This window comes from Carettochelys insculpta, chromosome 7, assembly GCF_033958435.1.
Source record: "Carettochelys insculpta isolate YL-2023 chromosome 7, ASM3395843v1, whole genome shotgun sequence".
Lineage (NCBI taxonomy): Eukaryota > Metazoa > Chordata > Testudines > Carettochelyidae > Carettochelys > Carettochelys insculpta.
In genome coordinates, this window is record NC_134143.1 from 636,441 (window position 1) to 706,071 (window position 69,631).

At 52.5% G+C, this 69,631-nt stretch overlaps 11 non-coding genes and 1 pseudogene across 11 annotated transcripts; 6 read left to right on the forward strand and 6 right to left on the reverse strand.

The window, feature by feature from the left end:
- Positions 1-3,449: 3,449 nt before the first annotated feature.
- On the reverse strand, positions 3,450-3,531 carry TRNAS-UGA (transfer RNA serine (anticodon UGA)). The gene has a single exon. It is a non-coding gene; the product is annotated as a tRNA-Ser (tRNA).
- Positions 3,532-12,210: 8,679 nt separating this feature from the next.
- On the reverse strand, positions 12,211-12,283 carry TRNAF-GAA (transfer RNA phenylalanine (anticodon GAA)). The gene has a single exon. It is a non-coding gene; the product is annotated as a tRNA-Phe (tRNA).
- Positions 12,284-19,130: 6,847 nt separating this feature from the next.
- TRNAG-CCC (transfer RNA glycine (anticodon CCC)) lies at positions 19,131-19,202 on the forward strand. Its single transcript has one exon. It is a non-coding gene; the product is annotated as a tRNA-Gly (tRNA).
- Positions 19,203-26,416: 7,214 nt separating this feature from the next.
- Positions 26,417-26,498, reverse strand: TRNAC-ACA (transfer RNA cysteine (anticodon ACA)). Its single transcript has one exon. It is a non-coding gene; the product is annotated as a tRNA-Cys (tRNA).
- Positions 26,499-30,716: 4,218 nt separating this feature from the next.
- Positions 30,717-30,916, reverse strand: LOC142016220 (small nucleolar RNA U3; annotated as a pseudogene).
- Positions 30,917-39,453: 8,537 nt separating this feature from the next.
- On the forward strand, positions 39,454-39,526 carry TRNAA-AGC (transfer RNA alanine (anticodon AGC)). Its single transcript has one exon. It is a non-coding gene; the product is annotated as a tRNA-Ala (tRNA).
- A 10,932-nt stretch (positions 39,527-50,458) lies between these two features.
- TRNAS-AGA (transfer RNA serine (anticodon AGA)) lies at positions 50,459-50,540 on the forward strand. Its single transcript has one exon. It is a non-coding gene; the product is annotated as a tRNA-Ser (tRNA).
- A 2,296-nt stretch (positions 50,541-52,836) lies between these two features.
- On the forward strand, positions 52,837-52,908 carry TRNAH-GUG (transfer RNA histidin (anticodon GUG)). Its single transcript has one exon. It is a non-coding gene; the product is annotated as a tRNA-His (tRNA).
- Positions 52,909-54,299: 1,391 nt separating this feature from the next.
- On the reverse strand, positions 54,300-54,381 carry TRNAL-CAA (transfer RNA leucine (anticodon CAA)). Its single transcript has one exon. It is a non-coding gene; the product is annotated as a tRNA-Leu (tRNA).
- An 825-nt stretch (positions 54,382-55,206) lies between these two features.
- TRNAG-CCC (transfer RNA glycine (anticodon CCC)) lies at positions 55,207-55,278 on the forward strand. The gene has a single exon. It is a non-coding gene; the product is annotated as a tRNA-Gly (tRNA).
- A 1,539-nt stretch (positions 55,279-56,817) lies between these two features.
- On the forward strand, positions 56,818-56,889 carry TRNAH-GUG (transfer RNA histidin (anticodon GUG)). Its single transcript has one exon. It is a non-coding gene; the product is annotated as a tRNA-His (tRNA).
- Positions 56,890-67,659: 10,770 nt separating this feature from the next.
- Positions 67,660-67,731, reverse strand: TRNAH-AUG (transfer RNA histidin (anticodon AUG)). Its single transcript has one exon. It is a non-coding gene; the product is annotated as a tRNA-His (tRNA).
- Positions 67,732-69,631: the final 1,900 nt, after the last annotated feature.

Here is a 69,631-nt window from a genome sequence, read left to right on the forward strand (position 1 = left end):
CCCATCCCCCAGCTTCTGCTCTGTCCCCTGCGCTCTGGTGCAGAGGCTGAGATTTGGCGACACAGCAGTAGCTGCAGGGGGAGGGGGCAGGGGATCGTGCTGAGCCCTGGGCTGGTCGGGTCACAGTTATGCCAATGCACATCAACCCAGCAAACCTGTCCCCTCGGCTGAGATCTGGGTACAGAGGGGAAGTGACAGTTGCTACTCATATTGAATAGGAACTGAGAGAAAGCCGGGCTAGTCTGTGTACTATCAAAGCCAAAAAGCAGTCCAGGAGCACGTCAAAGACTGACACACTAATTGATTAGGTGCTGAGCTTTCATGGGACACAAAAGCTCATCACCCAATCAGTTATTTTGTGCATCTTTAAAGTGCTACTGAACTGCTTTTTTCATAGAATCACAGAATCATAGAACATTAGGACTGGAAGGGACCTCGAGAGGCCATCGAGTCCAGTCCCCTGCCCTCACGGCAGGACCAAGTACTGTCTAGACCATCCCTGACAGACATCTATCTAACCTGTTCTTAAATATCTCCAGAGATGGAGATTCCACAACCTCCCCAGGCAATTTATTCCAGTGTCTGACCACCCTGACCCTTCGGAATTTTTTCCTAATGTCCAACCTAAACCTCCCTTGCTGCAGTTTAAGCCCGTTGCTTCTGGTTCTATCCTCAGAGGGCAAAAAGAACAAGTTTTCTCCCTCCTCCTCATGACACCCTTTTACATAACTTAAAACCGCTCTCAGGTCCCCCTCAATCTTCTCTTTTCTAAACTAAACAAGCCCAGTTCTTTCAGCCGTCCTTCATCGCTCATGTTCTCTAGATCCTTGATCATTCTGTTTGCTCTTTTCTGGTCCTTCTCCAATTTCTCCACATATTTCTTGAACTGCATTGCCCAGAACTGGACACAATACTCCAGCTGAGGCCTAACCAGTGCAGAGGAGAGCAGAAGAATGACTTCTTGTGTCTTGTTCACAACACACCTGTTAACGCATCCCAGATTCATGCTTGCTTGTTTTGCAACAGCATCACACTGTTGACTCATACTTAACTTGTGGTCCACTAGAGCCCCTCGATCCCTTTCTGCTGCAGTCATTCCTAGACAGTCTCTTCCCATTCTGTATGTGTGAAGCAGATTGTTCCTTCCCAAGTGGAGCACTTTGCATTTGTTCTTATTAAACTTCATCCTGTTTGCCTCAGACCATTTCTCTAATTTCTCCAGATCATTTTGAACTTTGACCCTATCCTCCAAAGCAGTTGCAACCCCTCCCACAGCTTGGTATCATCTGCAAACTAAAAAGGCATACTTTCTTAACCAATGTCTAAACCGTTCATGAATGTATTGAACAGAAAAGGTTTTAGTTTTGGTTCTCATAAGAGCAGTTTGAGTATTATTTTTTACATGTAAGGCATGTGGCAGCAGGAGCTCCGTATTGCTGAAGGGTTTGGGGAATGTGTCCTTTAGAGAGTGTCTGCAGGAAAATGCAAAGGTGTGCTTATGTAATGCCTTGGAAACAAAGCCTGATGGGAACAGGCAAAGCAATGAGCCTTTGTCGACTGTAAACAACATGTTGTTGGAAAGTCACAATTTAGGCTATCACCCAGTGTAAGAACTGAGGAGTCTCATCAAAGCTTGAAGTTGTTGTGAGGGTACAGGGCAGTCATCACTGCTGTGTAAGATATGGATTGCACAGGGCTCCCTCCATGGAAGCATTGTGAGGTAAAAACCAGGGAGGGAAAGGGGATCTTGGGCAAGGCAGAAGGGCAGGTTCTTGAAACAGTCGGCAAACACACTTGAGGGGCCTCAGTTCTGTCCACTCTGTCAGTGTTGTTACTGCAGTTGTTTCTTCTCTTGTGTGTGGGCTGTCATTTCTGTCAGTCACTCTGCTGTCAGGGAGATTTTCTGTGGGGCAGCTGCCTCAGGCCCTGGCATGCTGCTACTCAGGGAGGCAGCTCCTGCTATGGGGAGTTTTCTGCATGGGACAGCTGCCTGTTGGCCAGGACCTCTGCTGTGAGGTGGCTGCTGGGTGGCTTTACAACCCTTATTTTCACCACATTCTGCACCTAGAGGTTACACCCATCCTCCTCTCCCCTTTGTCTCTGTTGTGTCATCTCCATCTCTGGTGCCTCACTGTGAGTCACCAACACACCATCGAGGAGGAGACATGAGACAGGAAAGCAGCTCCCCCGTCCTAGAGATTGGTGTCTGGTACTTGCCATAGTTCCAATCTCAGTGGGACCTGGTGGTGCTCTACTGTAAATCTCGTCTTCTCCAAGGGCTGGACTATTTTGTCCCCAGGGGGACCTGAGTGAGGTCTTTTTCCTCCTGCTGCATGAATGAGGCCCACTCTACCCAGGTCTCGGGTTAGGCTGGCTCGTCAACCTGAGTGCAAAAGGTTGGGGCTCCAGAACTGAGCAGCGTGTGTAGAGATAGATGCGGTCTGAGGTTGTGTTTCTCATGGCTTCTCCTGATGCCCTCACAACTGGTCCTGGAGCTGCCAGGCTATTCCTCTTGCACACATGGCACTCAAAGGAAGGAGCATGAAGACCAGGCTAAAAATTCAGGGGACAGAAGGGGAGAGGAGGAGTCCCAGGCTGGAGCCCAGCTCACCTGTCTTCCTCTGGGCACCTGGAGGTGGGGCAGCTGGTACTGACACCTCAAGGGGAAGGCTCAAAAGCCGCAGAGGGCAGTGCAAGAGGAGGGGAGGACCATGACTGCATGTGGCCTGAGAATCTTCATAACGTCTCTGAGCCAGGCTGCTCCCCACCACCAACCCCTCACTGAGGACACCCCAAAGCAGCGCGTGGTCTGCAGCCAGCATCACAAGGTGGGAGAAAATCAGCCAGTCCCTCAGTGGGGTCTCATAACTGTGGGGCTCATTTCAGCTGTGGGGCAGGAGATGTGTCCTGAAGAGGCTTTTCCCCAGCTGGAGACAAGCACAAAACAATCCAGAGCTTGCACAGGGTTAGGCACAGGCACATGGAGACCTGCCCCCAGCCCTGTGTCTGGTTCTGCAGATCAGTCTATTGCTGTTGGGACAGAGAGGAGATTGTGACATTCATTCCCCCTTGGGCAAGTGTCTGTCCCTTTCCCAGCTGTGTACTGCACAGCTCAGGAGCTGGGAGAGACCAGAGCCCCTGAGCCAGCCTTGGGAACAGGCCCTTCCCTTAGAGGCAGCTGCCCTATCACTGGCTGCAGCTGAACCAGGGCTGCCCACTCCTTCCCAGGGCATTACACAGGTGAGTGTAGCACTGTTGGGCTGACATAGGAGACAGGCTGGGCCCAGCAGCAGCCAGAGCAGTGACCACACCCCAGGGTCAGCATTTCCCCCAGGCACAGACTCCCCTGGCCTCTTCCACACACTGGTCACAGACAGCCCCTGGGTAGTGTCTCAGGCTGTGCACTGCTGTGTTGTCCTGGTTCCAGGATGTGGCTAAAACACAACCCTCACTGTGAGCAGGACTTGAACCTGCACAGGGAAACCCTATCAGATTTCAAGTCCAACACCTTAACCACTCAGCCATCACAGCTACAAGGTTAATTTTTCTCAAGGCCAGAGACACTGGTGAACGCTCAGGGTCCAAGGCTGGTGAGGAACACTGCCAGACAGCTGGTGCATTAGCTGCCCTCCCTGTCCTCAGCCCCGGCCCCGGCAGTGTCCCTGGAAGCTGTGTGCTTGGGTGGCTGCTCAGGAGAGATGCAGGTGCTGCCTGGCTAATTAGCAGAGTCCCACAGGCAGCAGCTGGTGTTTCTCTTGGAGGTGCACATCTGCCCAGGCCTTGGTGCACAGAGCAAAATGTATTCTATGTCCCCAGGGAACATTCGAGGGAACTGTGGCCCTGGGGCAGCAGAGGGTGGGGGAGGGGGATCATTCTGCCCTGGAGAAAGTTCAATGTAAAATCGGAAGAATCACAGCTTTCTAATTCAGAAAATATTGTTGCAACAAGGTGCAAATAGAAGAACATTTTCATTTCATTTCGCTCCCTGACCAGACACAGCAGTGGCTGTCAGTGACCACACCCTGGGCAGTGCCGTGGACAGAGGCAGGCGGTGGTTGATTCCTGGCATGGGTCTGACTCCGACTGGCTCCCCAGCAGTGCCTGCAGCCTCCGGCTGGCAGCGTGTGGGGTGAGGGGAGCCCCACATGGATAAGAACCTAAGAACGACCGTACTGGGTCAGACCAAAGGTCCAGCCAGCCCAGTATCCTGTCTGCCAACAGTGTTCAATACCAGGTGCCCCAGAGGGAGTGAAGTGGACAGGTCACGATCTCTCTCCTGCCATCCATGCCCAGCCCCTGACAGACAGAGCCGAGGGACAACATTCCTTCCCAGCCTGGACCGAACCTCCATGAACTGATCGAGCTTTTTTACCCCTGCTATAGCCCTGGCCGTCACAGTCTCCCCCAGCAGGGAGAGCCGCGGGGCGGCTGTGTGCCGGGTGAAGAGCTTCCTGTTAGTTGTTTTATGCCTCCTGCTCATTCATGTCACTTGGTGGCCCCTAGTTCTGATATGATGGGAACAAGTCAATCATTTTCCTTGTTCACTTTCTCTCTCCTCTCTCAGACCTGCTCTGACCTGGCTGGGGGAGAGCCGAATCCTGTCTGGCCATCGCAGCAGGGCCCTGGGCAGCCCCCCACTCAGGGACAGAGCGGCCCCACGGGGGTGTCTGAGAACAACACACTAGGGGCACGGGGGGTGGGTATTGTCCTCCCCTGGGACCATTGTTCCTCCCCCTCCCCCAGCTGGGACCATTGGACCTCCCCTTTCCCTCCCTGGAGCTATTGCACCTTCCCCTTCACCCACAGGGGCCAGTGAACCTCCCCCGCACTGGGACCATTGTAGCTCACCATGCTGGGGACACTGTTCCACCCCTCCCCTGCTGGAGACACTGTACCACCCCTCCCCCACTGGGACCATAGTACCTCTCCCTCCCCCTGCCTCTTGGGCCACTGTACCTCCGTCCCCGCTGGGGCCTTTGTGCCTCCCCCCACTGGGACCATTGTAGCTCACCATCCAGGGGACAACTTACCTCCTTCCCATGCTGGAGCTATTGCACTTCTACCCACCCCCCAGGGGCATTGTACCTCCTTCTCCCCCACTGGGGCCATTGTACTTCCATTCCACTGGGGCCATTGTACCTCCCTCCAACTAAAACCCTTGTACCTCGCCCCACTAGGAGAGCTGTTATGTTGGACGGGGTTAATGGAGGCCAGTACTGCGTTGGTTCATCTCTGAGCGACTGCAGAGGGCCATGTCCATGCTAATCAGAGCCACAAAAAAGGGGCTCAAAATAACTGATCCGGTCTTCCTCTGGAGAGCGGCCGCACAATCCCCACTCTTAGGAAGGAAAGGGCCAGGGAATGAAAAATCCAGCACCATGAGGACAACGTTTTTGGAAAAAGGGCCCCTGAGGCATCTACCCACATTCTGGCTGTGGCCACACTTGGCCAAAACTTCAAAATTGTCATGCAAATGGCCAAATCAAAGAATACTAATGAGGCACTGAATTGAATGGTTAGCGCCTCGTTAGCATTCGCACGCTTCTGGCCGTAGCACGTGTAAAGTGTGGCTTTCAAACGTGTGTGGCTCTGCGCAGCTCTATGGCGGGGTACTCATTAGTATTCTTGGATCTGGCCGTTAGTGTGGCCATTTCAAAGTTTTGGCCAGCCCCCAGTTAACCCAAGCGTATTGGACCCCTCCCTTGCCCTCACCTCCTCATGATCCCAGCCCCATCCCAACCCTGGTGGGAATGTGGAGTATGGCCGCTTGTCCCTTCCCTAGAGACCTCTCACAGTTCTGTTGCCCCCCCTACCGCCCCCGGACCTTATGTCTGAGCAAATGCACACCATGAGTAGACACAAAAATACCGAGGTGGACATGCTCTGCTAACCAGCTGGGGAGCATTCAAATCTTTGCTGAACACTCACACAAGCCCACACCTTACACACAACACTGACGGCAGCTGCAGCACAAATATGGAACTTGCTCAAGTAGGTGATTTTTCTCCCCAAATCTCTTTTTGTAAGGTGCCAAAGAGGGGTTGATTTCTGGTACCTCTCAGGGTTTTCTTGACTAATTAGGCCTGATTTTGGATAGATCAATTTAGGTTACTTATGTCATTTATGTGCCAGCGGGAACTCAATGCTGATGAAGGCTGGGAGGAATGTGTCGCCCAGAGATCATTTGCATGAGACTGCAAAGGTGTGCATGTGTGATACCTTGCAAACAAAGCCTGATGGCTAGCAAGGAAGCAGTGCGATTTTTTCGATTGTAAAGTCATTGTTGTAAAATCACAATTTACGCTAACACTCAGCAGAAGAATTGTGAAATCTCACCAATGTCCCAAGTCATTGTGGGGGACAGGGCAGTCGATGTAACTGCATAAGACATGGATTGCACAGGATTCCCTGTTTTAAACTCTTGTTTGACCAGTTCCTCTTGCCTGTTATAAGGTAGAGCTGAGTATTAATGACTTTCTATGAGGCTGTCCTTTTATATATATCAAAATTTTAAATCACAGGGTTTTGCCTCAGACTCGACCCACAGTGGCAAACAGGTGGTGTGACCAGTGGGCAGCTGGTAGGAGGAGTAGAAGGTGGGCAACTGGCAGATGGCTGGAAGGAGCAAGCAGGACACTGGACTGGAGCAAAGGTGACATGAGGGAATGCATCAGTGTGAGGTGTCAGTGCCCACATGGACTGGACCAAGTCATAAGTGGGGCATTTGAATTCAGAGGTGCAGAGAAAGTCAGGTGTGTGGATTGACTGTATTGGACTGGTGAGCGTGAGAGGCCAAGGACATTGCTCAAGGCAGTTGACCTGGGCCAGTTACTTGAGGATTGGTTGTGAACTCTGGGTGTGATAATTTTCCCAAGCTGTTGCTAATTGACTTTTCTGCCTCTTTTATTAAAAGTCCTTTTCTACACTCAGACTCTGTGCTTGCGCGTGGGGAAGCATTGCCTGTGCGAGGTGCTCAGGGGGTGTGAGAATTTCCCAGCCTATTGGGTGGGGGCTCAAGCTGGTTCTGTGTGAGATGGATGAAAAGGAAACCCTCGATGTTGAACCCAGCCCTGGTTGCTCCTAATTCCTTCCATCAGAAGGGTTAGACTCTATATGAGGTCTTGGACCGGGGGCTGCAGCCAGGGGAGCGTAAGAGGGAGAGCAGGAGATGGTGCTGCTGAAGAGGTGCCTGTGAGTGTACTATGGTCTGGTGGGAGTGAAGTGAGTTTTCTGGACTGTGTGAAGTTTGATTCTGATTGGGGGTCATGTCAGTGATGGTGTCAGGTGGGATTGTGTGTCTGGGCGGGTTTGATTCCTTGTTCTCTTGATTGCCTTTGATCAGCCTGAGGCTCAGCCTGCCCCTGTGTGGCTGAGGAGGGGGAAGGCCTGAGCTGGGTGAGCAGCTTTAAAAGCCAGCGGCAGAGCAATAGGGGAGGGAAGGAAACAGGGAAGTTTAAGAGGCAGTTTGATGGAAGGAGCGATGGAATCAAGTTAATCCTTTGGCTCTTTCTCAGCCCCTTGATGTTATGAAACTCCGCACAGCAGTTCCATCCCCTGTGTGAGCAGAGAGGGGGACTGAGCCTGTTTTCCTTTCTCCCCCTCAGGGGGCTGCAGGCACCACAGACAGGCGTGTGGCTCCATCCCCTTTCCATAGCCTTGTTCTGGCCACAGACTGAGCCCAAACAACTAACCCAAGGCTCAACTGCAAGGTGGGGCTGGTAACACAAGGGGATACAACCCCTTTGGTGCATTACAAGCCTGGCATTCGTGCAGTCCTCAGAGCAGAGAGCAGGAGCCTGGTAGAGATGGTGGGTGTTGGCCACTTGACTGTGTGGCCGCACTGCCAGAGTAGGAGTTTCACCATCACTTTCCCAAGAAGTTCATGTCTGAATTAGGCCTCAGTCTTGCCACTGCTCTCACAGAAACCTGGAGCAGGGGCTGGGGCAATGTCAGCAGAGACATTGAAAAGAGGCCAGTTGGGGATGTTGAAAAAAATGAAATTGATGCCATTAGTAGGATTTGAACCTGCACCTTTCTTTTAACAGCAAAGCAGCCATGGGAAGTAAACACAATAGATTGAAGCAGGTGCTTTCACTCACTCAGCCATTCTGACAGAGCTAAGAGCAGCACTCACTGTGCCCTAGTTTTCTTTAATACTTTATGAGTCAGATTGACAACTTTCTGCACCCAACTGCAGCACGTCTCTTTCAAAACCCAGCAGCCCTTCTCCAGCACAGCTGGTTTTTACACACAATCACCCTGACCTAATACTGGGACGTGCTTTGGCATTAGCTGAAAAGAAACAAATGAAGAAGAAACCGCCAGGTTGCCACACTGAGGGCTGGAATTCTCCTATGCTCATATTTGCAAAATAGGTGGCAACCAAGCACCCAAGAGACAGGAGCTCTTATTGGCTCTTATTCTGCCCCATCTTTAGATATTAAAGTTTCATGAAGGGAAAGAAACCACACTGAGGAGGAAGGCAGCGCTCTTAAGGATACTTCTGGAAATGAGTTGCCCCACAGAAGAAATAACAAGAGACAGGAGCACTGTTCCTGAGCAAGTGACTACTTACAGCTTAGGCCAAAGTGCTAACCACGACACTGCAGCACACACTGACAGTTTGGTGCTTTTCTGAAGTGTTCTCAGGAGCCAGTGCATCAGCCACATTCTCTTTGAAGAATGGGCAAGCAAAGGGCACCAAGAACTTTTTAAAACTTTGCCAATAACAATGGTGCAACAGCTTCTCCAATTCCCTCTTTCACAAGCAGTCGAAACACAGCCAGACCTTCCAACCATCAATTTTCATACCCCCTCGATATTTCCTGCCACCGCCCAGGGACTCCTTCAACAAAACAGGAAACCAAAGTGCAAGACCATCAATGGCTTCTCTTCTAGCCAGTGCTTGCACCCACAGCACTTAGGAGAGGCAGACACGGTGTTCCCAGGCTCCATCCCCAGTGCACAGGATGCCCAGCAGCACAGTCACAGCTCTACCAGGCCCAGGAGAGGGAGCAGATGGAAACAAGCCATAAATGCAGAGCAAATTAAGCTGGGGGAGAAAAGTGTCAATTAAGCACAAGCAGCTGCTCCTCTTGTGTAATGGACACCACTCAGGACTCTGACTCTTGCAATCTGAGGTAAACTCCTCAGTAGGACTGCCTCAGTTTCCCCTTCCACACAGCAGTGCAGGCTTGTTATGCCTTTACTGCTCTACCCAGCTCTACGCCTGTGCACAGGTAATGGCTTATGAGCTGCAGGTCCTGTGACTTCTCTGCTCCCGTTCCCAGAATGTGCAAAAGTTCCCCTGAAAATCATCCATGGTACACACTGTGAAGAGGTTTACCATCATGCCTGCCCCACAGACAGCCACAGGCCCTCAAGCAGGACCAATGTTTATTGAACACAACTATCATCTTCCCCTTCTCAATAAGACTTTTCCCATAACACTTTTGAACCCTCTTGCCCTTCTGGAAGTGAGTAACATGAGCTGTGAGCTCCACATTTCCTAACTGTCACCTGGATAGGTGTGTCTTATTTATACCCCCTGTGCACAGCTCGAGCGAATGCACAAGGGCATGAAGCTACAGAGCACCTGAGGGGGAGAGTCAGCTGGTGAGAGGTTTTCTTCTCTCCTTGGTCAGGTGGAAACAGAAGTGAAGAGAATAAAATCCTCTTCTACATTCCAAAGATGATGGAAATAGCAATTGGTAATGTAGTCGCTTCTGCAAGAGCTGAGGACAAGAACAGTCATTTGCTGCCAAAGGCCAACATGTCAGTGAAAGGTGTGAGAAGATTCCTGTGTGGGATGAGACAATCAATGCAAGAACAAAACTGGCCAGTATGGGCTTTGAACCTATGACACTGCATGGAAACAGCTCATTGTTGACCAATAGAGGTAGACAGGCCCCAAGAAACAACTTTTCTTCCTTCTGTCACAGAGTTGAAGGAGTTAAGTGTGTAAAAGTCAAATGCATGTGGCAAAGTGTTCACAAGTGCCTGACCAAAGTGTGTCCCTTGCCCTCAATTGGGTGTTCAGGTCTCTGTGGGGAGACACAGCTTCAAACTCCTCTCCTGACACACCCACTTTTTGACAACAAGAAACAGCCTCAGTTCAACCTCTCCAGTCACATGAGAAAAGTCCGTGCTCAGGATTTCTCTCGGAGGCCCTTTCCCGCCCTCTCCCTCTTCAGCTCCTGTGATGTGAGATCAACCCTCCTCCCTTGGCCTCTGGGAGAGAACTGCAGTCAGCTGGGTGTGTGCTCCTGGAAAAGACTCCATGCAAAGAGCAGCAGCTGAGGTGGAGAGGGCAGAGCTGGGGTAAGTGAAAGCAAAGGAGTGATGTTCCTTTGGGTGTTTGTCTATTATCAGAGCTGTTCAATCCATAGGACAAAGGGGTGGGGGTGGCTGCACTAAAATCATAGAACAGGGATGGAAGAGACCTAAAAAAGCCATCAAGTCCAGCCCCCTGCCCGAGGCAGGACCAGACCCATCAGATCAGCCCCACCAGAGTTTTGTCGAAACGAGACTTAAACACCTCCAGAGATGGAGACTCCACTGCTTCCCTGGGGAGACCGTTCCAATGCTTCACCACCCTCTGCGTGAAAAAGTTTTCCTAATGTTCAACCTGGACCTTCCCAACTGCAACTTGAGTCCATTGTTCCGTGTTCTGCCATCCGTGACCACTGTGAACAGCCTCTCTCCAGCCTCTTTGCAGCCTCCCTTCAGTAAGTTGAAGGCTGTTATCAAGTCCCACTTCAGTCTTCTGTTCTGCAGACTAAACAGTCCCAATTCCCTCAACCTTTCTTCATAGGTCACATGCTCCAGCCCCCGAATTATTTTGGTCGCCTGCCTCTGGACCCTCTCCAATGTATCCACATCCTTCCTATAACGGGGGGCCCAGAACTGGACACAGTACTCCAGATGCGGCCTCACCAAACCTGAATAAAAAGGAATAATCACTTCTCTGCATCTACTGGCAACCCTCCTCTTGATGCGACCTAATATTCCGTAAGCTTTCTTGGCTACAGTGGCACATTGTTGACTCATGTCCAGTTTCTCGTCCACTTCAACTCCCAGGTCTTTTCCTGCAGAACTACTACTGAACCAGTCAGACCCCAGCCTTTAACAACGCTTGGGATTCTTCCGGCCCAGGTGCAGGACTCTGCACTTGTCCTTATTGAACCTCATCAGATATTTTGCAGCCCAGTCTTCCAATTTCTTGAAGTCACTCTGGACCGTAGCCCTACCCTCCAGCATATCTACCTCTCCCCCTAGCTCATTGTCATCCACAAACTTGCTGAGGGTGGAATCCAACCCCTCATTCAGGTCATTGATAACTATGTTAAACAGACCAGGATCCAGAACGGAAGCGAAGTGGAACTCCACTAGAAACCGACCGCCATCCCGACATTGAGCCGTTGATCACTTCCCGCTGGGCCCAACCTTCTAGCCAGCTTTCTATCCACCTTACAGTCCATTTATAAAATCCACATTCCTTTAACTTGCCATCCACACCACCTGTGAATGCTGAAATCGCCTCCCATCAGGTCTCTTGATTGCTCCCTGCCAGCCACTCAGCCTGTGTCCTTTTTTTTTGGGCCTCTGCTCATAGCAGCCAGAGAGGAAGGACAGGCTCCCTGGCCAAGGCTGTTGTGTTCCCTTGTCTCATTGAAAGGTACTGCAGGCTGTCTGATTGATGGCACTCATAGGGGCAGGGAATGCCAGGCTCCAGGCCAGCCATACAAGCAGGAACACATGCCAGGACACAAATGACATCGTGTGTTTGTTGCTGATTTCAGCTTGGAAACTTTTGGGCTAACCACCGCACCACAGAATCTCGGCTGGGTTCCTCTGAGCCTCCCCTGCAATGCCATCCACCTGAGTGGCATGTGCCGAGACACATGGATAGGCCAACCTGGAGAAAGTGGTGGTGAGAGGCCCTAAGAGCTGCCTTTCACTAGCTCAGCGGGTGGAGCAGTGGACTTTAGGGAACTCTCAGCAAGTTCTGTGTAGTTGACTGGATGAGAGTGGGCACAATGGGGTCTTTTCACCCTCCCCTTGCTGAGGAAGAGCAAGGGAAGAAAGGAACAGCCTTCAAACACCAACGTGTCCGGAAAGGTATGACAATGTCCTTTCCAGGAGCATTTGCCAGCGGCAAGGACCCAAGTAGTCACTAACTGCTCTAGGGCCTTTGTTAGGAAAAGGCTCTGCTGAAGCCTGGGATTGAACCAGGAACCGTTAGATCTTCAATCTAACGCTCTCCCAACTGAGCTACTTCAGCAGCTGTAAAAAAGCCACCACCTCACTATTGGAAATGTTTTCCTCAGCTATTGTTGCCTTTGCAAGTGTCCTTGAGAGGCAGGAGGAATATGGGCAGATTCCTTCAGCTTGAGTTCCTCTTTTGCCCCATTTCTGCCTTACTTCCTGGTTCACCCAGTGGCCGCAGGGGACTGCAGGATACTGATGGTAAGGAAGAAGATGGGATCTGACCCTTTCACCACAAGAGTATCTTACCACATCCTGGCCACTTAGCCTCAGGATCATTGTGTTACGGGATGGTGCCCAAGCTTTTGGAGAAGGGCAAGAAGTAAGCAGGGCCACTCGTGTGTAAAGGCCAAGAGTTACAAAGCAAAGCAACCCCAGGAAGAGTCTTTGAAGACGTGACCCATCGGGATGAAGCATCCAGAGGTACTCAAGTGCTCTCGGCCATCCTCCCTGTTGAAGGAAAAGGTCCAGGATCATTGAACCATGGAGATAAATGTGTGGTTGTGCAGATCATGTCGGAGAGAGAGCTATGGTTTCTTCAACCATGGGATTCTCTTCTGGGCATACACGTTGCAAGGAGGAGATGGGATGACTTAACAAAGAGAAGATTCAGGGGCAGAAAGAGTCCCAGTATGGGGTCAGGAACAAGGTGAGTGGGTTAAGAGAGTCATTCCCAGGCAGAGGAGTTAGCTCAAGTGGCAGAGCGCTCAAACCTTTGTACTGGTATAAGTGAACAACACGAATTCAGAGCTCCTCCTTTCCTGACTATGTGTAGATCATTTATAGGTCCAGGGCACAAATGGAGCTGATGTGGAAAGACATGACATGACAGAGCGCTGAGGAGGACAGTGAGCTGGCAAAGGGTTTTTTTCTGCCCTCTTGGGGCATATGGGGATGGAACTGAAGAGAAGAAAATCCTCTTTTGCTCTCTGAGGGTGACAGAAACATCAATTGCTCCTCTCCAGACCTGAGGACAAGAAGAGACTTTTCCTGCCTAAGGCCAGGAGCTCAAAGGAGACAGAGAGGGAGAGAGGGAGAGCAGAGCCCTGGCTGGGCATCTCCGGGGATTATGATTCTAGCTAGTTGAAATAGCTCTCTTGAAAAAGGGGCTTCAAAACAGGTTCCATTGTTTGTAGATGCTGAATGTCCAAATAGCAGAGCAGTATTTCCAAACCCATGTTGAGTGTAGCTGTGCGATATCAGAATCAACAGCTCTGGAATCCCTCTCCTGGAATCGCTTATTGAGGCAGAACTCTGCTGTGCACACACAGCCTTTGTGTCCCTCAGCCGTAGCCATGGGCAGCCACAGGGATGCTGTGGCCTCTGGAATAAGATCGGTGAGTCAGAAATTATGTTCAGACACAGGGGAATTAGCTCAGTTGGCAGAGGGCTCATTTAGCGTGCGAGAGGCTTTGGGATAAATGCCCACGTTCTCCAACAGAAGTGGTGTCTTTTTTCCTTCTTTTCCAAGGCAGCGTCAGGCCGGGAGCGAAGCTTCTCCAGTGCCCTCTTCCATTTCCCTCCCTTTTTGCTCCCTGCAAAGAAACAGCCCATTTGGGTTCGAGAGCTGCTGGACCCCGGCCTCCTTGGCCTTAACGATTTCTCTTTAAAACAAAGGTTAAACTGGGTTATGTGCTATGATTACCAAAACTTTCAGATGTCGCCAGTTCCCCATTTCTAGGGAGCTTCCAGCGCTGACCACAGTTTCCCCAGTACATCAGTCCCAGGACACCTGTCCTCTGGGTCTTCACTGGCCAAGAGCCTTCCCCAAGCAATGTGGACCATGAAAGCCCTGTGGTTGCCATGACAATCTGGGCACTGCAGTAGGTCCTCCGGAGGTGGGGTACAGTTTTTTACACCCCTGAGAGACACCACCCAATTGTCTAGCGCGGATCTGTGCAAAGAGTCACCCCCCTTGGGAGCTAAACCTCCCCAGCTCCTCTGCCGGACAGGATCTAAACTCCAGCAGAGCGAAGCAGGCCCAGGTGTGGCTGGCAGGAGTCAGGTGTGGGCAGGCAGCAGAGCTCAGGCTGAGGCAGGCCTCATGGCTTAGCTGGCTAAAACACCTCCCTTCTCAATAGGAACCCCTGGTTTCCTGTCCCAGGGGTGCCCAACTACTGCCCTTTCAGGAAACCTGCCAGGACATTGCACCACACGGATGTGAGATATAACCCCCAATGCCCATTCTGCTGGTTTCCAAGATGCTGACAGGGACTCGTAAGAGAGCTGCTGAGACTTCAGTGCTCCTCTGCTGAGGTCCAGGGATCATAGATTCAAGTCTGTTGGTCAGTAATTATTGTTTGTGTTCCTTCATGCTGGTCCCTGCGTGTCAGCAGCCACCCCACATGCTACTGGCGCCTGGGGGGTGGGGAGGCTGTTTGTGGCTGTGTCCTGGCCAGGGCTCTCCCCACCTTTGGTTCTCTGTGTTTTTAAGCCTCCCCATGGAGTTGTGAGCATTAGTTGCCTCCTGCTCCAGCTTCCCAGAGGAGGGGAGTTGTGGTGGGCTGCAGCCTGCAACTCCTGCTCCCTCCTGCTCTCCCCTGACTTGTCAGCCTGGCCCTGGGCCTCTTTCCTTTCGCATCAGAGGGACGAGGGACAAAGCTGAGTTGAAGTACAAGGGCCAAACTTGCGGGCGTGAGGTGAAGCTGTGAGAAAAGCAATGCCTGGGAGTGTGTGAAAAAAGGGGAAGACTTTATCTTATTGTTACCCCCAATATGAGCAGCTGGCAGGACTCTGACCAGGGATGCCCTGGGAGGGACCTGTGAAAAACATATCATTTGTCACAGAAGCTGCTCTTGTTTCTGTGCTGGAAATCACCTCGTCCTTAGGAGTTCTAAATCTGCCCTTCCCCAAGCAACGTGGACCACAAAAGCTCTCTGATTGCCAGGATGATATGTGCACTGGGGGAGGTCTACATTGTACTGGGGGGGGGACAGTTTTTACACCACTGAGTCATGGAGTGACACCTCCGAATTTTCTAGCCCAGACCTGTCCAAAGAGTCACCCCCCTTGGGAGTTAAACTCCACAGGCTCCTCTGCGTTACAGGATCTCCACTCAAGCAGAGCTGAGCAGGCCCAGATGGGGCAGCAAGGAGTGAGGTCAGGCAGACAGGAGAGTTTGACTGGAGACAGGCACTGTGGCTTAGCTGGCCAAAGTACCTGTCTTGTAAGCAGGGGATTCTGGGTTCAACTCTTAGTGGTCCCTTGTTATCACCCCTGTTTGGGGTTGGCTACTGTTCGCAGACAGGACTGGTCCACATGTGTGTTAGAGGTGACCCACCATGTACCTTTTAAGCATTTCCATGATGCTGAGAGGGACTCATAGCAGAGCTGCTGACAGCTCAGTGCTCCTGGCTCCTCAACTAGTGGTGGGAGGGTCCTGGTGGGTGGGAGTCTCTTTCTGGGGGTCTGCAGGCCAGGGCTCTCTCTGCCTTTCATACTCTGTGTTTTTCAAGCCCCCCCATGGAGCTGTCAGCATTAGCAGCCCCCTGCTGCAGGTTCCCAGAGGAGGGGAGTTGTGGTGGGCTGCAGCCTGGGATGACTCCTCCCTTCTGCTTTCCTCTGACTTCTGAATGCTGGACTGAATGCTGGACTAATTTCGACCTTCACAGCCTCCTCTGGTGAGGGGTTCCATTGGTTGGCTGTGAGCTGTGTGAAAAATGCTTCCTCTTTGGTTCTGGTTGAACTGGTGCTCATTAATTTCATTCAGTGATGCTCGTTCTCATGTTATAAGGAGTAAATGGTATTTTCATATTTATGGTCTTGTGAGGGGTGGTGTATTCAGAACCCCCTTTATGTTTCACAGGGCAGCGTAAACTTGCGGCCACAGTCAGTAGTCCAAGTGCTGTCTGCAGGGCAGCGTGTGCCTGTACGGAGAGAATAAAGACAGCAATGTCCTTAATGGATCAGTGCTTTGGAAGGGGGCGGGGTCACAACCACAGACCCCACAGCAGGGAGCTGGTTTGTGGCTTAATCACATGGCTAAGCAAGTCCAGCAGTCTCTGCAGCTGTGCCAGGATTGTGTTCCCAGCACCCCCACATGACGTGAAGTTTGCGTCAGTTGGGAACCGGCTGTTTTCCTGGCAGAAGGCCCCTTCTGCAGCCGGGGAAGCAGCAGGAGCATCTGAGCTCCTGGAGCCCCTTTTGAAAGGTAAGTCCTGGGGCTGGGGGGCAGCTGAGGTGGATTAAGCCTGGCTGTTGGTTGGGGCCATGGCAGGGGAGTAGTGGGATGAAGCCTGGGGTGGGTTAAAGCATCAGATGGTGAAGTTGAGCCAGGGCCATGCAGGGGATTGAGCTGGAGCTGAACGTGGTGGGGGTGAGTCAGAGCTGCACGGTGGGTGGTGATCCAGAGCCATGCAAGGGCTTGAACTGAGACTGCACAAGGCTGGGTGTGGTGAGCCAGGGCCAAGGGGGCAGGATTTTGAGTTGTGCTTGAGGTGCATTAACCAGTGAAACCTAAACCTCCCACACACCTGAACCACTGAAACATAACCCCCACTCTGTCCCCTGCACCCTGAACTGCCAAAACTCAACCCCCCGCCAGCCCTGCACCTAAATCCCCCCCACACAAACCGCTGAAACTTAAACCCCCCACCCCGGCCCAGTGCACCCGAACTGCTGCAGCCTTAACCCCCCACAGACTGAACCTGCAGCTGGCTGACCCCCCTGCCCCCATGGGCCCTTTCCGCCATCAGGTTTGAACCCTCCCTCCCACTCATGTCCCCAAACTGCTGCTAGCCTTCAATTCCCCACAACCCCAGGCTCACTTACCTTTCAAAATCAGTGTCATCTGCTGCCACTCTGAGCACTCAGAACCAAACAGAGACTTTTACAACTATTTTGGTAGGAATTTAGTGTCCCTCTTGACAGAACCAAGCAGATGGAACGCTGGGTGGAACACAACTCACAGTTGTACGCCAGAGAGACCGTAGTTACAGAGAGAGCCCTGAATGCCATCGAGCCTCTGCCCACCATGACTGAACTCGACGCTGAGCCCACCTTGGAGGAACTCAGCGACGCGCTAAAAGCACTGTCTTCTGGAAAAGCCCCAGGGAAAGACGGTATTCCCTCAGAAATCCTCAAATGCGCCAACGGTACCCTAGTTTCAGAGCTGCACAGAATACTCTGCCAATGCTGGAGAGAAGGCAGCGTACCGCAAGATATGAGGGATGCTAACATTGTTACTGTCTACAAGAACAAGGGTGACAAAAGCGATTGTAACAACTACTGTGGCATCTCCGTTCTCAGTACCATGGGGAAGCTATTTGCACGTGGTGTTCTGAAGAGACTCAATGTTCTTCCAGAGAGAGTCTTCCCTGAGTCTCAGTGTGGGTTCAGAGCTGAACGGTCCACCATAGACATGGTTTTCTCTGTTAGGCAACTACAAGAAAAGTGCAAGGAGCAGAACAAACCTCTGTATATTGCCTTCATCGACTTGACCGAGGCATTTGACCTCATCAGCAGAAAAGGTCTGTTCGCGATTCTGGCTAAGATTGGCTGTCCCCCAGCTCTGCTCAGCATTATTAGGGCCTTCCATGAAGGCATGAAGGGGACCGTCATATACAACGGATCTACATCTGAACCCTTTGAGATTCTCAGCGGAGTGAAGCAGGGGTGTGTGCTGGCTTCAACACTGTTCGGCATTTTCTTTGCAGTTTTGCTCAAATATGCCTTTGGAACTGCTACAGAGGGCATCTCTCTCCGCACGAGAACGGACGGCAACCTCTTCAAATTGTCGAGGCTTAGAGCGAAGACCAGGGTGCTTATGAAGCATCTAAGGGAGTTCCTTTTTGCTGACGATGCAGCTATCGCTGCTGACGCTCAGCAGGAACTGCAGTCACTCATAACTCGCTTTGCGGATGCATGTATGGAATTTGGCCTCACAATCAGCTTAAAGAAGACCCAGGTGATGGGCCAAAACATGGGTAACGAGCCATCTACCAACATGCAAGACTACGAACTGGAAGTCGTCCATGAGTTCGTGTACGTGGGCTCGACGATCTCGGACAACTTGTCACTTGATAGCGAGATCAACAAGTGCATTGGAAAAGCTGCCACAACGTTCTCCAGGCTGACGAAGAGAGTATGGGCTAACAATAAGCTCACTGTACACACCAAGGTGCAGGTCTACACAGCCTGTGTTTTGAGCACATTGCTGTACGCCGTTGAAACATGGACTTTGCACTCAAAACAAGAGCAGCGGCTCTACACATTCCACATGCGCTGCCGTAGGCGCATACTCGGTATCTCATGGCAGGAAAAGGTCCCCAGTAGCGCAGTGCTTGAGAGGGCACCGCCTCCACGTTCACCCTTCTCAAACAGAGACGTATGCGCTGGCTGGGCCATGTCTCACGCATGACGGATGGCCGAATACCGAAGCGCCTCCTCTTCGGCCAACTGGCGTCTGGGAAGAGGCCGAAAGGGCGACCTAAATTGCGCTACAAGGACACGTGCAAGTGTGACCTCAGTGCTCTCTCTATCAGTGCGAACACCTGGCATTCGCTCACCTCAGACAGGCATGTCTGGAAACAGAGAGTGAAGGAAGCTCTTGTTATGTATGAAACTACGTTGGTGAAGGAAGCGGAAGGCAGGAGAGCCCTCAGAGAGGTCCGTGCCCGTGACCCCAGAGCGACGTCTGCCTCCTGCTGCTCACTGTGCGGAAAGGACTGCCACTCCCGCCTTGGATTGCACAGCCACAGGAGACACTGCGCGAATCAGTCCAGCTGGGGCGCAAACCCAGGATCCCTTGGGATCGAAGGATGCCTACAACTAATGAAAAAAGAACCGGGGTGGGGTGGAAACCACATGCTCAGTAATTCATATTTCTGCATGTTGCCCTTTTAGCCCCCCTCTTGCCAAAAGAGGTGCTGGTGGTGTAGTGGTTAGCATGGCTGCTTCCCATGCAGTTGGCCTGGGTTCAATTCCCAGCTAGCACAGCTTTGCTTCTTACTTCCTCTTCCCCCAGCAAGTGCTCTGATTGAATTGGAGAGAGGGGATGATTTGCTCCCTGGTGAGATGGGGGGTGTTGGAGTTTTAACCTGTGGTGCTTGGTGTGAGCTAAGATCTGTTGGTCAAAGCTTTCAGATAGCTTTTGTGCAACCCCTTACTGTGGTCAAAGGGGCCCAGGACAAGGGGAGAGAAAAGCAGCTGGTCACCAGGAGCTTCAGGTGTCTCCAAAACAGACCTACCCACACAGAAATGAGAAGTGGGAGGAGAAGAGTGAAGTCAAGCTGCCTCCTGGGGGCTGAGGCAACTCAAGGCCTCCTGGGGCTGCTCTGCTCCAGTGGAGTAGTGGTACAAATGCCGTCACCACCAGGCTGTGGGAGTTTGCCGGCTTGTCAAGAAAAATGGCAGCAGAAAAATCCTGAATATTTAATACCCAGCCAGCAGTTCCCCTCTTTCTGTTCTTTCCAAATAACTACACAGAGCCTCTGGTGCCCTTTCATGTGAGAACAATCTCGTGACTGATGCTCACCTGCCCTGACTGCCCTGGCTAGACAAGTGTCAGGTGTGAAGAATCAGAACTCTCCAAGCAGAAATCTCCATCCAGCCCTTCAACACACACCATCCCCTCCCCTTCTCAGTAACACTTTTCCCATCACCTTTTTGACCCTCCATCTATTGTCCTTGTGTAAGTGAGGAACATGAATGCTGAGCTCCCCATTTCCTTACCGTCCCTTGGATATACGTAATTCATGTCTAGGCCCAGTGCACAGATGGAGCTGATGTGGAAAGACATAAGACATAAGAACGGCCATACTGGGTCAGAACAAAGGTCCCTCTAACCCAGTGTCCTGTCTGCTGACAGTAGCCAATGCCAGGTGCCCCAGAGGTGCTGAGGGGGACGGTCAGCTGGGGAAGGGTTATTTTCTCTCCTCTCTGGGCAGGTGAGGATAGAATTGAAGAGAAGAAAATCCTCTTCCACTCTCTGAGGATGATGGAAATACCAATTTCTCCTCTCTTCACTTCTACGAGAGCTGAGGACAAGAAAAGACTTTTCCTGCCTTAGGCCAGGATGTCAAAGGAAACAGAACAAGAGAGAGAGAGAGAGAGAGAGAGAGGGAGCAGAGCCCTGGCTGAGTGTGTCTTGGGGTCATGACTACAGCTATTTTGAATATTTCAAAAAGCTCTTTTGACATAGGGACTGTGTAGAGGGGGAATAGCGCCTCGTTCAAAATAAGCCATAGGCCTTCCAATGACTGTATTCAGAATAGGCTTCAGTGTCTGCAGCTGCTGTATGTCAAAATAGCTGAGCCATATTTTGAAATCCATATTGTGTGTAGCTGTGCTATGTTGGAATCGGCTATTCTGGAATACCTCACTCAGGAATAATGCTGCTGTGCAGACATAGCCTTTGGCTGTGTCAACACGTGCCGCATCTTCTGGAAGCCTCAGGCTAATGAGTTATCTGGAAAATGCTAATGAGGCATGGATGCAAATTTTCCACACCTCATTAGCATATCAGCACATGGTTCGGAGTCCAGAAGAAGCTCTTCCTGACTCCGAAGTACACGTGCAGACGTGCGGCCTGCGGGGATCTTCTGGAAGGAAACCCACCTGTGCCCCAAACTCCCTCACCCGTGCCCCCAGAGCCCTGAAGTCGCTCTTGACCTGCTCAGCATCACACCTTGCCGTATCATTAGTGCCCACATGGATAAGAAGCATAGGATAGTAGTCAGAGGGACGGATAATCCTCGACAACACCTCTGTAATGTCTCGGATACGGGCCCTCGGCAGGCAGCTCACCTCCCGAGATGAACTGTCAGGGCGACAGATGGGCTCCTCCATCCCCCTTAGAAGAGAGTCCCAAGCACCACTAGTCTGCACTTCCTCCTCGCAGGGGTGGCAGCAGACTTCCCAGCCGTGGGGGCACGAGGCTTCTCCTCTGCTGTGTGGGGCGATTCTTTGTCTCCTGTATCAAGTACAGCGTAACGGTTTCCTAGTACCACGGTGGGAGGGTTCGGAGCAGGGGTGGAACACTGCCTGCTGCCAGCAGTAACCAGCTGCCAGTGTCCCCCCGATCTGTCTCCTCCGCCACCAGTGGTTTATCAGCCGTCCTGTGTCCTGGGACAGTCACCTCAGCTGTCTCCACATGAATACTATCCAGGAGCTGCTCGTGGAGTCGGGTACTCCTCAACCTGGCTACCTCCTCCTGTAGCTCTCCCACCTGCCCCCTGAGAGATTCCACCAGCAGGCACCTTTCACGCTGGATGGTGCCCCCAGCCTGGGTATCAGTGAGTGGGAATTGCAAGCCACAGTCCCTGCAAAGCCGCACCAGCATCTGGGCAGAGGCATCCATGGCCAGGCAGTCTGTCTGGCTACAGGCGCAGGTGGAGGAGACAGGAGTCGTGTTCGCACAGGTGTTGGGGGTCTTCCTAACCATCGTAGGCCTCCCTCTGTCACACTCCCTCTTCATGTCCCAGTCTGCAGCTCCCTGTCTGTGTCTCTCCCCTGGTCGCCCTTGCCTCTGACTTTCAAAGCCGACTGGCCTGGGTCAGGCCCTCCCCCCTGGGAGTCACACAGCGGAAGGCTGATGAAGGCAATCAAGGGAACACAGGTGACGCAGGCATCCCACCCGCCTCAGAAACTGAAACTGAAACTCACCCACCTGAAATCAAAATGGCAGTTCAAATTCAAACAGTTAAGCACACACACTCACTCACGCACTCACTCACTCACCCGCCCCAAAAGCCAGCGCTCTCACCTGGTAGCTTCTGCCGCGGCAGGATCACTTGCTCTGCCTCCGAAACTCCCCTGTCTGCAGCTCCCTGTCCGCTTCACCATGAAGTCCAGCCCCGAGCTGAGACTCCTTTCTGCAGCCCTATTGGCAGCGTCCCAGAGCAGTTGATTGACTGGCTGACCCTGCTTTAGGCAGCGGCAGAAACAAAAAGTTGTGTCAACAACCAGGGTGAACTTGCGAATGTTACAGCTTCTTAGCAAGGGCGCTGATGAGCTCTGTCCCTGAACAACTTGCAGGAGAAAGAAGAACCAGGCAGAAGTTCTCTGTCTGAGCTGGAGCTCACAGACGCAATGGATGCCGGTTTCCCTCCCATGCGACTCAGCAGGTGCAGTTACAGTCCCCTCGAACTGGCACACCAGTGTGAATCTGATACACTCTTGCTCGAGCTGGAGCTGCTGAGCTGTCAGCCGGCACTTTAATGGAGTGGGCCATTTTGTTAATGACCATTTGCATGGCCATTTCGAAGTGTTTGGCTTGTGCAGACGTAGCCTTAGAAAGACGTAGTTTTCACAGCTCAGAAGAGAAAAATTGTTCTCTGTTGTTGAAATATATCGTAAAGCTTCCCACAGAGCTGTCACTAAGAGCAGTGGGGGTTCATCTGGGTAAACGTGTGAGTGTAGGAGGCTCTGAGTGTGTGTGGTTGTAGAATCACAGAATCGTAGAACAAAAGAGCTGGAAGTGACCTAAAAAAATCATCGAGTCCAGCCCCCTGCTTGGAGCAGGACCAAACCCATCAGATCAGCCCTGCCAGGGCTTTGTCAAGGCGAGACTTAAACACCTGCAAGGATGGAGACTCCACGACTTCCCTGGGGAGACCATTCCAATGCTTCACCACCCTCCGAGTGGAAAAAGTTTTTCCTAATGTTCCACCTGGACCTTTCCAACCGCAACTTGAGTCCATTGTTCTGTGTTCTGCCATCCGTGACCACTGTGAACGGCCTCTCTCCAGCCTCTTTGCAACCTCCCATCAGTAAGTTGAAGGCTCTTATCAAGTCCCCCCTCAGTCTTTTCTTCTGCAGACTAAACAGTCCCAATTCCCTCAACCTTTCTTCAAAAGTCATTTGCTCCAGCCCCCGAATTATTTTGGTCGCCCTCCGCTGGACCCTCTCCAGTGTATCCACATCCTTCCTGTAAATGGGGGCCCAGAACAGGACACAGTATTCCAGATGCGGCCTCACCAAAGCCGAATAAAGAGGAATAATCAGTTCTCTGGATCTACTGGGAACGCTCCTCTTGACGTAACCTAATATGCCATTAGCTTTCTTGGCTACAAGGGCACACTGTGGACTCTTGTCCAGCATCTCGTCCACTCCAACTCCCAGATCCTTTTTGACTGTTATTCCCCACTATCCCTCAAAGTTTCATGAAAGGAAAAATAAACCAATGAGGAAGAAAGCAGAGCAGGTGAGGGTTGGACATCCCTGGACCCAGCCTCCCAGAGCTACCAGCCCTCACTGCACAGCACTCCTTACTCAGGTAGGAGCAGCAGGATCACTCTCCCAAGGGCACCAGCACTCCACAGCAGCTCCATTGGCTTTCTCTGCTTCTCATTTCCTTGCCACCTGTTATGGCCTCAAGAACTCCCTCTCGAGGAAGCACGAAAGTTATAGAAACAGGAATCCACTACCAAAGCCAAACAAACACAGACACACTTTAGCAGAGACTCGTGTGGCACCCGAGAAATCCCATTCAGCCTGGTTCAAATGCCTCTGGCTATGTCTGTATGACAAAATTAGGTTGAACAAGTTTGTTGTGGCTGATGTTAGTAAGAGGGAGGCCAACATTGCAGAAGAGAGAGACATTTGCAGGCTGACAATTCCGGGCTACTGGGAAAGGAAAACCAGCAGTGTGAGAATATGGACCTGGAACCGACTCTTGCCTCACCTGAAAGGGGAGGAGGTACCGCTTGAGCTAACCCCCCACATGTGCAAGCCGTTTGAGGCAACAACCAGGGAAAGTGAAGGCTGCAGAGTCTGAAGTGGAACAGTGTCAGATGTGTGTGGTGGGAGGGGAATATGTACATTTGGGGAAAGGGTCCTGAGTCCTGGATCCCAGCCACATGCCTTGGCACAAAGAGCAACAGCTCCTGCATGAGGTGTGATGTTGGGATAAGAGTTCCCCCCACAAAAAGCACCACACCTCAGAAGAGAAAACCACTGTGATGTAAGCCAACAAACCCAGCCGCACACCCAGTTTGGAAGCCCCAGCTGGCCTTCCCAAAATTCCCACTGAGGTCTATCACACTATGACCAGCCCTCCCTTCACCTTGCTGGACACCCACAGACAATTTCCCGTCCAGCCTTTTCCATCGAGACCTGGATTCTCCCCTGGAGCTTGAGCGGAGGCGACAGGAGAGCAATGGGGGCTCAGCTGCAGCTTTGGCGCTGGGTCTGGAGCCGAAAGCCACGCCATCTTTCTTAGTGGCGCTTGCTTCTTTCCTCTAGTTCCTCTTTGGCAAGTATAGGAAAACAGGCCGGGGGAAAAGCTGGCCTCCAAGGGCAGAGGAGGCCAAGGCTGAAAGCTGTTAGGAAGAGCTGATTGGCCTTTTGCTTCTAGTTTGCCCCCGATGGCACCAAGGGGCGTTCTCTTGGGCGGGGAGGTGATGGTAGAGCACAGGCCGGCGGGGGAAACAGAAGCGCCTGCAAGAAGAGGAAAGGGATGAGCAAGGATGAGATGCCGTGTTTCTGTCTGATTTCAAGTGGGAGCCATTTTGCAGGCCTGGCTAACACGAGAGCCCAGTGGGCTACAGAATCTCCACTTTCTTCTTTTGCCTCTTCCCTGAAATGCCATCCGCTCGGGAGGCGCTCGCCCCGACGCATGCAGACGGGCCTCGTTGGGCAGAGCGGCGGCTCCCCTCTCCCCGCCTTTTGATAGCTTAGGAAGGTCAGAGGGAGCTGCATCTTTCCCAGGCTCCTGCTCCTGCCCTCTGGGTAAACCTTTGTACAAACAGAGCTCTGAGAAAAGCACTGAATGACCTGCCCCAGCTGGGGGTGTGCTGCAGAGGGACTTTCCAGGCTGCAAACTCCCCAGCACGGCGTGGAAGAAGGCTTCTGAAGGCTTTCTTTTCCTGTGACCTGCCTTGTAACACCTCCCGTCCTGTTCATATGCACTCTCTTGATCACAAACTTTTGTTTCCCTCACTGCAGGGGTGGGCGGCAGGGGGCCTATTGGGGTCAGAAGAGCCCTGTGCTAGAAAGTGCCTCATTCTCCTGGAAAGAGTGAACCCTCTGACTTCTTTTACAATGTGTCTCCTTTGACACAGATAGAGCCCTCAGCCTACTACCTACCCAGCCTGCTCCTCCAGAATACAGTGACCCAGTGCTTAAAAGGGCAAAAATTATACAGCAGAAAAAAAGTTTAATAAAATCACAGCATCATCCACACAGCATAGCAAATATATTTGAAAAACAAATGGTATAAAACAGCAAGAAACATTCAAGAAAATACACATAAAACTCAAGATGTTAACACACATCAACCACAAACTGGGTAAAAAATCTTATATGTCTCTCTGCACAAAAGTTGTTTCAAAGAAACAAAAAAAAAAAAATACACAAGCAAAGAAAAAATTACACACCAAACCCAGTGAAGGACCTGGAGCGGGGAGAAAGCAAGTTCTTCTCACATCACAGTGATGACACAGACAACCCGCAAAGCCTCCCCTTTGTGCAGCCCATTGCCCAGAGGTGCTTCCAGCCGAATTTCAGCACCAGAACCAGAGGCTCCAGGAGCAAAGGCAGCGCGTGGATGAGGGACTCTGGACACACCACGCAATGCATTGTGGGTATGCAAAGGAGCATCACTAACTCTGCCCCAGAGAGCAGAGGAGCTGGGGTCTCCCAGCTGTGGAGGCTGCCCCTAGAACAGGGGTGATGACAGTTTTTATGCTGTGCCCCCTTTTTGGCCTGACACTAAGCTGGTCCCCACAACCTGTGGGAGAACCATAGGAAGGGATGTTGGCCTGTGTCTGGTTGTGTAGATCAGTCTATTGCTGTTGGGGCAGAGAGGAGATTGTGACTTTCATTCCCCCTTGGGCAAGTGTCTGTCCCTTTCCCAGCTGTGTACTGCACAGCTCAGGAGCTGGGAGAAACCAGATCCCCTGAGCCAGCCTTGGGAACAGGCCCTTCCCTTAGAGGCAGCTGCCCTATCACTGGCTGCAGCTGAACCAGGGCTGCCCACTCCTTGCCAGGGCATTACACATGTGAGTGTCGCACTGCTGGGCCGACATATGAAACAGGCTGGGCCCAGCAGCAGCCAGAGCAGTGACCACATCCCAGGGTCAGCATTACCCCCAGGCACAGACTCCCCTGACCTCTTCCACACACTGGTCACAGACAGCCCCTGAGCAGTGTCTCAGGGTGTGTGCTGCTGTAGCGTCCTGGTTCCAGGATGGGACTAAAACACAGCCCTTGCTGTGAGCACGATTTGAACCTGCACAGGGAAATCCTATTGGATTTGTAGTCCAACACTTTAATCACTCAGCCATCACAGCTGTGTAACTGTTGCTGCCTACAGGATAGAGACCCTGGTGAATGCTCGGTGGGCCGAGGCTGGTCAGGAACACTGCCAGACAGCTGGGGGGGTTTGCTGCCCTCCCCTTTCCTCAGCCCTGGTCCCGGCAGTGTCCCTGGAAGCTGTGTGCTTGGGCGGCTGCTCAGGAGAGATGCAGGTGCTGCCTGGCTAATTAGCTAATTAGCAGAGCCCCACAGGCAGCAGCCGGTGTTTCTCTTGGAAGTGCACATCTGCCCAGGCCTTGGTGCACAGAGCAAAATGTATTCTACGTCCCCAGGGAACATTCGAGGGAACTGTGGCCCTGGGGCAGCAGATGGTGGGGGAGGGGGATCATTCTGCCCTGGTGAAAGTTGCATGTGGCAATCCATGACCAATGACCACAGCCCTGTATCCCCCAGACCCCCCTTCAACCCATCTGAGCTGTGTCAGGAGCCCAGCCAGGGGATGAGGACGAGGGCCCCTCCTGGAGTGAGACTGAGTTTAAGGACTTCTGACACTGGGGAATGAGGAGCTGCTGCTCCACATGACTGGCTGGTGCCAGGATGCTGCAGCCTTCAGCCACCTGTTCTCTGGCCTGAGCTCCGAGGGTCACCCCACCTGAACAGCTGAACTACTGCGGAGAAAAGTGAAGGAACTGTGGCAGGCCAACTGCCAGGCCCAGGATGAGGCCAGCCACTCGAGGGGCAGTGGCCGCTACCTGCCCCACTTCCAGGAGCTCAACGGCCGCCTGGGACCCAAGGAGGCAGCACTGACCACCCACGTCCTACACACCACCAGGTCAGATGGCGCTTGCCAGGGGGCTGCAGGAGGTGTCAGGACCAGTATCAGGCAGCAGCTCCCACCCAACAGGCACAGGAACAGAAGCCCAGAGCCATGACAGGGGTTCCAGCAATGAGGCCCTCATCATCTCTGTGTCCTCAGAGGTCTCCATCTGGGCCCCCTCCACCTGAGCCTCCCCTGAGTTCCTCTAGGGACACCAAGGTCAGTTTCGTACATGTTGGATGCCTGGCAGAAGGCGACGGGAGGCCAGCAGTGGCCCACTCACACAGCCACCAGCTCCAGTCTGGATGCACCCCACATGGCCGTGCTCCCTGAGCCTCAGTGGGGGGCCTCATGCAACACTCAGCACCTGCCCCTGTGGACAGCACCACAGGCTGCATGCCCAGGGAGGGAGGCTGACCTAGACCGCATATGTCCCACCCATGCAGGGACCCCCCAGCCACACAGATCCCTCAGGGACCCCAGGCCAGATGGGGGGACAAGGTGGAGTGGGGCACACAGCCCCCAGGGCCAGGTCATGGTACTGATGGCCTTTCCCTGGGTCCCCTTCTGTCTCCAGAGATGCACCATCCAGGGGCCAGACAAGGCCTGTACACAAGCCAGAAAGGCCCACACCAGAGGGCGAGGGGGCTGGAACTGCACCCCTAAGAGCGCCCACATGGGGCCAGAGCTGGGGCATGTTCTGGTGCCACTGTGGGGAGGGGGAAGCTGCTGCTGTCACTGCTCACACCACCACCCTGCAGGACGTGACTGCTGTCACGCAGGAGAGGCTGGTGATGGAGCAGGAGGCCTGGGATTGGGTGGCAGGCACCCTGGACACCCTCACACAGGCTGTGACCACGTGCCTGGCTCAGCCTCCCACCCCATCACCAGTCCCTCCCACAGCCCCTGCAGCTCATCCCTCCACATGTCCCTCACAGGGTCCCACAGTTCCCCCCACCCATCCACCCACAGTCCCTGACATTGCTGCCCTGCTCCCACCCAGCCTTCCCCCATCCCCTCCCTCCCTTCCTGTAGCCCCCAGTGAGCCCAAGCCTGAGCCCACTGGACCCCTTCCTTGTCCCCACCTCCTATTGGTCCCAGCTCCATCCCAGCCCTTGTGAGAATATGGACTGTGGCCTCCCACCCGCTCCCCAGAGCCCTTTCTGAGTTCTGTTACCCCACCCCCTCTCCAAGACCTCCTCTAAGTTCCATTGCCCCCACTGCCCACCCCAGGACCCCATTGTCTATAGTCCCCCATCCCTCTTGTTAATCGTTTACAGGTATCTTTATGCAGTTTGGAATCCATTGCCAGAGTTTGATGAAATACTTTCTTTATCAACACTCCCGTGTCCCTGGTGTCTACTGGGAGACCAGGAGGGTATGGGAGTGTCGGGGGGGGTTGATAGTGAGAAGTGGGTGCGTGGGAAGGGAGTTGTGGTGCTGGCTGTATGTTGGGGGGTCACATGGGCCTCTGGACAAAGGCGTCCCAGAGGAACTTACTGACCTGCACCCTGACCCTCTGTTCCTGACAGCATGGGAAAGCAGCCAGCTGCTTGGAGCCGTGGCCACACTCAAAACCCACCCCTGCATGAACGGCTCTTGCTTTACCTCCACAGTGTTGTGGAGGGAGCAGCATGTACCCACCACATCTGGTACATTGCGCGGGATGACCTCCAGTATCCTGAGGGGGCCCTGAAAGTGCCCTTCAGACACCTAATATTACAAGCCCAGTTTAGGAACTAAATAATGTCCTGACTGGGCTCAGTGTGTCCCATGTAGGGCCGCATCAGCCACTGATGCAAGGGGTAAATGGCATTGGGAATTATATAGGGGGGCTAGTGGTGTCCCCATTTGGTAGCTCCCAGGTTGGGATGGATGTCTTCTCCCGCATACTGCAGCAGAGCCATGAGTTGGAAGATACCTGCATTGTGGGCTCACCCAGACAAACCCACACAGAATGCCATAAATTGCCCCTTGGTGTCCACGCAGGTCTGGAGTACCCCAAAATGGTACCCCTTGCAATTGATGAAGATGCCTGTGCTGCATTCTGGGGCCTGGATAGCAATGTGGGTCCCATCCAGAGCCCTGAAGCACTTGGGGAAGTCCAGCTTCTCAGCCCCATTAGGGTGACTTTCAGATCCCAGACATGGACAACCCAGGAAAGTAGGTTGGTTTTGATTGCCCAGAAGACCTGAATGGTGTGGGGGGAGAACATGTCCATGTGTGTGTGGTGGGGTGCTCCATGCATCCCCTTCCCCTCCCCCCACCAGTCGCTGCCACCCCACCCTGTCCCTCTCCCCTGTCTCTGAGGGTCCCCCTTGCCTGGTAGCCCTCCTCCCCATGGTGGGGAGGTGCCCCAAGCATGCCCTACCTCCAGCAGAACAGCCGCAATGGTGGCCCTGCCCACCCCCAATTGATGGCCAAATGACTGGTGGCTGTCCAGGGTAGTGAGCCTCCACACAGCAATGGCTACCCCCTTGTGCAAGGGGAGTGTGCGCTGCACCTGTGTGTCATGGGGCTGGGGGGCAGGGCACGGCCAATGACTTAACTCCAGAAATAGCCTCTTTGTCATACTGAAGTTGTGGAGCCAGCGGGTGTCGTTCCAGTCCCCCAGAACCAGCCTGTCCCATCACTCGCTGCTGGAGGGCTCGTCCCACAGGGCCGGACAACCCAGGGGAGGGAGAACAAGCGTCGCCCCAAGGCAGTGGCCTGTGCCAGGGCAGCCATTAGGCTAGACCCCTGGAGCTGCTGGAGGGTGGCAGCTCGGAGCAGTGCCTACAGGCTGACCATGGCCTGGATGGGTCGGGCATCAGGGAGTCTCTGGGGGCCATTGTGTGCCACCAAGTGGTTTCTACATGTGGTTGAGTTCTCGGTGCTCTGGGTACAAGCCAGCCCTTGGCATGTGCAGAATGAGTGTGTTTTGGAGGAGCCCTTTAAAGGAGCACCAGGCTGAAGCCCCCAGAAGGGCTTATCTGCCTTGCTAGCGCAGCCACGGCATTTTCTGGCCCTTTTCTCCCAAAAGAGCACCCTATGACATGTGGTTGCTTCCTTGCAAACCAAGGGCCTGGTCTTTTCAAAGAGCGGCTCACAATCTCCTTTCGCTTGGGGCGTGTGGACGGTCATTTTCGAACGCTGATCTGTCAGAAGGTGGCTTTGGAAAGTTTGCCTTTTGACATCACACTGTGGTGTAGACTCAGCCAGCCACGGAGAAAAGGATAGAAAAGCAGAACCAGGTCCCCATGTGAAGATTGCAGCATAGTGTAACAAAGGAAATGTGTGTGTACATCAAAAAAGGATAAAATTCTTTTAACAACTAAGAAACAAAAACTTTTAAACACCATTTTCACTCTATCTGCTCCTGAACATTTCATGTAAAAACAGCTAACGCAATTCTCCCCACTCTAAAAACTTCTTTTAAACTTTACAATAAGAACCAACCACTCAGACTAGGTTCTCTTTTTCTTGTTTTTAAGAGAAAACAAGAACAGTCATCAAGAGCAAACAGCAGCACTGCCTGCTTACCTCATGCTCAGAAGAGAACACTTCAATTCATCATCATGGTTGGCAAGACCAAAAACACCCACATGCACTTCTCTAGCTACACACTACAGAAATGACTCCTAAAAGTACAGTCTTAACCACATGCTCCTCAGCTGCACACCCAGCAGAACAGGCACAAGCTTCCTGCCCATGGGGAACGTTTTCAAACAGCTGCTTCCACCCTCCTCGAACTAAGGGACAAAAGTCTAAAACCAGTCACCCCTTTCGCTGAAGCCCAATTCACCCGCTTTGGGATGCAGTGTATCAGAGGTGGTTGCATGTGGCTGTTTGCAGACACACCCCTCCTGATTAGCATACAGCGCCCTTTGGAGTCAATCAAACCCTCTCACTTCTAAAACCTTCATCAGTAGCAGTGGTGCAACAGCTTCTCCAATTCGCCTTTCTCACAAGGAGGAGAAACAGAGACAAACCTTCCAACCAACAATGTTCATATCTGCTCAATGTTTCCTGCCACAGCCCAGGGACCCCTTCAACAAACCAGGAAAGCAAAATGCAAGACCCTCAATGGATTCTCTTCTTGCCATTGGTTGCACTCACAGCACTTAGGAGAGGCAGACGTGGTGTTCCCAGGCTCCATCCCCAGTGCACAGGAGGTCCAGCAGCACAGTCACAGCCCTGCCAGGCCCAGGAGAGGGAGCAGATGCAAACAAGCCCTAAAGGCAGAGTGCAGCGTGTAAGCTGGGGGAGAGAAGAGTCAGTTATACACAAGCAGCCGGTCCTCTGGTGTAACGCACAGAGCTCAGGACTCTGCCTCTTGCAATCTGAGTTAAACTCCTCAGTAGGACTGCCTCAGTGTCCCTTCCTCACAGCAGTGCAGGCTTGTTCCACCTTTACTGCTCTCCCCAGCTCTGAGCCCACGCACAGGTAATGGCGCACAAGCTGCCTGCTTCAGTGACTGCTCCGCTCCTGTCCCCAGCGTGTGCAAAAGCTTTCTCCCAATAGCACGTATGTTCCATACTGTTCAGGGGGTCACCGTCATGCCTGCCCTGCAGACAGCCACAGACACCCCAGCCAGGCTGCCACCTCCCCTCCGGCAGCCCCAGGTTTATTTAACACAAACCATCACCTTCCCCTTCTCAATGACACTTTTCCCATCACACTTTTGAACTCTCCATCTCTTGTCCTTGTGTAAGTGAGTCAGATGAGCACCGAGCTCCACATTTCTCACCGTCCCCTGGATAATCATAGCTCATGTACATGCCCAGTGCACAGCTGGAGCGAATGCAGAAAGCCCTGAAGCTGCAGAGCACTGAAGGGGGACAGTCAGCTGGGGAAAAGTTTTCTTCTCTCCTCCTTGGGCAGGTGAGGATAGAAATGAAGAGAAGAAAATCCTCTGCCACACTCCAAAGAGGATGGAATTATCCATTTGCACTGTCTTTGCTTCCACCAAATCGGAGAACAAGAACAGCCGTGTGCTACCAAAGGCCAAGACATCAGTGCAAGCTGGGAGAGAGCTGCTGTATTGGCTGAGACAATCAATATCAAGGAAAGAAAGAAACTGGCTAGGATGGGATGTGATGTGAACCCCTGACACTGGGGGGGTAGAAACCTTTCCACCTTCTACCACAGGTCACAATCGCTACACCAATTCACCTCACATTCTGCTACCCAGCAGATGGAGTCAAGGGTGTATAAATATAGGTGTGTATAAGTGTGTTGCACAAAGTCCAGGTCTCCTCAGGGTCTCTCACAAGTACTGGGATGGAAACCCAGGTAATATCAGGAAATTCTATGATATAAATCACTGATAGCAACTCCAGTTCCCAATTTCCTCTCCTCCAGCCCAAAGGCAGCACTCTGGCATAAACCACCCCCCAGCCCTTAGGATTTAGCCTCACTGTCCGTTAACCCCTTCCCCTCGGTACCAAGCGGCCCCAGTTCCCCAGCGGGGGCTGCCCTGCAGAAGGGTTTAGTATCTCACAGGAAGTGCCCCACACCAGCTCTCCTTTGACACTGCAGAGTTTGCCTCTGTTCCCGCACTGAGAGATCCGTTATTTCCTTACAGCCTCTCCTGCGCCAGGAAGGCTTCACGGGCTGAATGACGAGTGTGTCAGGAAAGTGCCAATCAAACCAGCCAGTGATTCGATTTAAATGTAAGACTGAATTTCCCGCCCTTGTGCTCCTGGGCAGCCTCCTCTGTGGGCAGCACCGTGTGAGCGCGGTGAGCCCAGGGTCCGTCACAGACAACACAGATGGGGCTTTGATCCTCTTCACAGAACAGTTTCAGAGCCTCCTGGTGCTCCCCACACACCCCGTCCCCTCCGGCTCCCTTCACTGCCAGCAAACGCAGCCCTCTGAGCAGTTCCACTACGTTTGCAGCTGCCTGTTGGGCCGGAGGTGTCTCTGCCACACAGTCTCTCTGCACTGAGGGCAGGAGGGGGCTGGATCGGGCCCCCCCCAGCACTGGCTGAGGCAGGCTGGGCAGAAGTTGTACCCACACTCTGTAATCACGGGGTCCTTGAAATGCTCCAGACAGACGGGACACGTCGCTTCCTCCTGGAGACTTTTCGCAGGGCTCACTGCAGCCCTGGCTCCCTCTGGGCTGGGGAACAGGGCTAGTTTCAGCTTCCTCAGTTCAGACTAGGCCCGGCCTGCAGCAAATACTGGGCATTCCCCTTCCCGGAACTGACTCGGCTCTTGGCTGGAGTGGGCAGAGCCAGCTGGTGTCATTGCAGCCCTGGAGGTTTTGGGGAAAAGCCGACCACACTTGGGCACCCAGCCTGCAATCTGCCACTTGTGCTGCTGTGGCAGGTCACTGGGGCTGCACGTGGACACCAGAATCCCCCACTCCTGATAAGCTGCCAGAACTGGGTGTGTCTAAGGGGTGATATTCAGCCCTAGGCAGAATTCAGTGAATTTAATCCATAGTTCTGACAGAATTAATATTTATAGTATTTTACATTTATCTCCTGACACGCTCCCAGCTGCAAAGGTTTTATGCATTTCAATGGGCAGAGCCGTGGGAAGCTCTGCATGGTAGGAGGTGAAACAATACGGTGCTCAGTCAGTATTTACTGAACGGCAGCAGACACCCATTCCAAACTCCAAACTTTGTAACCATTAAAACCAAAACTGTCAAGAGCAGATCTGGAACCCTCAGAACTCCACAGCCTGACATCCAACTCTGCCAAGGGCTCCCGTCGCCTCATTCCTCTGGGCCCTGTCTGTGCCCTTCAGTAATTCCAAACTGGAATTTCAGTTTCTGGAGTGAAATGGATATTTACTGTCATCTATTGATCACAGAATCATAGAGTGCTAGGACAGGAAGGGACCTTGAGAGGTCATTGAGTCCAGCCCCCTGCCCTCATGGCAGGACCAAGCACTGTCCTAGACCATCCCTGATACACATCTACCTAACCTGTTCTTAAATATCTCCAGAGATGGGGATTACACAACCTCCCTTGGCAATTTATTCCAGTGTCTGACCACCCTGACAGTAAGGAACTTTTTCCGAATGTCCAACCTACACCTCCCTTGCTGCAGTTTAAGCCCATTGCCTCTTGTTCTCGCCTCAGAGTTTAACAAGTACAAGTTTTCTCCCTCCTCCTTATAACATCCTTTTATATACCTGAAAACTACTCTCATGTCTCCCCTTAATCTTCTTTTTTCCAAACTGAACAAGCCCAATTCTTTCAGCCTTTCTTCATAGCTCATGTTCTCGAGACCTTTGGTCATTCTTGTTGCTCTTTTCTTGAGCCTTTCCAATTTCTCCACATCTTTCTTGAACTGCGGTGCCCAGAACTGGACACAATACTCCAGCTGAGGCCTGTGCAGCGCAGAGGAGAGCGGAAGAATGACTTCTCGTGTCTTGTTCACAACACGCCTGTTTATGCATCCCAGAATCATGTTTGCTTTTTTTGCAACAGCATCACACTGTTGACTCATATTAAGCTTGTGGCCCACTAGAACCCCTAGATCCCTGTCTGCTGTAGTCGTTCCCAGACAGTCTCTCCCCATTTTGTATGTGTGAACCTGATTGTTCCTTCCCAAGTGGAGCACTTTGCATTTGTCCTTACTAAACTTCATCCTGTTTACCTCAGACCATTTCTCCAATTTATCCAGATCATTTTGAATTATTACCCTATCCTCCAAAGCAGCTGCAACCCCTCCCAGCTTGGTATCATCTGCAAACATAATGTGTACTTACTATGCCAATATGAAAATCGTTGATGAAGATATTGAACAGAACCGGTCCTAGAACAGACCCCTACAGAACCCCACTTGTTATACTTTTCCAGCAGGATTGAGAACCATTAAGAACTACTCTCTGAGTACGATTATCCAGCCAGTTATGCACCCACCTTATAGAAGCCTCATCTAAATTGTATTTGCAGAGTTTTTTTACTAGAATATCATGTGAGACCGTATCAATGCTTTACTATAGTCTAGGTATACCACATCTACCCCTTCTCCCCTATCCACAGGGCTCGTTATCTTATCAAAGAAAGCGATCAGATTGGTTTGACATGATTTGTTCTTTACAAATCCATGTTGGCTGTTTCGTATCACCTTACCACCTTCCAAGTGCTTGCAGATGATTTCTTTAATTACCTGCTCCATTATCTTTACTGGTACCGAAGGTAAGCTGACTGGCCTGTTGTTTCCTAGTTTATTCTTATTCCCCTTTTGATAGATGGGCACTATATCTTCCCTTTTCCAGTCTTCTGGAATCTCTCCCTTCTCCTATGATTTTCCAAAATGATAGCTAAAGGCTCAGATACCTCCTCTATCAGCTCCTTGAGTATTCTAGGATGCATTTCGGCAGGCCCTGGTGACTTGCAGACATCTCATTTTTTGCAGTGATTTTTAACTTGTTCTTTTTATATTTCAACTTCTTACCCTACCCCTTTCCCACTAGCATTCACTATGTTAGGCAATCCTTCATCAGACTTAGTGAAGACCAAAACAAAGAAGTCATCCACCCTAAGACTCTGGAACAACAAAGGAACATAAAAAATAATGTCTGTCTGTCTGTCTGTCTGTCTCTTGAAAATCTTGTGCCCTGCATGGATCAATCTCATTTTTGAATAGTTTTCCTAAATTCTGAGGTCTCAGAGGTGTGTCACTGTGCTGTGAAGGGCACAACCCCAGCTGGGTGCATGAAAGAAAGAGCTAAGTCAATGGAGGAGAGGTGCGTTGATGGCTCTTTAGCCAGGACTGTCAGGGAGGAGACCCCATATGCTCGGTGCCCCTGGCGTCTGAGTGCCGGAGGAGAGGATGTGCTGTATAGCACACAGGGCTCTGTGGTGCAATGGAAAACAAGTTGGACTGCTAAGCTGCCATGGTTGTGTGGAGTTAAGGTCAGTCATTCAAAGGCTGTGGGTTGAAATGCCACCAGAGTCACTGTAATGCGCATGGCCTGTTGGGAGGGCTGGGGAAGATGGAAGGGCAGGTCCTTCACACAGCAGGGATCTACTCCCCAGAGACCTCAGCTCTGTCCACTCCCTCACTGGTGCTGCCACAGTTGTCACATGTTTAGGCTGTCATTTCCGCCAGTCACTCTGCTGCCAGGAAACCCCCACCATGGGGCAGCTGCCTCATTCACCAGCATATCACAACTCAGGGGGCAGCTCCTGCTATAGGGAAACTCCTCCATGGGACAGCTGCACCTTTACCCAACGTGACAGCCCCACTTCCAGGGACCCCTGCTATGGGGTGGCTGCTGCATTCCCTGGCCCCCCTCCTGGGAGGTTTCAGGGCCCCTATACTCAGCACACACACCCCATGAAGAGGCTGTGGATCCCCCATTCTCAGCTCCCCTTCATCTCGCTGTGGTACATCCATCTCTGGGGCATCACCATGTGGAAGAAGCCCCCTATCATGGAAAAGCCCTGACACAGGAGAGCAGCTCCCCTATCCCCAGAGACTGGTGTCTGGTGTTTGCCATAGGGCCATGTGGTCACTCTCAGGAGTTCCCTTTCGACATTGTCCCAGTTGCCCTCTACTCCTTCTCTGGGGAGTCCAAACTTCCCACCCTTAGATGGAACCACTTCTCCAGCGTGACACCAGCTTCCGCACACTGAGCCCTTTTATCCCTCCCAAGGCCAGTTCCCTAAGTGCCAGGTTGCAACCCTCACACACCAGGAAGTAAACACCTGCTCCGATGAAAGGCTTCAAGTTCCAGCACTGCTACTTTGGGGCTCACCAGAGACGTCTTCCACCCACTTCCCAAAGATCTCAGTTCAGCTCCAGTCTTGTCACTGACGTGTCTTTATTTGTCACCTCTCACACGGCCAGTGTTCCCCAATCGGTGTTCCCCAAAGTGACAGTCAGGGTTCCCCGGTCGGGTTCAGCAACCTGTGGCTCCAGAGCTGCACGGGGCTTAAGGAGTCATTTGCAGGTCTGGATGCTGCCACTGCTGATTCCTCTGCCACTGCTGGAAGGAGAGTCAGATGGGTTCTGCATTGTCCTACGTCGGGGCCTCTGGACTAGAGTTGGAGGAGCAGAGGTACATTCAAGCCTCAGATTGGATTAGGTATTTGGGAGGGTTTGGAGCTGACAGGGGCTAAGCCTGGGGATAAGGAGGTAGATATTGGCTGAGAGGGATGAAGCCTGGGGATGAGGGTGGCAGATTTGGTCTGAGAGGGGCTAAGCCTGGGGATGGGGGGGCAGATTTGGGCTGAGAGGGGTTAAGCCTGGGGATAGGGGGGCAGATTTGGGCTGAGAGAGGTTAAGCCTGGGAATGGGGGGGGCAGATTTGGGCTGAGAGGGGTTAAGCCTGGGGATGGGGGGGCAGATTTGGGGCTGAGAGTTGCTAAGCCTGGGGATTGGGGGGCAGATTTGGGGCTGAGAGGGGTTAAGGGGTTATTAGGGATTCTCTGAAATTCTTTCAAGTTTAAAAGGGTTCTGTGGCCAAGTAAAATTGGGAAACACTGACCCAGGCAATCACACACAGCCGGCATCCTCTGCCTCCCCCGCCAGCCCCCCTGTGCTCAACAAGGGAGCGCAGCTCATCCCTTCCAGGGTGGGGGTCCCAGCTGACTGCAGTGAGAAAAAGTGTGTCCTGATGTCGAATGTTTGCTCCTGCCTGATGTAAACCATCAGAACAGCCCTTATGGGTCACAGAAAAGGATCAGAAAGGCAAGTGGCCTTATAATGGCCAAAGCCAAGTGCAGCAAAACTCAACACCCAGGCTCCAAAAGCCACTGGATGGCTCAGCTCTGTGAAGATGAGGCTCTGCCAGTGACTCCACCCTTCATGCCAGAGGTCACTTTCACAACCCTGAGCAGAGACACAAACAGGGCACATCTCCACTACTCCCTCCCTTGGGAAGGGGCAGGACAATGAGGGATTTTGGCAGATGCTAATGAGGTGCTGACATGAATATGCAGAGACTCATTAGCATAATGGTGGATGTGCAGTTTGTGATAGTGCCGCTTTGGACGTGCAGGCTGCACACGCAGATTGGGGCCCCCAGGCTCCCAAAGCCCTTCTTCACAAACAGCTGCTGCCAGCGCTGGAAGCTCCCGAGAAGTGGAACCTTCATTTGAGCCCTTGGAGCTCTGTAGAAGTGTCGGGGGGGGGGGTCACTGGTTTGCTCACTGGGCCCCATCCCCTCCACACTCCTCGCTAGGCCTCCTCCCTCTGAGGCCCCACCTGTGCTCTCCCCTCACTCCCGGTTCACCTCCTCCCATCCCTGCTCTGCCTCTTCCACTGCAGTCTGCCTGCTGCTCTCACCTCTCCTCCCACCGGCCCACCCATTTGCTGCTCTCTCCCCGATTCCCCCAGGCCTCCCCACCTGCTGCTCATGGCTCTCCCTGCCCTACGCCAGGGGCTGCCCAATGCCCAGGGAAGCCCCAACATTACAAGGGGAAGGACCCCTGTTTAGCCTCTCCCTTTGGAGAGCGGTGGGTGCCGCTCGTTCACAGGTCGTACCCCTCAGCCCGGGTGGGTGCTGCTCGTTCATTGGTCGTACCCCTCAGCCCGGGTGGGTGCTTCAAACAGCTCTGGCTCGTGAACACACCCAGATGGGGCACTCCCCGAACAGCTCCACAAATAAATCACAGACATGGTCAGTAATTAAAAGCGTAAAAATATGCCCCAGAGCCCCAATGTGAACCCCTCCTCCCACAGACACTGACTGTCCATCATCTCCTCTGCAGCTGCTCTCAGAAATGAAGCGTCTGCCAAAGCAGCGCGTGCTACAGACCTCTGCAGTTCACAGAGCCACCCCTGTTCCATGTATCTCACCTGCCCAGGCAGCTCCATGAAAGTCTGAGCCCAGGGAGGTGATACAGCCAGCAGAACCTGGTCAGAGGACACCAGGCTCTGCAAAGCCAGGCTGCCAGGCACCAGCACCCCCAGGCAGTGGCATTGTGATGCAGGCAGGGACTCCCTTAGAGCCCTCCCACAAGACTGGATCTGCACAGCTCCCTGTGCCTGCTGGAACCTCCCCATCCACAGCAGCCAGGCCACTTAGTCAAGATGCCCCAAGGGCTCACCTAGAGCTTGAAACCGCCACCGTGGCCTTATTAGCAGCTGTGTCTAAACAGCTCAGCCAGCTGATAGGAACTGGTTTTACAAGTGTCATCTTAGGAAAGGAGCCAGGGGAGCGGCAGGGACAGATGCACTCAACAATGAGGTGAGTGGGGCAGAACTTCTACTTGTCCAGAGGGGAATTAGCTCAAATGGTAGAGCGCTTGCTTAGCATGTAAGAGGTAGTGGGATCGATACCCACATTCTCCACTGCAAGCCATTTTCTGCAGCCTTTTCTTCCAAGGCAATGTGAGACCAGGCCCCCCTTCCTTCTGCTTGGCTGCTCCCCAGGAAGTTCTCAATGTAGAGGGGGCATTTGGAGCTGTCTCTGCTTGGCTGTGTGCAATGGCACAAAAGAGCATTTGAACATCTCCTCTCCCACCTGCAGAGAAGAACAGCTCTGACCTGGAGGCTGAATTTGAAGGAGGAAGCCATGGCCATGGGCTGCTTCAGGTGAGAGAAAGTGGTGATGCACATGTGAGCCATGTACCTAATATGGTGATGCCCCAGAGCGGGTAGCAGTGAGTTGTAGGTCAGTCATTGTGGTGGGCAGGTTCAGCACTGCACACGCAGAAGGTTCTGGAGTTGGGGTGACAGCTGTGGGCTCTGCTCCTCTGGGCTCTGTGCCTGTGGGTAGGAGAGCAGACAGGACAGCTGCTGGTGCAAGGCCATGTGCTCTGGGTGAGCTGGAGCAGCTGAACTCAGGAGCAGGCAGAATGCTGGGGGTCCCTCCATCGGAAGCACCGTGCAGCAGGGGGTGACGGTGTTACCCTCTGCCAGGGAACATGGGGCATGTTAATCTCGTGATCAAGGCAGCGGAGGGAGGGGATAGGCAGGGTCTGTGGGGACATCCGGCAGGGGCGTAGGACAGGGGGTGAGGGGCAGCAGGGTCAGAGGGAATTCCCAGCCATGGCTCAGGGTAGTGGGGAATGGAAGACAGAGTGTGAGGGGGGGATGCCGGGTTGGGGTTCAGGGTGGTGGGGGAGGGGCAGAGGGGATGCCCAGTTGTGATTCTGAGCAGTGGGGGAGGGGTAGCAAGCTAATTCCAGAGCCCCCGTGACCCTGCAGCTGCCTCTTGCTCCTTTCTGAAAGGGCCCTTGTGAGCTGTCACTGGGCAGGCCGGCTCGCTCAGTTGCTCATTCCTATGAGCAGATGGGAATAAGGGGCCTTCGAAGCAGGCGGGGTCCTGTCGAAAAGGAGCCCCGTCGGGACGAGACGTGTGGCAGTGAGACGCGTCAATTTCGAAGTGCCGCGGCCGCCCGCATGCTCATGAGGGGTTGAATATGTATTTCAGCGCTTCATTACTAAACTTCAAAATGGCCATTTGCATGGCCATTTCGAAGTTTTTGGCTAGTGTAGACACAGCCATTGAGAGTCTCCAGTTTGGTCAATGTGAATCGCAGTGAGGCATTGCTGGTGCATGATGGCATATATTATATTAGTAGATGTGAGCTAAAGGAACCCCTGAAAGTGTGCTTGCTGTTCGGTCCTGTGATGATATTTATGGTGTAGATATGCGAGCACAATTGGCAGCAAGGTTTGTTGCAGGGCTTGGTGCCCAGTTTAGAGTTACTGTGTTGTGACCTTTTGTTAGTTGCTGGTGAGATTTTGTTTCAGGTCGGCAGGCTGTCTGCAGGCAAGGACAGGCCTCTCAAGGGCTGTGAGAGTGAAGGATCATTGTCCAGGATGGTTTGCAGACCACAATTGATACATTGGAGAGGCCTTAGGTCGTGTCTCTATGTGACAGCCAGTGGTGTTCTCTTGTTTTCTTTGCAAGGCCTGTCTTGAGGCAGGCGGCGTCTGGGTACCCATCTGGCTGTGTCAATCTGCTTCCTCACTTCCTTAGGTGGGTATTGTAGTTTGAGGAAAGCTTGGTAAAAGTCTTGTAGATGTTTGTCTCTGATGGATCAGAGCAAATCCGGTTGTACCTTAGTGCCTGGGTGTGTGCAATGCATCGTGTAGTCTGCTCTGGATGGAATCTGGAGGCGTGTAGATAAGCATAGAGGTCTGTGGGTTTTCGGTATCGGGTGGTATTTATGTGACCATCGCTTATCTGCATAGTAGTGTGCAGGAAGTGGATCTCTTGTGTGAACTGGTCCAGACTAAGGCTGATGGTGGGGTGGAAACTGTTGAAATCCTGGTGGAACTCTTCAAGCGCCTCCTTCCCAACCAATGAAGCAGTTGTAGATGTCCTTGGTCTTTCAGCGAGCGTTCTCTGCTATTAATCTTAGTGTCTGAATATGCTGTATGGTACTTTTATCTTTCCCAAATCCCACTTACTTGTCTGTTAGATGTTCCTTTATCTTTGATCTCAGTCTCTCCATCAGTACCAGCAGCAGCAGCTTGCGTCGATGACTTGTGAGGGCAATCCTTCTGTGCACTTCCCTCTTGTGTATTGTCACCAGCATGGATGTTGCCCATTCCTTACTGGACTTTCCTTCCTTCCATGCGATCTTACATAGTCGGCCTGTTTAACTGTTGATGAACAGAGCAGCGAGGGAGGTCTAGGTTGGCCATTCGGAAAAAGTTCCTAACTGTCAGGGTGGTCAGACACTGGAATAAATTGCCAAGGGAGGTTCTGTAATCCCCATCTCTGGAGATATTTAAGAACAGGTTAGGTAGATGTGTATCAGGGATGGTCTAGACAGTACTTGGTCCTGCCATGAGGGCAGGGGGCTCGACTCAATGACCTCTCAAGGTCCCTTCCTGTCCTAGCACTCTATGATTCTGTGATCAATAGATGCCAGTAAATATCCATTTCACTCCAGAAACTGAAATTCCAGTTTGGAATTACTGAAGGGCACAGACAGGGCCCAGAGGAATGAGGCGACGGGAGCCCTTGGCAGAGTTGGATGTCAGGCTGTGGAGTTCTGAGGGTTCCAGATCTGCTCTTGAAAGTTTTGGTTTTAACGGTTACAAGGTTTGGAGTTTGGAGTGGGTGTCTGCTGCCGTTCAGTAATTACTGTCTGAGCACCGTATTGTCTCACCTCCTACCATGCAGAGCTTCCCACGGCTCTGCCCATTGAAATGGATAAAACCTTTGCAGCTGGGAGCGTGTCAGGAGATAAATGTAAAATATTATAAATATTAATTCTGTCAGAACTATGGATTAAATTCACTGAATTCTGCCTAGGGCTAAATATCACCCCTTAGACACACCCAGTTCTGGCAGCTTATCAAGAGTGGGGGATTCTGGTTTCCACGTGCAGCCCCAGTGACCTGCCACAGCAGCACAAGTGGCAGATTGCAGGCTGGGTACCCAAGTGTGGTTGGCTTTTCCCCAAAGCCCCCAGGGCTGCAATGACACCAGCTGGCTCTGCCCACTCCAGCCAAGAGCCAAGTCAGTTCCAGGAAGGGGAATGCCCAGTTTTTGCTGCAGGCCGGGCCTAGTCTGAACTGAGGAAGCTGAAACTAGCCCTGTTCCCCAGCCCAGAGGGAGCCAGGGCTGCAGTGAGCCCTGTGAAAAGTCTCCAGGAGGAAGCGACGTGTCCCGTCTGTCTGGAGCATTTCAAGGACCCCGTGATTACAGAGTGTGGGTACAACTTCTGCCCACCCTGCCTCAGCCAGTGCTGGGGGGGGCCCGATCCAGCCCCCTCCTGCCCTCAGTGCAGAGAGACTGTGTAGCAGAGACACCTCCGGCCCAACAGGCAGCTGCAAACATAGTGGAACTGCTCAGAGGGCTGAGTTTGCTGGCAGTGAAGGGAGCCGGAGGGGACGGGGTGTGTGGGGAGCACCAGGAGGCTCTGAAACTGTTCTGTGAAGAGGATCAAAGCCCCATCTGTGTGGTCTGTGATGGACCCTGGGCTCACCGCGCTCACACGGTGCTGCCCAAAGAGGAGGCTGCCCAGGAGCACAAGGTCAGGAAATTCAGTCTTACATTTAAATCGAATCACTGGCTGGTTTGATTGGCACTTTCCTGACACACTCGTCATTCAGCCCGTGAAGCCTTCCTGGCGCAGGAGAGGCTGTAAGGAAATAACGGATCTCTCAGTGCGGGAACAGAGGCAAACTCTCCAGTGTCAAAGGAGAGCTGGTGTGGGGCACTTCCTGTGAGGTACTAAACCCTTCTGCAGGGCAGCCCCCGCTGGGGAACTGGGGCCGCTTGGGACCGAGGGGAAGGGGTTAAGGGACAGTGAGGCTAAATCCTAAGGGCTGGGGGGTGGTTTACGCCAGAGAGCTGCCTTTGGGCTGGAGGAGAGGAAATTGGGAACTGGAGTTGCTATCAGTGACTTATATCATAGAATTTCCTGATATTACCTGTGTTTCCATCTCAGTAGTTGTGAGAGACCCTGAGGAGACCTGGACTTTCTGCAACACACTTATACACACTTATACACACCTACATTTATACACCCTTGACTCCATCTGCTGGGTAGCAGAATGTGAGGTGAATTGGTGAAGTGATTGTGACCTGTGGTAGATGGTGGAAAGGCTTCTACCCCCCCAGTGTCAGGGGTTCCCATCACATCCCATCCTAGGCAGTTTCTTTCTTGCCTTGATATTGATTTTCTCAGCCAATACAGCAGCTCTCTCCCAGCTTGCACTGATGTCTTGGCCTTTGGTAGCACACGGCTGTTCTTGTTCTCCGATTTGGTGGAAGCAAAGACAGTACAAATGGATATTTTCATCCTCTTTGGAGTGTGGCAGAGGATTTTCTTCTCTTCATTTCTATCCTCCCCTGCCCAAGGAGGAGAGAAGAAAACTTTTCCCCAGCTGACTGTCCCCCTTCAGTGCTCTGCAGCTTCAGGGCTTTCTGCATTCGCTCCAGCTGTGCACTGGGCATGTACATGAGCTATGATTATCCAGGGGACGGTGAGAAATGTGGAGCTCGGTGCTCATCCGACTCACTTACACAAGGACAAGAGATGGAGAGTTCAAAAGTGTGATGGGAAAAGTGTCATTGAGAAGGGGAAGGTGATGGTTTGTGTTAAATAAACCTGGGGCTGCCGGAGGGGAGGTGGCAGCCTGGCTGGGGTGTCTGTGGCTGTCTGCAGGGCAGGCATGACGGTGACCCCCTGAACAGTATGGAACATACGTGCTATTGGGAGAAAGCTTTTGCACACGCTGGGGACAGGAGCGGAGCAGTCACTGAAGCAGGCAGCTTGTGCGCCATTACCTGTGCAGGGGCTCAGAGCTGGGTAGAGCAGTAAAGGTGGAACAAGCCTGCACTGCTGTGAGGAAGGGACACTGAGGCAGTCCTACTGAGGAGTTTAACTCAGATTGCAAGAGGCAGAGTCCTGAGCTCTGTGCTTTACACCAGAGGACCGGCTGCTTGTGTATCACTGACTCTTCTCTCCCCCAGCTTACACGCTGCACTCTGCCTTTAGGGCTTGTTTGCATCTGCTCCCTCTCCTGGGCCTGGCAGGGCTGTGACTGTGCTGCTGGACCTCCTGTGCACTGGGGCTGGAGCCTGGGAACACCACGTCTGCCTCTCCTAAGTGCTGTGGGTGCAACCAATGGCAAGAAGAGAATCCATTGAGGGTCTTGCATTTTGCTTTCCTGGTTTGTTGAAGGGGTCCCTGGGCGGTGGCAGGAAACATTGAGCAGATATGAACATCGTTGGTTGGAGGGTTTGTCTCTGTTTCTCCTCCTTGTGAGAAAGGCGAATTGGAGAAGCTGTTGCACCACTGCTACTGATGAAGTTTTTAGAAGTTCTTCGTGCCCTTTGCTTGCCCGTTCTTCGAAGGGAAACTTGCTGATGCACTGGCTCCCGAGAACACTTCAGAAAAGCACCAAAATGCCAGTGTGTATTTTCTGCAGTGTCGTGGTTAGCACATGGGTCTAACTTGTAACTAGTCGCTTGTTCTAAGCCAGGTAGAAACAGTCCTGCTTCCTCTTCTGTGGGGCCAGCTCATTTCTGGAAGAATCCTTAAGAGCTCTGCCTCCTTCCTCATTGTTTTTTTTTTTCCTTTCATGAAACTTTAATATCTAAGGATGGGGGACAATAGGAGCCAATAACAGCTCCCATCACTTGGGTGCTTGGTTGCCACCTATCTTGCAGAGATGATGATAGAAGAATTCCAGCCCTCAGGGTGGGAAACTGGCAGTTTCTCCTTCATCCATTTCTTTTCAGCTAATGTCAAAGCACATCCCAGCATTAGGTCACGGTGACTGTGTCTAAAAACCTGCTGTGCTGGAGAATGGCTGTTTGGTATTGAAAGAGTTGTGCTACAGTTGTGTATGGAAACTGTCTGCCTGACCCATAAAATATTAAAGAAAATTAGTGGCTCAAGAGCATTCTTTCCAGCAGTGTCGAGATGACTGCGTGGTCTAAGGTTCCAGATGTAAGATACTGTCTTTCCTTTCCCTGGATGTTCTGGCCTCCAGAAGGAAAGTTGGGTTCAAATCCCCTTCCTGAGGCGAGTGGCTTTCTCCACATGCTGAACTGGCCTTGATTCAATGCCTCACCGAACAGCGCACCAGCGGTTGCTTTGAATTTCTGTTAGAGCAGGGGCAAGAGTGAGGCAGAATTCAGATGTGAACCTCCCACTCTGGCAGTGTGACCACACAGTCAAGGGGCCAACACCCACCATCTGCACCAGGCTTCTCTTCTCTGCTCTGAGAACTGCATGAATACCAGCTCTGTAATGCAGCACAGGAGCTGTGTCACCAGCCCCACCTGGTGGTAGTCAAGCCTTGGGTTAGTTGGCTGGTCTCAGCCTGTGGCCAGAAGGATGCCACGGGAAGGGGAGGGAGACACACACGTGTCTGTTGTTCCTGCAATGCCCTGGGGGTGTGGAAGGGAAGGGAGAAAAGAAAACAGGCTGAGTCCCTCTCTGCTCACACAGGGGATGGGAACTGCTGTGGAGATTTCAATAGCATCAAGGGGCTCGGAAAGAGCCAAAGGCATTAATTTGATCCCATCAAACTCCCTTTTACACTTCCCTGTTTCCATCCCTCCCCTATTGCTCTGCCTCTGGCTTTTAAAGCTGCTCACCCAGCTCAGGCCTTCCCCCTCCTTAGCCACACAGGGGCAGGCTGAGCCTCAGGATGATCAAAGGCAACCAAGGGAACAAGGGATCAAACCCTCCCAGACACACAATCCCACCTGACACCATCACAGAAATCACCTGCAATCAGCATCAAACAGCAAACACCCAGCGAACTCACTTCACTGCCACCAAACCGCAGTGCACCCACTGGCACCTCTCCAGCAGCGCCTTCTGCTGCTCCCCCTCTTACGCTCCCCAGTCTCAGGCCCCTGGCCAAGACTCCACGTTAAGTCACCAAAATTGTTCTGTCCCAAATCAGGCCTAGTTGGCAGACAAACGACTGGGGGGTCCCAGCCACCGTTCCCTTTTCGGTGCCTTAAAAAAAGAGACTTGGGGAGAAAAATCACCTACTTGAGCAAGTTCCATCTTTGTGCTGCAGCCGCCGTCGGTGTTCCCTGTAAGCTGTGGGCTCGTGTGAGGGCTCAGCAGAGTTTCCAAAGCTCCCCAGCCCATTAGCAGAGCATCCCCAGCTCGGTTTCTTGTTTCTACTGATGGTGCACATTTGCTCACACCTGAGTGTGCATAAAATGCATTCCACACCTGGATGGAAAAGGTCAGAGGGAACATTGACCCCCAGCTCCTGGGATCCAACACCATTTTCATCCCAACCCTGAAAAATGGCCTCATCAGATTGGGTTTGGTCAGAAAGAGCCGGATCATTGTTTAATAAATAATATTTACAGCCCAAGGCAAAGGGCACAGACCAGGCTTTCACCATTTGGGGCCGGAAGACCATGAGCATCAGGATGACTGAGCTGGGTCTACAAGAGCCTAAAAGATGAGTTGCCTTGATTTTAGCCAAATATGACCACCACCACCAGCTTCGGCTGAATTGGAAACACCACCTGGGAAGTGAGACTAAGACCTTTTCTATATTACACCATTAGGTTAACGTCAGCTGCCCTGCACTCACCTAGCTGTGGAAGTGACAATGATTCCTCAGCTCTCATCCCCTATTAACCCTCCTCTACTTAAGATACCTTGATGACATCTTTATGATTTGGATTCATGGTATAGAGACTCTAGAAGAATTCCACAGAGACTTTTAAAATCTACACCCCACCTTCAACTTATGCCTCAATTACTCCATGCAAGAGATACATTTCCTGGACACTACAGTACTAATCAAGGATGGTCTGATCAGTACCACACTGTACCGGAAACCCGCTGATCGCTGTACTTACCTACACGCTTCTAGCTTCCATCCTGCACACATAACGAGAGCCATTGTTTACAGTCAAGCCCTGAGATACAATTGCATTTGCTCTGATCCAACCGACAGAGACCAAAAACTACAAGATCTCTACAAAATATTCGTAAACTTGGATTACCCACCAGGAGAAATAAAAAAAAAAAAAAAATTTACAGGACCAGACGAATACCCAGAGACCAGCAACTCCAAGAGAGGCCCAAAAAAGCCAAGAATAGAACACCACTGGTCATCACCTACAGCCCCCAACTCAAACCACTGCAATGCATTGTCAAAGACTTACAACCTCTCCTTAATCGGGATGCCACACTCCAGAAGGCCCTTGGTGACAGGCCTGTTCTCTTCTCCAGACAACTTCCCAACCTTACGAGGATTCTGACCAATATCCACAGTCTATCCCGCAGGAACACCAGTTCTGGGACTTTTCCCTTTAACAAAGCCCACTGCCAGCTTTATCCACATATCTATTCTGGAGATACCATCACTGGACCTAACCAGATTATTCACATAATCACAGGCACATTCTCATGTTCCTCTGCTAACATCATTTATGCCATCCTGTGCCAACAATGCCCGGGTGCTTTGTATATTGGACAGACTTCAAGCTCTCTGCGACAAAGAGTTAATGGGCACAAAACAGACATCAAAACACTCCTGATGCACAAACAGTCAGTCTACATTTTAATGGAGTGGGCCATTCTGTTAATGACTGAAGAGTTTGCGTCTTATTGAAGAAGAATTTTCAGTCTGCTTTGGAAAGAGAAACTGCTGAACTCTCTTTCATATTCAAATTTGACACAGTAACACTTGGTTTCAATGAGGATGCGAATTTTCTGGGACATTATAGGGGCTCTTTTGCAAACTTGGTTTAATCTAATTCTTGACCCTCACCCCGCCCTGCCCCTCTGCTCTCTGATTTGCTCACATTGATAGTTTTTTTCTGATTTGTCAACCTTGATTACTGTTTTTGGTTCTCTGTGTCTAAAATATTGAGTCTGTTCTGGGCTGGCTCTGGTCTGAAGAAGTGGGTCTGTCCCACCGAAGCTCATCTCATAAATTATTTTGTTAGTCTTTAAAGTGCTACTTGACTGCTTTTTTGTTTTCATTTCAATTGGTGCCTGTTGATTTCAGTGCCTCTCTACTTTCCTTTTACATCACCTGCACAGCTGTCCAGAAGGAACTAACCTGTCAGAGTCCTCTGTGCCTGATACCTGTCACATGAGAGCCTGTAAGAAAAGTGGCAGATTGGGGAAGTAAAAGTGAGAGGGTTTGATTGACTCCAAAGGGCGCTGTATGCTAATCAGGAGAGGTGTGTCTGCAAACAGCCACATGCAACCACCTCTGATACCCTGCGTCCCAAAGCGGGTGAATTGGGCTTCAGCGAAAGGGGTGGTTGGTTTTAGACTTTTGTCCCTTAGTTTGAGGAGGGTGGAAGCAGCTGTTTGAAAATGTTCCCCATGGGCACGAAGCTTGCGCCTGTTCTGCTGGGTGTGCAGCTGAGGAGTATGTGGTTAAGACTGTCCTTTTAGAAATCAGTTTTTTAGTATTTAGGTGTTTAGGAAATGTCTATGTGTGTTCCTGGTCTTATTGACCATGATGGTATTGAATTGAAAAGTTTTCTTGTAAGCATGCAATAAGCAGGCAGTGTTGCTGTTTGCTTTTAATGATTGTTTTTGTTTTGTCTTGTTTGAGTGGCTCTTATTGTGAAGTTCAAAAAAAGTTTTTACAATGTGGAATTGTTTTAGCTGCTTTAAGTGAAATGTTCAGGAGCAGAGGGAGTGAAAATGGTGTTTAAAAGTTTCTGTTTCTTAGTTGTTAAAACAATTTTATCCTTATTTGATGTACACACACATTTCCTTGGTTACACTATGCTGCAATCTTCACGTGGGGACCTGGTTCTGCTTTTCTACCCTTTTCTCCGTGGCTGGCTGAGTCTACACCACAGTGTGATTTCAAAAGGCAAACTTTCCAAAACCACCTTCTGACAGATCAGTTTTTGAAAGCGAGTGTCCACACGCCCCAAGCAAAAGGAGACTGTGAGCCGCTCTTTGAAAAGACCAGGCCCTTGGTTTGCAAGGAAGCAGCCACATGTCACAGGGTGTTCTTTTGGGAGAAAAGGGCCAGAAAATGTCGTGGCTGTGCCAGTAAGGCAGAGAAGCCCTTCTGGGGGCTGCAGCCTGGTGCTCCTTTAAAGGGCTCCTGCAAAACACACTCGTTCTGCACATGCCAAGGGCTGGCTTGTACCCAGAGCACCGAGAACTCAACCACATGGAGAAGCCACATGGTGGCACACAATGGCCCCCTAGAAGCCCCCTGATGCCCGACCCATCCAGGCCATGGTCAGCCTGTAGGCACTGCTCCTAGCTGCCACCCTCCAGCAGCTCCAGGGGTCTAGCCTAATGGCTGCCCTGGTACAGGCCACTGCCCTGGGGTGACGCTTGTTCTCCCTCCCCTGGGTTGTCCGGCCCTGTGGGACGAGCCCTCCAGCAGCGAGTGATGGGACAGGCTGGTTCTGGGGGACTGGAACGACACCCGCTGGCCCCACAACTTCAGTACGACAAAGTGGCTATTTCTGGAGCTAAGTCATTGGCCCTCCCCGGCCCCCCAGCACCATGACACACAGGTGCAGCCCACACTCCCCTTGCACAAGGGGGTAGCCATTGCTGTGTGGAGGCTCACTGCCCTGGACAGCCACCAGTCATTTGTCCACCAATTGGGGGTGGGCTGCTGCCTGTGGGGCTCTGCTAATTAGCCAGGCAGCACCTGCATCTCTCCTGAGCAGCCACCCAAGCACACAGCTTCCAGGGACACTGCCGGGGCCGGGGCTGAGGAAAGGGGAGGGCAGCAAACCCCACCAGCTGTCTGGCAGTGTTCCTGACCAGCCTCAGCCCACTGAGCTTTCACCAGGGTCTCTGACCAGGAAGCAAAGCCACTCTTGCAGCTGTGATGGCCGAGTGGTTAAGGCATTGGAGTAGAAATCCAATAGGGTTTCCCTGCCCAGGTTCAAGTCCTGCTCACAGCTAGGGCTGTGTTTTAGCCACATCCTGTAAGCAGGACACTACAGCAGCACACACCCTGAGACACTGCCCAGGGGCTGTCTGTGACCAGTGTGTGGAAGAGGCCAGGGGAGTCTGTGCCTGGGGGAAATGCTGACCCTGGGGTGTGGTCACTGCTCTGGCTGCTGCTGGGCCCAGCCTGTCTCCTATGTCAGCCCAACAGTGCTGCACTCACCTGTGTAATGCCCTGGGAAGGAGTGGGCAGCCCTGGTTCAGCTGCAGCCAGTGATAGGGCAGCTGCCTCTAAGGGAAGGGCCTGTTCCCAAGGCTGGCTCAGGGGCTCTGGTCTCTCCCAGCTCCTGAGCTGTGCAGTACACAGCTGGGAAAGGGACGGACACTTGACCAGGGGGAATTAAAGTCACAATCTCCTCTCTGCCCCAACAGCAATAGACTGATCTGCAGAACCAGACACAGGCCAGCCTCCCTTCCTATGGTTCTCCCACAGGTTGGGGGGACCAGCTCAGTGCAAGGCCAAAAAGGGGGCACAGCATAAAAACTGTCATCACCCCTGTTCTCGGGGCAGCCGCCACAGCTGGGAGACCCCGGCTCGTCTGCTCTCTGGGACAGAGTCAGTGATGCTCCTTTGCATACCCACAATGCATTGCGTGGTGTGTCCAGAGTCCCTCATCCACCAGCTGCCTTTGCTCCTGGAGCCTCTGGTTCTGGTGGTGAAATTCGGCTGGAAGCACCTCTGGGCAATGGGCTGCACAAAGGGGAGGCTTTGTGGATTGTCTGTGTCATCACTGTGATGTGAGAAGAACTTGCTTTCCCACCCCCCCAGCTCCTTCAGCCAGTTTGGTTCATAATCCATTCTTTGCTTGTCTTTTTTTTTTGTTTCTTTCTTAAAATGTCTGTGCAGAGAGACTTGTCAGAGTTTTTATCCAGTTTGTGGTTGATTTGTATTAACAGTTTTAGTTTTATGTATATGTTTTTTAATGTTTCTTGCTGTGTAATACTTTTTTTTTCTAAATGTACTTGTTGTGCTGTGTGGATGGTTCTGTGATTTTATTGAACTTTTTGTCTGCTGTATAATTTTTGCCCTTTTAAGCTGTGGGTCACTGTATTCTGGAGGAGCAGGGTGGATAGGTAGTAGGCTGAGGGCTCTGTAGTTGTGTTTACACGTGCACATTACTTTAAAGTAGCGGCACTAACTCCGAAATAGCGCCTGTCACGGCTACACCTGTTGGGTGCTATTTTGATATTAACGTCGACGTTAGGCGGCGAGACGACGAAGCCACTAACCCCATGAGGGGATGGGAATAGCGCCCTACTTGGACGTTGAACGTTGAAGTAGGGACCGTGTAGTCGTTGCACGTCCTGCAACTTTGAAATAGTGGGGTCCACCATGGCGGCCATCAGCTGGGGGGTTGAGAGACGCTCTCTCTCCAGCCCCTGAGGGGCTCTATGGTCACTGTGTGCAGCAGCCCTTAGCCCAGGGCTTCTGGCTGCTGCTGCTGCAGATGGGGATCCATGCTGCATGCACAGGGTCTGCAACCAGTGGTTGGCTCTGTGTATCTTGTGCTGTTTCGTGCAACTGTGTCTGGGAGGGGCCCTTTAAGGGAGAGGCTTGCTGTTGAGTCCACCCTGTGACCCTGTCTGCAGCTGTGCCTGGCACCCTGATTTCGATGTGGGCTCCCTTGGCGTGTAGATGTTCCCTCGCTGCGCCTATTTCGATGTGGTGCTGCGCAACGTCGATGTTGAACATCGACATTTCCAGCCCTGGAGGACGTGTAGACGTTATTCCTCGAAATAGCCTATTTCGATGTCGCCACATCGAAATAGGCTACTTCAATGTAGGCTTCACGTGTAGACGTAGCCTATCTGTGTCAAAGGAGACACATTGTAAAAGAAGCCAGAGGGTTCTCTCTTTCCAGGAGAATGAGGCACTTTCTAGCACAGAGAACAGCTGTTATGTAAAAGCGCAGCAAAAGACAGAACCATCTGCTTCCCACCTGAGGCAACTCCCCCAGCCTTTTCCAATGTGGTCTTCTTGAACATTGTACATTCCTCTAATGCTGCCCTGATGGCACTTGTGTCAAGGGCCAAAAGGAAAAGCCCCTTTTACCAGCACGAGTTGGATGAGCATCAGGCTCTTTATCTGGCAGTGCTGGGCTCAAGCCCTTCTCTGGGCAGCTGGCTGTTAATTTGCCTTGTGCCCCAGGAGCCCAAAGAGTCCTGCCTGCAGCTGGAGCAGTGGCCCAGGTCCCAGACTGTGGGGTGATGCCCTAGAAAGGAAAACTCACCAGAAAGTTTCCCCAACTGGCCATGATCGTACAGTGGTTAGTACTCTGCACTGTGGCTGCAGAAACCTTGGTTCAAATCCAAGTCATGGCAGTGATAGCCCAGCACAGGGCTGGTACTGCTTTTATTTTCCCCTAAAGGGCAGTGAAGCACTGCAATGCGTTACCTGAAGAAATGGTGAAATCTCCATCCCTGGAGGTTTTAAGCGCTGGCTTGACAAAGCCCTGGCTGGGATGATTTAGTTGGGGTTGCTCCTGCTTTGGGGAGGAGGCTGAACTCAATGATCTCCTGAGGTCCCTTCCAGCCCCAGGATTCTGTGGTTCTAAGCCCATAGCCACAGGAATGGGCCTGGAAAACACAGTGTCTGTCTGGTGGAAGCTTTGTGGGGCCAGGTGCTGAGAAAGCCCCGGGCAGAACGAGGGAGTCCTGGGAGACACAGGATCTGCAGAGAAGCAATGAGGACACAGTCCATGCTGCCAGCTGAGGGTGAGAGGTGTCCAGAGGGCAATGCCAGCCAGCCCCAAAGGGTGAGGGGCAGGTGGGGAGGTCTGGAGCCATTGTTCAGGGCTCTGCTTCCTGCAGTCTGAGTTCAATGTCAGAGGCACCTCCTGGGGCTGCCTTACTGAGGCACAGCCCTAAAGCTCTCTGAGCTGCTTCCCTCTCCTGTTCTGCACGAGAGTGAGTGGGGTGACTGGCGCCTGGTGGAGCCAGGTCTTTGGCCCAGCCAGATGGAAGGGTTCAGGCAATCGGTTGGTGCGCTGGAACTTGGCAGTGTGCCCAGAGCTCCCTGGAGTCCTGATGCTGGTGTGATCTTGTGAGCCTGGGGCAGCGCTCCCTGGAAATGCCGTGTCTCTCCTGCTGAAGGCTCTGGTGCAGTGAGAAGTGATTTAAACTCCCCACTCGCATGTACACAGCGCTCTTCTGACCCCAATAGGCCCCTTGCCGCTCACCCCTGCAGTGTGGGAAACAAAAGTTTGTGATCAAGAGAATGCACATGAAGAGGACGGCAGGTGTTACAAGGCAGGTCACAGACATACAAAGCCTTCAGAAGCCTTCATCCACGCCGTGCTGGGGAGTTTGCAGGCCTGATATTCCCTCTGCAGCACACCCCCAGCTGGGGCAGGTCATTCAGTGCTTTTCTCAGAGCTCTGCTTGTCGAAAGGTGACCCCAGAGGGGAGGAGCAGGAACCTGGGATAGATGCAGCCTCCCTCTGACCTTCCTGGTGCCATGTGGCTTGTGTTTCCTCTGTCCCAGCCACAAGCTGCCCAACATGTAACCTGGAAGCCTCAGGGTTATGTGCATGGGCACTGCCAAACCCACCTGCTGAGCCTTCAGCTGGGCCCAGCAGCAGCCAGAGCAGTGACCCAACCACAGTCTCCCCAGCCCTCTTACACACACTGGTCACAGACAGCCCCTGGGCAGTGTCTGAGGGTGTGTGCTGCTGTATTGTCCTGGTTCCAGGATGTGGCTAAAACACAGCCCTCGCTGTGAGCAGGATTTGAACCTGCACAGGGAAACCCTATTGGATTTTGAGTCCAACGCCTTAACCACTCGGCCATCGCAGCTCCAAGGTTGCTTTTTCCTGAAGGCCAGAGACCCTGGTGAATGCTCGGTGGGGGAGAAGGAGGCTCACTGGCCCTGGGGCAACTTGTCACTTGATAGCTGTGTTTTGAGCACACTGCTGTACGCCGGTGAAACATGGACTTTGCACTCAAAACAGGAGCAGCGGCTCAACACATTCCACATGCGCTGCCTTAGGCGCATACTCGGTATCTCATGGCAGGACAAGGTCCCCAGTAGCGCAGTGCTTGAGAGGGCGCCGCCTCCATGGTCACCCTTCTCAAACAGAGGCGTATGCGCTGGCTGGGCCATGTCTCACGCATGGCGGATGGCCGAATACCGAAGCACCTCCTCTTCGGCCAACTGGCGTCTGGAAAGAGGCCGAAAGGGCGACCTCAATTGCGCTACAAGGACACGTGCAAGTGTGACCTCAGTGCTCTCTCTATCAGTGCGAACACCTGGCATTCGCTCGCCTCAGACAGGCATGTCTGGAAACAGGGAGTGAAGGAAGCGCTTGTTATGTATGAAACTACCTTGGTGAAGGAAGCGGAAGGCAGGAGAGCCCTCAGAGAGGTCCGTGCCCGTGACACCAGAGCGACGTCTGCCTCCTGCTGCTCACTGTGCGGAAAGGACTGCCACTCCCGCCTTGGACTGCACAGCCACAGGAGACACTGCGCGAATCAGTCCAGCTGGGGCGCAAACCCAGGATCCCTTGGGATCGAAGGATGCCTACAACTAATGAAAAAAGAACTGGGGTGGGGTGGAAACCACATGCTCAGTAATTCATATTTCTGCATGTTGCCCATTTAGCCCCCCTCCCCCCAAAAGAGGTGCTGGTGGTGTAGTGGTTAGCATGGCTGCTTCCCATGCAGTTGGCCTGGGTTCAATTCCCAGCTAGCACAGCTTTGCTTCTTACTTCCTCTTCCCCCAGCAAGTGCTCTGTTGGAACTGGACAACAGGGATGTTTCCCTCCCATGCGACTCAGCAGGCGCAGTTACAGTCCCCTCGAACTGGCACACCAGTGTGAACCTGATAAACTCTTGCTCGAGCTGGAGCTGCTGAGCTGTCAGCCGGCACTTTAATGCAGTGGGCCATTTTGTTAATGACCATTTGCATGGCCATTTCGAAGTGTTTGGCTTGTGCAGACGTAGCCTTAGAAAGACGAAGTTTTCACAGCTCAGAAGAGAAAAATTGTTCTCTGTTGTTGAAATATATCGTAAAGCTTCCCACAGAGCTGTCACTAAGAGCAGTGGGGGTTCATCTGGGTAAAGGTGTGAGTGTAGGAGGCTCTGAGCGTGTGTGGTCGTAGAATCACAGAATCGTAGAACAAAAGAGCTGGAAGAGACCTAAAAAAATCATCGAGTCCAGCCCCCTGCTTGGAGCAGGACCAAACCCACCAGATCAGCCCTGCCAGGGCTTTGTCAAGGCGAGACTTAAACACCTGCAGGGATGGAGACTCCACGACTTCCCTGGGGAGACCATTCCAATGCTTCACCACCCTCCGAGTGGAAAAAGTTTTTCCTAATGTTCAACCTGGACCTTCCCAACCGCAACTTGAGTCCATTGTTCTGTGTTCTGCCATCCGTGACCACTGTGAACAGCCTCTCTCCAGCCTCCCATCAGTAAGTTGAAGGCTCTTATCAAGTCCCCCCTCAGTCTTTTCTTCTGCAGACTAAACAGTCCCAATTCCCTCAACCTTTCTTCAAAAGTCATTTGCTCCAGCCCCCGAATTATTTTGGTCGCCCTCCGCTGGACCCCCTCCAGTGTATCCACATCCTTCCTCTAAAAGGGGGCCCAGAACTGGACACAGTCCTCCAGATGCGGCCTCACCAAAGCCGAATAAAGAGGAATAATCAGTTCTCTGGATCTACTGGCAACGCTCCTCTTGACGCAACCTAATATGCCATTAGCTTTCTTGGCTACAAGGGCACACTGTTGACTCTCGTCCAGCATCTCGTCCACTCCAACTCCCAGATCCTTTTCGGCTGTTATTCCCCACTGTCCCTCAAGTGTTAAAGTTTCATGAAAGGGAAAAAAAAAACAATGAGGAAGAAAGCAGAGCAGGTGAGGGTTGGACATCCCTGGACCCAGCCTCCCAGAGCTACCAGCCCTCACTGCACAGCGCTCCTTACTCAGGTAGGAGCGGCAGGATGGCCTGATCGGTACCACACTGTACCGAAAACCTACTGATCGCTATACTTATCTACACCCTTCTAGTTTCCATCCTGCACACGTGGCTAGATCCATTGTTTACACTCAAGCTCTTAGGTACAATCGCATTTGCTCTGGTCCAACTGACAGAGACCAAAAACTACAAGAACTTTACCAAATGTTCATAAACCTGAATTACCTACCAGGAGAAGTAAAAAAACAAGTCGACAGGGCCAGACAAAAGCTACATGCCCTAGAAAGGAAAGCTCACTAAAATGCTTCCCCAGCTGGCCATGATCGTACAGTGGTTAGTACTCTGCGCTGTGGTTGCAGAAACCTTGGTTCGAATCCAGGTCATGGCAGTAATAGCCCAGCACAGGGCTGGTACTGCTTTTATTTTCCTCAAAAGGGCGGTGAAGCACTGCAATGTGTCACCTGAAGAGGTGGTGAAATCTCCATCCCTGGAGGTTTTTAAGCGCTGGCTTGACAAAGCCCTGGCTGGGATGATTTAGTTGGGGTTGCTCCTGCTTTGGGGAGGAGGCTGAACTCAATGATCTCCTGAGGTCCCTTCCAGCCCCAGGATTCTGTGGTTCTAAGCCCATAGCCACAGGAATGGGCCTGGAAAACACAGTGTCTGTCTGGTGGAAGCTTTGTGGGGCCAGGTGCTGAGAAAGCCCCGGGCAGAACGAGGGAGTCCTGGGAGACACAGGATCTGCAGAGAAGCAATGAGGACACAGTCCATGCTGCCAGCTGAGGGTCCAGAGGGCAATGCCAGCCAGCCCCAAAGGGTGAGGGGCAGGTGGGGAGGTCTGGAGCCATTGTTCAGGGCTCTGCTTCCTGCAGTCTGAGTTCAATGTCAGAGGCACCTCCTGGGGCTGCCTTACTGAGGCACAGCCCTAAAGCTCTCTGAGCTGCTTCCCTCTCCTGTCCTGCACGAGAGTGAGTGGGGTGACTGGCGCCTGGTGGAGCCAGGTCTTTGGCCCAGCCAGATGGAAGGGTTCAGGCAATCGGTTGGTGCGCTGGAACTTGGCTGTGTGCCCAGAGATCCCTGGAGTCCTGATGCTGGTGTGATCTTGTGAGCCTGGGGCAGCCCTCCCTGGAAATGCCGTGTCTCTCCTGCTGAAGGCTCTGGTGCAGAGAGAAGTGATTTAAACTCCCCACTCGCATGTCCACAGCGCTCTTCTGACCCCAATAGGCCCCTTGCCGCCCACCCCTGCAGTGTGGGAAACAAAAGTTTGTGATCAAGAGAATGCACATGAAGAGGACGGGAGGTGTTACAAGGCAGGTCACAGGCATACAAAGCCTTCAGAAGCCTTCTTCCACGCCGTGCTGGGGAGTTTGCAGGCCTGATATTCCCTCTGCAGCACACCCCCAGCTGGGGCAGGTCGTTCAGTGCTTTTCTCAGAGCTCTGCTTGTAGCAAAGGTTTCCCCAGAGGGGAGGAGCAGGAACCTGGGAAAGATGCTGCTCCCTCTGACGTTCCTGGTGCCACGTGGCTTGTGTTTCCTCTGTCCCAGCCACAAGCTGCCCAGCATGTAGCCTGGAAGCCTCAGGGTTATGTGCATGGGCACTGCCAAACAGACCTGCTGAGCCTTCAGCTGTACCCCTTGTTTTCCCAATGGGCTAACAAGATAGCAGGTGGTACAGGATGGACCATCAAGCAGGGTAGCCAGTGTATTGCCCAGTCTCCTGTGAGTGTGACCCAGAAACCTGGCAGAAGTTCTGTAGCAGAGACGGACAGACAGACCCCGCACCTAAACTACAAAGGCTGTGCACACATATAATGAGGTTCTGCTATTTGACACATAAACCATTCCCCCAACTACCTCTCATGCCATATTTACCACAACTGCTTCAGATCTGCCCATTACACAAGCAGGTGGAGGCTTTGTGGTCCCAGGTGCTCAGAGCCAGCCAGATCCAAAGCCATGAACCACATCCCTGTCTCAGCCACAAAGGGACTGTGGTTCCTGCTGCCCCAAGAATCACCGCGAGCCCCCCGAGCCCACCACTGCCCAACCCACCCAGGACCTGCCCCTTGCACCAAGCCTTGTGTGCTCACCACTGTTCTTTCTCAGGATCTCCCCGCACAGCATTTAGGGCAGCCAGGGGCCATATTCTGCCTGTACTGTTGTGCCAGTTGGGAAGTGCCCAGCTCCTTACCAGGCAGCAGGAGAGAAACGAGCATTGAACAGCCTTTCTCTGGGCATCACTGAGCAGGGGGCCCACAGGCTGCAGGGTGAGTCAGTGTCACAGAACCAACAGTGTTCGGCTAACTGAGAGACACAGAGGCTTCTCTGGGGTAGAATTACGAGGTGTTTATTTTGAACATAAGGTACCTCTCCAGAGAGAGGGACCCCGTATAACAAAGTAATGGATCATTTATAGTCTTAACTTGCATACAGTTGATTGGTCAAACACAGTTACTGGGATACATTTGTGATTGGATACAGACTATAGTAACGGATGAACAAACAGGTATGTTCCAACTCTCAAGCGGTAATTCTTCAACATCTTAGCTTTGACGAACCAGTACTCCCAGTTCAGTTAGATCCACTTCTTTCCAGCTCCTTACAGTCCGTTCTGCACATTCCTGTGTGAGGTCATACCATTGTCTGCAGATCTGCCAGCAAGTGAGCAGAGCTAATCACATGGGCTCTTAGCCTTACAGAAGCCATGTTAGTTACGCTAACTTTACACAGTTCGCCACACTATGAAGAAAGGTTGAGGGAACTGGGACTGTTTAGTCTGCAGAGGAGAAGACTGAGGGGGGAATTGATAAGAGCCTTCAACTTACTGAAGGGAGGCTGCAAAGAGGCTGGAGAGAGGCTGTTCACAGTGGTCACGGATGGCAGAACACGGAACAATGGACTCAAATTGCGGTTGGGAAGGTCCAGGTTGAACATTAGGAAAGACTTTTGCACTCGGAGGGTGGTGAAGCATTGGAACGGTCTCCCCAGGGAAGTCGTGGAGTCTCCATCCCTGGAGATGTTTAAGTCTCAACTTGACAAAACCCTGGCGGGGCTGATCTGATGGGTCTGGTCCTGCCTCAGGCAGGGGGCTGGACTTGATGGCTTGTTTAGGTCTCTTCCATCCCTTTTGTTCTATGATTCTAGTGCAGCCACCCCCGCCTTTGCCCTATGGACTGAACAGCTCTGATAGCAGACAAACCCCCAGAGGAACATCACTCCTTTGCTTTCACTTACCCCAGCTCTGCCCCCTCCACCTCAGCTGCTGCTCTACCCCTGGCGTCTCTTCCAGGAGCACACACCCAGCTGGCTGCGGTTCTCTCCAAGAGGCCAAGGGAGGAGGGTCGATCTCAGATCTCAGGAGCCGACAGGAGCTCGACTCCATGGAATGGGGCCCTCAGCTTTGCCTTTCCACCAGCCTTTCTCCTCACTTGTCAGCTCTGTGCAGAGCAGGGGGACCGGGGAGCCCCTGTGTCAGTTCCAGCCCATCTCTGACAACTCTGGGCCCTCTGTGCAGGTGACTGGCTCAGAAAAACCCAGGTAGGAGTTAGAGACACTCACTGTTCGTACATCCACGACAGGACATTGGTGCTGTGGTCTTGGGGTGTGTTCAGAGAGATTCTCTGAGTTCTACACCCCAGTGGGAGGAGATGGGCCGTTGGAGTCACCCAGCTCTGCCTCTTCTAACACTCTGGTGTGTGCGGAAATGCCACGTTTTCTTCTGCCGAAGAGGGAGAAGGCGGGAAAAGGCCTCTGAGAGAAATCCTGAGCACGGACTTTTCTAATGTGACTGGAGAGGTTGAACTGAGGCTGTTTCTTGTGGTCAAAAAGTGGGTGTGTCAGGAGAGGGGTTTGAAGCTGTGTCTCCCCACAGAGACCTGAACACCCAATTGAGGGCAAGGGAGAGACTTTGGTCAGGCACTTGTGAACACTTTGCCACATGCAATTGACTTACACACACTTAACTCCTTTGACTGTGTGACAGAAAAGAGAAAAGCTTTCTCTGGTGAGCTCTGTTGGAAGACAATGTGCTCTTTAAATAAAGGGTCATGGGTTCAACCCCCTGGCTGGGCAGTTTCCTTCTTGCCTTCATATTCTCATTCTACACAGCAATCTTCTCACCTGTCACTGACTTGTTGGCCCACCTCCTGCCTCTGCCTTGGTGTGAGGCACAGCCCTGCAGCTCTCTGAGCGGCTTCCCTCTCCTGTCCTGTGTGAGAGTGAGAGTGGGGTGACTCGCCGGCTGGAGGCCACCATTCTGGGCTCTGCTCCCTGCACTCCAAGTTCAAAGGGAACTGCTGGTGCTGCCTTGGCAAGTTCTCCGTGCTGCTTCCCTCTCTCATCCCATGTAAGAGTGAGATGGGGGTGACTCCCGCCGGCTGCAGCCAGGTCTTTGGCTTAACTGGCTGCAGGGGTTGGGGAATCGGTTGGTGGTCTGGAACTTGGCAGGGTGCCCAGAGATCCCTGTGCTTCTGAAGCTGGTGTGATCTGGTGAGCCTGGGGCAGCCCTCCCTGGCAATGCTGAATGGCTCCCCTGCTGCAGGCACTGGCTACCTCTCAGGGCGTGATTGGATTCCAGTTCGCTGGCTCCCGATCAGCAACTCGGTCTGGGACAGTGGAAGTGCTAAGAAACCCCTGCTCATGAACACTCACGCACCATTAGAGTGAAACCAAACCAAAGCGCCAGGCTGGTGGAGGGGCACAGAGATCGCCTCCCCTCAGGGTGAAGGACGCTGAGTTGGGCCCCCAGTGCCAGTCCCAGCCACAAAGCTCCGCACTCCCTGCAGGGGAGTGACTGTCAGTGCAGAGGGGCTGTGGGGCATCTGGGCCCATAAGGGGAATCTGGGCCCAGGCTGCCAGTGGGATCTCATGGAAAAGCCCAGAGCCCCGGGGAGGCAGTCGATTGTCTGCCAAGCCCCTGGCCCTGCTCAAAGGTCTCACACCGAGAAAGCTGGTGAAGTCAGCCTTCGCCCTTGGGGAGCAATGATTTCCCTGGGCTGGTAACAGACCGAAGGTTTGTATGGAGTATAGCAAGTGGGACTGAAGGGCAGAAGGAGACAGACCTGCCAAGAGATTCTCTTCTAGTTACTCTTCATCAAACTCTCACCCCTGAAAAGCTCCAGCTCAGCCCATCCCCTGCCCAGGGAGTGACAGGAGAGACTGTCTCAGAGCCTGGTGACGCCTTGTCCCACCACCTGCCCCTGGGGCATGAACAGGGAGAAAGGAGGGAGTGGGGAGCACCGAATGAAAGTGAGTTGTGGGGACTCAGGCCAAGGGGGCAAAGGACGGGCAGGACCCCAGGCTCTGCTGCAGATATCCTGGCACTGGGGCAGGAGGGGAGGTTGGTGGGTTCTGACCTGCACTCTGCAGAGGGGACAGTGAGTGAAAGGGGCATTTTTAACCCCGTCCACCCTCTCTGTCCCCCGGCCTGTAACTCCAGCTTCCCTCCACCCCAGTGTCCGTGCTGGGGAATTAGAAGGTGTTGTTGTAGACAGTCCTAGAGATGATTTACAAAACTCTAGCAAATGCAGGTCGGCACCAATGGCCTAGCTGGCAAAAGCACCTGCCTTGTAAACAGGAAAGCCTGGGTGCAACTTGCAGGGGTGCCTCTCTTAAGGTCTTTGCCCACATATGTTTTCTTCTTGTGGGTAAGGGAGAGGAACACGAGCACTGAAAAGAATCCAGTCAGAGCCTGGAGCTGGGGAAGGGCAGCTGTGACAAGGGACTGAACCCTCTGCCCCTTGAGCTAACTCCTCTGCGTGGCAGAAACTCTCCTAATTCAGCCACCTTCTTCCTGAGCCCTCAATGGGACTGTCCCTGCCTCCGAGTCCTTTCTGAAAGTGCCACTTCCAAGCTACTCTTCAGGTGGCCTGGCCCGCTAAGCTCTTTGGTTCCTTGTGCTCATAAGAAGAGGGTGGTGGGTTTAACCTCCCTTGGCCACTTGGTAGACTTCAGAGAGTCCAATGTTCTCACTTAGCTCACAGCTTTGAGCAGGGAAGGGCAGCTGGTGGGAATGGTCTCCAGCCTGCTGGGAGAGGGCTCTGGCCTCCTCCTGTGGGTGTGCAGAAAAGGTGGTGGTGCCAAGAGCCCAGTTTTTCTTTCTCCTTCACATCAGGTTCCTGTGGTTGGAGTCTGAAGGGGGGAGGGCAGTGAGGAGAAGAGTCGCTCAGAGCTGGTGTTCTCAGCGCTGGCAGAAGAACAGGGGGTTCTGTGTTGAAAGGTGTTATGGGAAATCTGTGATGTGAAGAGGGAAAAGTGACGCTGTGTGGCCAGCTCAGAGATTTCCCAGGAGCGTTTCTGGGTTTGTTGAGAAGTTGCCCTGCACAGGAAGCTCCTCCTGCTCCTGCCCCTTGTGACAAAGAGAAAAGGTTTCTCAGTTTGTGAACTATTTTTTCGTTGCGCCCGCATTGCAAATGGCGACGTCACAGCCCTGTGCAGCGCGTGAGGCGAGACCCAGCCCAGCCCTGGGGCAGAGTGTGGGAAAAGTGATCTGCAGCCATTTGTGGGGGAGGGGTAAGTCGCGTCTTTTCACTTCTCACCTCTGTCAGCATCTGGCTGGGAGAAGCACGTTGGGCTGGATGGGAAACACACCGGCATAACTGAGGGTCTCTGGGCCAGGGGAGGGGAAAGAGCTGATGTAGGAAATGGAGACAGGGCAGCAACAAAGACCATCCCTGACTGTCAGTGAGAGGCACAGCTGGGAAAGCAGCAGCAGCATTTCCACCATTACACCCCTGGAGCAGAGCAGCCCCAGATGGCATTGAGCAGCCGCAGTCCCCGGCAGGCAGCTGGACTTTCCTTTTCTCCTCCCCACTTCTCGCTTGTTTGCGTGTGCAGGGGGTTCAGACCCACCTCCCTGCTGGGCAGACCCTTGGAGACCCAAGCGACCAGCTGCCTCGTTTTACCCTTTCCTGGGGCCATTTGGCCCCATTAAAGGAGTTGTGTGTTCCAGGACAGCTGCCCACAAGCTCTGGCACCGTAGCTTAGAACCCCAATACACCCTCCATTGCCCCCAGAGGGGGTCACCTCCTCTTTCCACTGCCGAAAGCTCAATTCCTGTGGCAAAAGAAGGAAAGAGGGTAGGTTGTGTTGACTGGGAATTGGACCCAGACCGACTGCTTGGAAGGAGCCCTGCGAACTATTACACCAGCAGCACCTTCTTAGTCAGCCCCTACAAAACCCAGACACATGGATCACTGAGCACGTCGTCACCACAAGTGCAGCCACAGTGCCCCTGGTGCAGTTCAATCATCTCCCTGCTGGATTTTCACTTACTCCGAAAGGCTCTGGGGCTGGCTTCAGGCACGTGCTCTGGTCTGGCTGCCGCTTGGACAGTCTCAGGTGGGACTTTGACAGGGACTCTGCACCAGTCACACCTCACGTAAGTGTCCTACGGCCAGCTGCTTTCTGCTCTGGATGGGCTATTTTGGGAGTGGCACCAAACTGAGAGGAAAGGCCCTGACAGGCTGAGAAGGTGTAACTGAGAGAAAGGCTGCAGGTGCATCTCAAAATAACTGACACAGCTTGCATCTTTGGAGACACCTTATTTCGAATTTGCAGCCCATTCCGAAGGGTTCGTTCGCCTCTCACAATGAGGGGAAGTGGAACCGGAACACCACACTCAAAATAGCTGTACTGCTGTACCACGAAATAGCAACTGCAGTCTACCTTTGGGAGTCAGGGAACTTGGCATTTCAGCAGGTACTGTGAAGTGCCCACTGGACACTGCCTGTCACTGCTTCAAAGTCAACAGCTTTAAAGTTCCCAATGCAGCCATTATGCTAATGAGGTGCTGCATATGCATAACACCCAAAGAGGAGTCACTGCCACTGAGAGCAAACCCAGAAACACCTGATGGATTTCGTGGTGTCCTCCAGGAGGTTCTCCCCTCCTTTGTCATCACTGATGAGGCTCCAGGCAGATGGGACAGAGCTGTCCTACAAGCACATTTGCCTCCCCTAGCAGCGGTAGCTCTGTGGGTGGGAGAAGCCAGGTCAGTGGGGGGGCAGCAGTGAGGTGCATCTGGAGAGAGAAAGTTTAATTAGACACCATTTGTGAAACCATTCTGGACGGGGGAAGGGAAAGGAGCTGGGGAAGCCGGGTTTGTCCTGCAGGGGCCCGAAGATCAATGACTCAAAAGAGAGCATCTGTTGCTTCCATGCAGTGGTACAGCAAAGCCCATGGCAGGAGAAGGCGAGTGCTTGTGCTACCTGTGGGAGAGAGCTCACTCCATCAGTCTCCCTCAGGCTCAGGACAGGTGGTAGCAGGAGTCTCACACTCCTGAGTGCCCACAGATTTGAGTCTCTTCCTTTCCCACTGTGGCCTATTGTCAGGATCTGCTTTTCTCAGGCAGCCCCGTCCTCCTTCCCCACTTCTATCTGATACAAGCAGGCTGTGGGCACACTCTGCCCTCCTTTTCAAGGGCTTATGATAATTTTGCAGTTGAGAAGATGCTAATGAGGCAGTGATAGGAATATGCAGCACCTCATTAACATACTGGCAGCCTCATGAACTTCAAAAACGCCAGTGGTGAAACAAATGACATTCCAGGCCCCGCTTGAAAAGACCCGGTCTCGTTTTCAAAACCCCTTCTCCCCACTTACCATGTGACTCCCAGTAAGGGGAGTGGGCTTACCCCAGACAGGGTTTGAACCCACACTTGCAAGGATAAGCAGCTATGGCATTACCTATCGGGCAACAGAGGTACGAAACTTAGGAATAACGAGGGATAAAATTCTCTTTCACAAATGTACATTTCTTACCTTGGAGGACAAAATTTTGCTCTTCCTTTGGATTTGTTTTTTCTTTGTTGTGAATCTGAGAAATGCCTCATGGACTAACTCTGCAGTAGCAACAAAGGAGTGACCCACACCCACCAGATATTAACTCACCATCCCCAGCCATTGGCCAGCCAGGGAGCTGTAGGAAACAGGCTCACAATTCCCACGAAAGGCAGCTGCTCGCTGGGCTGGACACCAGGAGCTGCCTGGCTCTGGGACACACCATGGATCTTTCTGGCACCTGGAGGAAAGTGTAAAATAAGGGACAATGACATCATCATTTCTTCTGTCCTCCTGCACCTACACTGAAGGCAACAGCAATGTTGGCAAGACAAAGACAGCTTTGATTTGGCCTAACTGGAAAAGCATCCCAATAAGCACAAACTACTAGAAGTTATGGGAAGGGAAACTTTCCCATCTAGCTCAGCATGAGAAGATTTAGGAATTAGATGAGAAGTTGCCTTTTCTTTCTTTTGTAACAGTTTTGGACGCCTGTATCAATACCACCGCTAAACACACACAACTGATCTTTGTGTGGGAATAAATTATTCAAAATGTTTCATCTAAGCTGCTACAGTTTTGCTTGGTGTTGGGGGAGTCAATGCAGGTGGGATGCACAGAATTGGGCCCCGTGTGGTAGCTCCAGGTTTGCCCCAGGTGCAGTGGTGGTGGCAGCTCAGGTCTCACCCTTCCTGTTCCAGTACTCCATGAAACAGATTGGTGCATAGTCACACTTTTGATTTCTGAGGCGCTCACGAAGGAGCTCAGTCTGATAAAAGAGGCTACAGTTTTGTAATGTTACCCTTTGGTCATAAAGAGTCGGCAGCAATAAGAGCCGGGTTCATTATCTAGGGGTCCCTTTTCATCAATCTCACATAGAACCAACTCGAGCCCCAACCCAGTAGCCTGGGAAAGTCACACCCCCCCCGGGTGCTTCCCCCACTCGCAAACACAGCATCTGAGTGTAGAAAAAAACTTTTAATGAAAGAGTCAGAAAATACCACACCCACAGTTCATAACCAACCGTTAATTAAATGTCCCAGCTCAAGTAGATGGAGCAGCACCCTTTGCCTCTCAGGCGCAGCAGTCCTACACTGTAAACAGCCAATCCACACACCCAAACTTTCTCCCTACCCACTTCAAATGCTCCACTCACAACTCTGTGCAGTGCGGGCAGGCCCTGACACATCACTTTAGCTGTGCCTGCACCAGCCCCTTCCTAAAACCAAAGCGGAAGATGGTGCTTTTGAAGACGGGGGTGGGGGGGGGTCCTTTTGATAGGCCCCCGTCTACACAGCGGTGCATGATGTGAAAGTGGCACTTTTCAAATTCCATGTCCACCATTATGCTAATGACGCACTGCATATTCATGGCAGCAGCTCAGTAGCATCTTCCAGCCTCGCTCATCACCACACCCCTACCGAAAGGAAGAGTCAAGTGTTAGAAGTAGCCCTGGATGCATCCCCTGGCTGAACCAGGGGTAATGCAAACTTTGGGTACAGCTGAAGGCTCAGCAGATCTGTTTGGCCATTCCTGTGCACATAACCCTGAGGCTTCCAGGCTACATGCTGGGCAGTTTGTGGCTGGGACAGAGGAAACATAAGCCACACGGCACCAGGAAGGTCAGAGGGAGCTGCATCTTTCCCAGGTTCCTGCTCCTCCCCTCTGGGGTCACCTTTTTACAAGCAGAGCTCTGAGAAAAGAACTGAATGACCTGCCTGAACCCTTCCATCTGGCTGGGCCAAAGACCTGGCTCCCACAGGCACCAGTCACCCCACTCACTGTCACGCAGGACAGGAGAGGGAAACACCTCAGAGAGCTTTAGGGCTGTGCCTCAGTAAGGCAGCCCCAGGAGGTGCCTCTGACATTGAACTCAGACTGAGGGAAGCAGAGCCCTGAACAATGGCTCCAGCCCCAGCTGCCAGCTCCAGCCCTCCCCACCTGCCGCTCACCCTTTGGGGCTGGCTGGCATTGCCCTCTGGATACCTCTCACCCTCAGCTGGCAGCATGGACTCTGTCACTGCTTCTCTGGAGATCCTGTGTCTCCCAGGACTCCCTCTATCTGCCTGGGGCTTTCTCAGCACCTGGCCCCACAAAGCTTCCACCAGCCAGACCCTGTGTTTTCCAGGCCCATTCCTGTGGCTATGGGCTTAGAACCACAGAATCCTGGGGCTGGAAGGGACCTCAGGAGATCATTGAGTCCAGCCTCCTCCCCAAAGCAGGAGCAACCCCAACTAAATCATCCCAGCCAGGGCTTCGTCAAGCCAGGGCTTAAAAACCGCCAGGGATGGAGATTTCACCACCTCTTCAGGTAACGCATAGCAGTGCTTCACCACCCTTTTGGGGAAAATAAAAGCAGTACCAGCCCTGAGCTGGGCTATCACTGCCATGACTTGGATTTGAACCAAGGTTTCTGCAGCCATAGTGCAGAGTACTAACCACTGTACGATCATGGCCAGCTGGGGAAAGCAATCCTGTGAGCTTTCCTTTCTAGGGCATCACCCCACACTCTGGGACCTGGGCCACTGCTCCAGCTGCAGGCAGGACTCTCTGGGCTCCTGGGGCACAAGGCAAATCAACAGCCAGCTGCCCACAGAAGGGCTTGAGCCCGGCACTGCCAGATAAAGAGCCTGATGCTCATCCAAATTGTGCTGGTAAAAGGGGCTTTTCCTTTTGGCCCTTGACACAAGTGGGCCATGTCTACACTAGCCCCAAACTTCGAAATGGCCGTGTAAAAGGCCAATTTGAAGTTTACTAATGAAGCGCTGAAATACATATTCAGATCCTCATTAGTGTAACCCTTCTGTTAATGCCAGATGCCTGCCAGGGCCGGGTTCAACTCTTGTGGGGTTTTCCTGTCAAGGATACAACCAACCAGCTCGAGCCCCCACCCAGGGGCCTGGGACAATTTCACCCCCGTGCTGGGTGCCTGTAAGTCGGTTCTCTCCCCCCGCTCGCAAGCGCAGAGTCTGAGATAGAAACGGCTTGTTTAATGACCATAACCTACCCCCAGGTTACAGTGACAGACGCAGTGTATCTAAGCAAAGAAGAGACAAACCCCCTTCACCCAGATCCCATCCCCATATGCAGTAGAACCCAGTCTCTTGCTGGGGCTCTTGGCCCTTTACCGCACACACAGTTACAGGGTGAACCTTCTGCGGTGCAGTCCCAAACCCAGAGCCCACACATACATCACCAGGGCAGTACTAGCTGTCCACTTGTCTGCAGTCTCCCGTTGCTGCCACCAGCCCCCCACCTGTCTCCCCGCTGCTTTGCCTGCTGGGCACCCCCAGTTGTCTACCACTGCTCCCACCAGCTGCCACAGTCACTCCCCACCCAACTGTTTGGGATGACCCTGAGGCAAGACCCTGTGATTTCAACTCTGCATAACCTCTGCTACCACAGTGTAGTTTCAGTCTCTGGTATTTTACAAATTCCATTTTACAAACATCTTAGTATCCAGCTCTACTTTTCTACAACAGAGAAGAATTACTCAAACCAGACTTCAAATTATACAGCCAAGACACAGGCAGGAGGATAGGACTTAACAAGCTGACTCAACAAGTGCTCTACTTTTTTTTTTCCACTATGGGGTAAACCAGGGAGCCCTGTGTAATCAATGTCTTATGCAGCTATGGCGACTGCCCTGTCCACCACAACAACCCAGAGCGTTGGTGAGAGCTCACATCTCCTGCATTAAGTGTCAGCTTAAATTGTGATTTTACAACTACATGTTTACAATAGACCAAATCTCATGGCTTCCTTGCTACCCATTAGGCTTTGCCTGAAAAGGTATCACACATGCACACCTTTGCATTCTCATGCACATGATCTCTGGGAGACACATTCCTCCCAGCCTTCAGCAGCATTGCCTTCCTTCTGCCACATTCCCGACTTTAGCATGAGGGCAGCTGCAGCACTTAAAAATTGACACCCCTGGCAGCTCATCCCAACACGGCTCTTTTTCCAAAGTACCCCCCCTACTTCAAAGTTCCCTTATTCCTATCTGCTCTTTTGCATAGTCCTTAAAAGCTTGGGGCTAGTGCAGATAGAACCAAAAAAATAACACTAAAAACAAAGTAAAAACTTTTACCCACTTCAGCACACAAAAACCTCTTACAGAAAAAAAAAAGAGGACAGGGGAAGGAAACAGGACACCAAAACAAAAAAGAAACTAAAGCAGACAGCAACCCTGTGAAGGAGCTGGCAGGGAACAAGCAAGTTCTTCTCACCTCACAGTGTCCATACGGACAACCCGCAAAGCCTCCCCTTTGTGCAGCCCATTGCCCAGAGGTGCTTCCAGCCGAATTTCAGCACCAGAACCAGAGGCTCCAGGAGCAAAGGCAGCTGGTGGAT